Raw genomic sequence first — 72,089 nt, forward strand, 5'->3', positions numbered from 1 at the left:
GCCTTCCTTAGGAACTTTAACAATGTCCAAATATTTACTTCCTATATATTTTGACCAACTTAATTCTTAGTTACATCTAATAGAGGCTCTCTTAACAAACCTCCACTTAGCAACTTGCCAGATCAACTAATGCTCTCTAATCCAGGGTTTCTCAACCTCAGCACTATTGACATTTGGAGCCAGATAATTCTTTGTTGTGAAAGGCTGTTCTGAGAATGGTAGGACATTGAACAGCATTCCTGGCCTCCACCTACTAGATGCCACTACCACTCCCTAAGTAGGGACAGCCAAACATGTTTCCAGACATTGCTAAATGTCTCATGAAGGGCAAAATCACCTCTGGCCAAGAAGCACTGCTCTAAACCATCAGTGACACAGAATGCCTGATAAGCAGGGCCTGCTGAGCGCTCCAGGTTAGAAGGTTCCCCTCTAAGATGCCCATGTCCTCCCCATCCCAGTAGTTGGTCTGTAGACTTAGCAAGTTTCAGTTTTATATTTCAAATATATTTATGTCAGTTGCACTGTTGTGATTTTATTTCACATAAATAGCACAGAATCCAATGAAATATGAGATCAAAATAAGAGGCCTTTTATTTCTATTCTAAGTTGAATGATCAGAAAAGCCTCCATTTGACAGAAACAAATTATATTTCTTCACCATATCCCTTTTCTCCAGGATATACAACTAAACAATTCCCAGCTTCCCCTGCAGTTAGGGGGAATCCATGTGATTGAGTTTTTGCCAGTAGAAGGTGGGCAAAAACCATGTACACCATTTCTAAGTCTGGCACTTAAAACTCCACTTGCTCTCTCATACTGCACCTGCGAAGAATCAAGAAGAGGTCTCTGATGTCCTAACGTACAGGCTGGCAAACTTCTTTTGCACGGGGCCAGATTGTAAACATTTTCAGGTTCACATATTCTATTCTATGCTATGCTATGCTATGCTATGCTATGCTATGCTATGCTACGCTATGCTATGCTATTCTATGCTATTCTATGCTATTCTATTCTAGCCTAGCCTAGCCTAGCCTAGCCTAGCCTAGCCTATCTTATTTATTTAGAACAAGTGAGGGGATGCAGAGAGAGAGGAGAACAGAGGATCCCAAGCGGGCTCTGTACTGACAGCAAAAGAGCCTGATGAGGGGCTCGAACTCGCAAACTGCAAGATCATGACCTGAGCTGAAGTTGGATGCTTAATTGACTAGCCACCTAGGTGTCCCATATATGTGTGTATATATATATATATATATATATATATATATATATATATATATATATACATATACATATATATATATTTTTTTTTAACAATCCTTTAAAACTGTAGAAACTGTACTTAGCTTATAGACTGTACAAAACACACAATAGTCTGGATTTGGCTTATGGGTAGTCAAAAAAAAAAAATCCAGTCAAATTAGGTATAGCCAAAACAACTGTAAAATATTACAGGGGACCATAAAAGCCTAGAATGATTCTGCATATAGTTGTTTCAAATCTCTTTAAGTTCTTATTCTACTTTAAAGAAATTGAAAAAGGAAACCATAGGCTTTGCCTTACAGATACTGTGTAAGGAAGAAAAATAGTGCAGATTCCAACTAGCAGACTCAGTCCAAGGTGAGGCTCTGGTCTCACACCAGAAGACTGGTGAAAAGGAGGTTTATGCTTTGAATTCAAATTAAAGTTTAAACTCTGTATCACATTTGTATGACTCTCTATTTTAATAGACTTTTATTCAAGTATGAAGGCTTCTTTTTTAACTCTCTTTTGTGTGAAAACAGACTGAGAGGAGATGAGAGGAAAGCCTCAAAAGAAAGAGGACAGTACCACAATAGTGACGCCTCTGTTCTGGGTCTTGGCTTGCACATCAGCTCTCCCAGGAATTTATGATAATACAATTGTGGCAATGTTCTACATGCAGAAATGTTAGACTCTCTAAATGTTTGCTATACAAAGGTGTACAAAAAGAGCAGTTAGTATATTTAATATAAATGGACATGGGCCAGGAGTGAGAATAAGCTTAAGAACATTCAAAAAAAAAAAAAAAAAAAAGGTCAGTCATCATTCACGTGAATGTGTCTACCTATTCTAATATACCTTAAGTTAAAAAACAGCCATTCATCGCATGGAAACCCTACACAGACTGGCTTTCAGATTTACAAAGTACTAACTATATAGCTAATAGCATCCTCTCTTTTCTGCAATTCCTATCAGCTATCACTACAAAGTGTTTCCAGTTGTCAGCGTGGGCGGCCATAGTAAGAGACCATGCCTGGCTTAAAAAACAGAAACTTATTTTCCCTCAGTTCTGGAGCCTGGTAAGTCCAAGATCAAGGGGACAATATGGATGGGTTTTGGTGAGAGCTTTCTTCCTGTCTTAGATGTGAGAAAACAATCCAGAATGGGAAAACAGAGTTGTATGAAGGGGGAAAAAAAAGCATCAAAATATGATAAGTATGTAGGAATGTAAACAAACTTTGACCATATAAAGCAGTAATGGTAATGTGGGGTTTAAATTATGCCAAATAAAATTCCTGCACAGTGCCATCTGTATCAATAAGGAGATAAATGGAATTAAAATGTTTCTAAGGACCTTACCTTCTCTGGAATAAGGAAACAAGATTAACAGTAGACCATTATAAATCAATGATGTATCTTATCTGTGTTATAATAACTAAGATTATTACTGAAGAAAAGGAATAGTGCTTATAACTTCCAAACAAAGGGAGAAAATGGAATGATAAAAAAATTCTTTATCAATTAAAAAAAGAATAGAACACATAGGCTGGGAAAAAATCTGAGGCACATACAATAATGTTAATATTTAAATTAAATACACAGTAATTACATTAAATCTAGAACTAAATGTTCTATTTCAAAATTTTCAGACTTGATTATAAAATATGTGCCATTTATATTAAAATAGATGCCAACTTAAATGTAAGGATACAGTAAGGTTGAAAATAAAAGGAGAAAAAGTTAGACTGTGTAAACACCAATAAAAAAACTGTTTGACTGTATTAATATCAGAAAAAATAGACTTTAGGATGAAAGGTGTTATTAAAATAAGGACTGTCACTTGGTAATGGAAAAAGTTGAATTTTCTAGAAAGATAAAATAATTCTTAATTAGTATGTACTCCAAAATATGGCCAAAAGGCCTATCAGTCAAATTTATTTAAAATGTATTTATTTATTTTTATAAGTTTATTTATTTTGAGAGAGAGAGAGAGAGAGAGAGACCACAAGCAGATGAGAGGCAGAGAGAAGGAGAGACAGAATCTCAAGCAGGCTCTGGGCCATCAGCACAGAGCCTGATGTGGGGTTTGAACCCATGAACCGCAAGATCATGACCTGAGTTGAGACCAAGAGTCAGATGCTTAACTGACTGACCCCCCCCAGTCGCCCCTATTTAAAATGTATTATATATCATGTATCTGTATAATTAACGTATATATTTCTAAAGGACAAAACATGGAGATTATTTGGTGACAAACTATGCCAAACTAGGAGAGGATATTTAGTGTTTTATTCCTAGCTTTAATCCATGTCTTAACCTACTGAATCTATTTGATTAATTTGTGTGGCAAGTAAAAACACAACATTTTATTTTTTACTTTTTGTTAGTTAACATATTGTGCAATATTGGTTTCAGAAGTAGAATTCAGTGTTTCATCACTTATATACAACACCCAATACTCATCACAAGTGCCCTTCTTAATCCCCATCACCCATGTAGCCCACCTCCCTCCATCATCCCTCAGTTTGTTCTCTATTTTTAAGTCTCTTGTGGTTTGTTTCCCTTTATTCTCTCCCCACCCTTGTCATATGTTCAGCTGTTTTGTTTCTTAAATTCACATGATATTTGTCTTTCTGTGATTGACCAATTTCTCTTAGCATAATACATTCTGGCGCCATCCACATTGTTGCAAATGGCAAGATTTCATTTTTTTTTTTGAAGGCTGAGTAATATTCTATTGTATATGTGTACCAAATCTTATCCTTTTGTCAGTCGATGGACATTTGGGCTCTCTCTGTAGTTTGCCTATTGTTGATAATGTTGCTATAAACATTGGGTGCATGTACCCCTTCAAATTTGTATTTTTTGTATCCTTTGGGTAAATACCCTAATAGTACAATTGTTGGATTGTAGGGTAGTTCTAATTTTAGTTTCTGCGAAACCTCCATACTGTTCTCCAGAGTGGCTGCACCAGTTTGCATTCCCAGCAGCAGTGTAAGAGGGTTCCGCTTTTTCCGCATCCTCACCAACACCTCTTGTTTTCTTGTGTTGTTCATTTTAGCCATTCTGACGGTGTGAGGTGGTATTTCAGTGTGGTTTTGATTTGTATTTCCCTGATGATGAGTGATGTGGAGCATCTTTTCGGGGGTCGGTTGGCCATCTGGATGTCTTCTTTGTAAAAGTGTCTATTCATGACTTCTGCCCATTTCTTAACTGGGTTGTTACTTTTTTGGGTGTTGAATTTGATAAGTTCTTTACAGATTTTGGATACTAACCCTTTATCTGATATGCTGTTTGCAAATACCTTCTCCCATTCCATAAGCTGCCTTTTAGTTTTGTTGATTGTTTCCTTCACTGTGAAGAAGCTTTTTATCTTGATGAAGTCCCAATAGTTCACGTTTGCTTTCATTTCCCTTGCCTTCGGCGACGGCAATGTGTCTAGTGAGAAGCTGCTGCAGCCGATATCAGAAAGGTTGCTGCCTATGTTCTCCTCTAGATTTCGATGGTTTCCTGTCTCACATTTAGGTCTTTCGTCCATTTCGAATGTATTGTTGTATCATATTTCATTCCTTAATCTACCCACCCATTTCACACCATTATTCACCATCTTGGGGCAGGGACAAGCTCAAAGGCATCTTCAGAGTTGTAAGGAAGTTTGAAATTGGGTTGAAAGTATAGAAGCAAAGGGCAGGCTGCCCCAAGATGGGCCACTTTGGCATGCAGATTATGCCAAGCTGAAACCAACCAAGGCCCAAAAGACTCAGGCAGAAACTTTGATTTCCCTCCCCTACTAACAACTGACTAAAAGAATTTTGATAGAGAACCTGTTCCAGGAAGAAAGCTATTGCCATAGATAACTGCATTATAATATAAACTAGATATGATAGGGAAGAAGTCAGCAAATCCTCTTTAATCAACATTCTTTCTATGCCCTATTATTCCTGAGTGACTCAGCAAACATTTGTTTACCAAACATTTAATCTTTTTCATCTTCTTGTGAATTGCATTCCTTCCCTTTGAAGTCCCAGGCCCCTACCCTTTTCTCCTTTGTTCCGGATGATGTGTATTCGTTATTTTCCGTGATTATCTGGAGTTTCAAGTCTGTGTGGATTCCCTGTGTGTACAAAATTCAATTTGATTTTCTCCTGTTAATCTGTCTCATGTCAGAAATTTGTCTCAAATATCAGCTAGAAGAATCTTAAAGTGTTAAGAGTAAAATTCTTCCTCCCCAACAGAAGCTATATTATAAATACCTTCCCTTGTTTAGTGTGATTTAAAACAACATGAAACCTACTGGAATCATAAGCTGAGACTCTTATAATAATTAAGATAATTTCTTAAGAAATCATTTAAGTGGGGGTACCTGGGCGGCTCACTGATTGTCTAACTCTTATGTCAGTTCACATCATGATCTCATGGTTCGGGAGTTCGAACCCCACATTGAGCTCTGCACTGACTGTGTGTGTACCTCCTTGAGATTCTCTCTCGATCTCCCTCTCTCTCTGTCTGTCCTGTCTCTCTCTCTCTCTCTCAAAATAAATAAATAAACTTAAAAAAAAAGAAATCATGTAGGTTTTCCTGTTAGTTTTGAGAGACATTTATTGCTATTTCCATTATACTTTTTCCTCTAGAACAAGAAATAGTCATAGACATGGCAGTTTTTAGAATAACACCAAGATATTGAGTCTTCTTAGGAGATTGGCATATAATGTTATTCTTTCTGTGTAACCAGACTGATGTTTTTCTCGAGTAAAAATGTTAAAATATACCGTGGTTTGATGTTAGTTTATATTGTAATTTCATTTATCACCGGTCATCTCAGTAACATAGCAAATGATTTAAAACATAAAGCCGTTTGCACCTTTCTGTACTAGCTAATGCACCAACACGTATATGTGTAATATTCTATGCAAGTACCTCACTCCCCCAATTAGTATGATAGTTTTAGTTTTAACTTTATTATTGAAGTTTGTAGAACATTAATTCACATTAACAACATATGTTCTATTGTGAATAATTGTAAGGTTATGTGATCCCTTATACTTTAACAGAAATTCTTTCGGTTTCTCTTTGTGTCTCTACATGGCGGGGAGATAGGGCTCCACCCTATCATGGCAGTCCCATGATATCACCTAAAACTACCTTCCAAAGACCCCATTTCCAAATACCTTCACAGCTGGGTGCATTAAAAAGGAGATAACGGGGTGGCACCCAACTGGCTCAGTCAATAGAGCATGTGACTCTTGATCTCCACATCAAGAGTTTGAGCCTCACACTGGGGTAGAGTTTACTTACAAAAAAAAGAGACAACAGGACCAAAATGGAATCACTTGTCAGGCCCACCTCAGCAAACTGAGATGAGTGTCTAACCTAATTGCACTTCCTACCTTCTCCAGGAATATAATCTCAACTGGTCAGTCTGGAACTTCTTGGTCAGCCTGAGTGAGGTCATCTCCTGATGGACTGATTTTGTCCCCCAAAAGAAAGGACCTTGCCTGAAAGAGTCTTTTTTGGTTTTTGTTTTGTTTTGTTTTGTTTATGTGTCCCTTGTCCTAAGCCCTATCTGCCTTTTAAAACCTTTTCTGTAGCTCTTTTTTGCTCCTTTCTATTTGCTAGATGGGATGCTGCCTGAGACATGAATCATTCATTAAAGCCAATTAGATTTAAAATGTATTCAGCTGAATTTTTGTTATATAACAGGAGTTAGGCCTTCAACATAGAAATTCCGAGGGACACAATTCAGTCCATAGTATCATTCAGCAAGGAGATATTCAAGGTACAACCCACTACAATAAACTGTCAGACCTTGCAAGCACTGAGTGCTAATTAAGCACTTTTTATCTCAGTACAATCTGTAGCTACTTAGCGAAGCAGCTTAGGGCCCAGTGCTGATGAATCAAAGTCAACTCAGACTGAATCATGCTAAAAAAGCTTACCTTTATTTTTGCCTGAGTATGCCTTCTTGTTGGTAAGGAAAGGAACCAGTTGACATTGTGTGGCTAAATCTGGAATCCTCCACCATCACTGTTGAAAATACACCCTGGGGAGAGAAGCATCATCAATATGATTTAACAAAGATTTGAATAGTGTGTTCCATCATATCCTAATACTATTATTTCTACCGCATTTTCTCTAAGGAAAAAACTAAGACAATTTTTAATGTTATCTCATTTTAAGATTTCAAGTTTACATCATAAAAGCTCTTCCTTTCTGCTACCTTACACATCTGGGGGTTTTGTTTATTTATTTCTACTTTTTTTTACTTGAAAAATTTAAACCTGCAAAAGCAGTACAATGAATCCAGTAAACTCTTCATTTCAGTTTATCAAAAAGATAACATGTTGCCAAATTTGCTTTATTCCTGGGTGTGTGTAAACTTTTATACTTAGGATTTGTGCCAAAACATTTGAGAACAAGTTGCAGGAATTATGGACCCATCACTCCTAAAGACTTGAGCCTATATTCTGTTTGACCAAATACATTTACTTAATAAACATAACCCAGAGAATAAAAGGGAAAAAATGGTTGGTATTCACCAAGGACAGATATGAAAGGGGCCATTTTTTTTTATGACGAATTTGCATCACAATTAAATTTCCCCTGTGACTTCAGGAGACTTGTAAATAAAAGAATTCCAAAGTGGGTTTAGGCCTGCTCCTTTAACCTGTTGTAGTCTGAGTAATGAGGAAAGTATTTGGATTTGGATTTGTGCTACAAGCTTCAACCCCCTGAGGGGACAGTGAGCTAACACAGGTGGAAAAGTTAGCAATTTATTGATTTGGTACATTCCAAACATAGTTTGGAGACCCCAAACTGGGATCATTCTTGTAAATGATTGTATTGGCTTCCTCTCAGCCATCAGGATTAACATGCGGCTGGGCCAGGGTTTGCCTTTTGATTCACAGATTAACAGCCCACAAATATCCTTTTGCCAAGCACCACATCATGCCTCTGGAACCAGTCATCTGCAAGCCTCAGGCTTCAGGCTCAGACCAGAAAACAAAATTCGCTGTCTGGGAACTAACTTTAAACCCAAATTCAAACACAAGTTGACTTTGGAAGGTTAAAATTCCCTCAGTGTAGTTTACTTATAGCTCCCAGTCTTTAGGTATAAAGAACTCATTCCACCTGCCTCTCTTGCTTCTGCATTCGTGTCTGTAAAAAGTTGTCTCACAAACTCAGTTAGTACCCCTGAGCTTTAGCACACCCCCTTTCCTTGGTCACTCCCTATTGTCCATCGTTTCTTGACTGCTCCTATCATGGTGGACTGTTCCTAGAGAAAGGTGACCCTGTCCAGGTCTTACCATAGCCTGATATAAAGCTTATTATCCATGGTAAGCATCTCATTAACTCATGCCACTTTTTTTTCCTCTCACGGGGACTAAATTTTGCTCTAATTAAGTTGGCATACATGTTTGTGGTACTGTTTTGAAAAGCAATGCTTTAAATTTGAATTTCAAAGTCTTTTTGGGGAAACGAATGAAAAATATAGTCAACTCTCATGTGGATCTCAAAACGGATGTACCAGATGTGCACTTCTGAATAAAAGTACCATAGCTGAACATGAAATGTATGATGGTAGAGCACGATTAAGTTATGGGGGTGACGGGGAGTTCGTGGGGTCCAGGGCTGATGGCCAAGAAAGAATTCTTGAAGACATCTTTGGTGCAAAAAGATGATTTCATTAAAGCATGGGGACAGGATCCATGGGCAGGAAGTGCTGCATGGGGTCGTGACAGGCAACTCACTATATACCCTCAGGTTGGGAAGGGGTCAGGGATAGAATAAGTCTCCATAGGATTTTGGAAGCAAGGTTTCCAGGACCCCGAGGGGCTAGCTGTTGCTAGGGAAACACCATTTATTACCATTTAATAAAACCTCAGTCATAAGACCCTTCCGATGCATATCAGGGGGCCATAAGCTTGGAGTATGATTGCTAGCACGTATCTTGGGGCAGTTGAGATAAAGGACGTTGACTTATAGGATCATCAAGGTTGGGATAATGTTAAACTAAGCTAAGGTTCTCTTTTGCCCCTAGCAAAATGTCATTATCGAGGCAGCTGAGTCCTAGAGGGAGGTCAATCTGCTGGTTTCAAGGACTTGTGGATGGGCTGTAGGCAGTAAGGGAATTTAATTTTTCATCTGCCTTAGTTTCCCACATTACCATGGCAAGCACTTAAACTCCTTTCCTTTGTTCTTGGGTAGCCAGGAGTGTCTGAGGACTATCACACATATTCCACCTTGGTGGTGGGGGTTGGGGGTGGGGTGCAGCCTGTATTTTGCCCTCAGCTTGCCCCAAGCTCCCTCATCAGAGCACACGTGGGCTTCTGGTTACTTCTGTCTAGTAAGGTCTCAACTACAGATATTTGACAGGCCTAATACTCATTTCAGTGGACTTAGAAGTGTGTGTGAGAAAGTCTGAAAATTATAAACCAGAGTTTTTCAGCCTCAGCACCTTAGACATTTGGGGCCAGATAGTTTCTTTTTTGTGTGGGGAGCTTTGCTGTGAGTTGTAGGATACTTAGCAACCTCCCTGGCTCCTCTGCAACACTTTAATATGTGAAAACCAAAAATATCCTCTGGGGGACAAATTCACCCTGGTGGAGGACCCCTGCAATAGACAGTTGGCTTTGGTTTCTTTTTCCCATGTGATTGGGGGAAAATAATTGTAGCAACTGTTGGTTTGTTTTAAAGTCATGTGTGTATGCTACAGATTCTCTTCCTAATTGCCAGGTCACTGAGAGTGGGTACTAGGTGTTATTTACTCCTGCATCACTAAAAGTGTCTAGCACAATCCTTACACGGTATGTTTGTCATTGATGTTGGTCTCTGGCCTTGCTGCTTCTGAGAACAGTCGAATTGGACTTCCCATCCCATATGCTGGTGCAGTTAAGAGTGGCCACATGACTCTTCTGGCCAATGAAATGGGAAGAGAAGTGATGCATGTCTTTCTAGGTGAAAACTTTAAAATGTGGGTGCACAATTTACCACAAACTTTTGTTAGGAAGGGAGAATTTTCTCTGCCCTTCAAGGTCCTTCTAGTTGGACCAAGAATCAAATTGAGGTGAGGCAGATAAACAGGAGAAAGTCAAATTTGATGGTGTTTGTATGGGGAATCCACACACACATGAAATTCCAAAGACAGTGAGACAACATGATGCTTATATGAGGTAAGAGAGGGGTAGATGTTTGAGGATACAAAGGGGACAAAGACCATTAGCAGGAAGATGAGAGGAGATGTTCAGAAAACAAAGCTTTCCCTGTTATGTAGCTAAATTTCTTAGGTAAAGGGGAATCTTTGTTAATAGGTTTCGTCCTGGTACAAACCGCCATTGAGTGGGAGGTAAAGAGCTTTTCTGAATCTGCCAGGTTTTGATTTCTTTTAACTCAAAATAACATTCATACCAAAGTAGCCCATCTTGGGGCACCCTGCCTTTGGCACCAACATTTTCTTTCTGGCACAGTGACCACGAACATTTGCAATGGTGGCTGCTCCATCAGTTTGGGTCTCTGAGTAACTGCAATGAGCAGAATGTCTGCTTGCCTGTGTTGGACATTAGCAAGAGTCAATCCCATACTTTATCCTTACATATACGTGCTAGTTTAAATATCACAGACATTTGCATTCAGAACGCCTATGGAGGTGGTTTGATTCTTCTTCCCTTACCGTTAGAAAGGCTAGAGATCACTAATGGTGAGCCTATGACACAGTATTGAGGTAGGAAAATACAGTAAAACCTTGCATCATGAGTAATTTGTTCTGCAAGTGTTCTGCAAGATGAGCAAACATTTCTAATAAATTTTAACTTGATAAATGAGCCATGTCTTGCAATAGAAGTTGTCGGTGATATGGAACGCCACATGATCATAGCTGAGCCAATGGTTCCTCTCTCTCTTTCCCTCCCTTTCTCTCTCTCTCTTTCCCTATGCCGGATTGTGGGTGCTTGACTCCCATGCTTGGATGCTCGGTATCAAACCACAGTGTTTGGCAGATATCAGTCATTTTTCAGAATGTTGGAAGTGTATTTTCTGTCACTTCAAAGCACCTCTAGACAGTCCTTTGCTTTTCCATATAAGAGTAAGCTTCACTTCCATACAACGGAAGCTTTGCTTCATTCTAGGTCAGGCTGCCAGCAGATATAGAGCTCTTCTTTGGCTGCCTTATTGCCAGTTACATTAAATACAGTATATGCTAAGAGTTTATCACACATCTGTGTGAGCATATACAATGGCCCCAATGCAGAAAAAGATTCCATCGAGCCAAGAGAGAGCAGTGGTTCCATAAGTGATAGTGAAAGTTATCCGACACAATAACCTACCTCTCTCGTCTTCCTCACATAAGCCACGAAGGTTTTCAAAGGTAAGTGCAGGTTAATTTATTTTTTTATATTGTGTATTTTCTTTATTATTTTGTATGACATTACAGTATTATAGCCACTTTTATATGAATATTGTCAGGTTGTGGAACAACTCATCTGAGTTTCCATTATTTCTTATGGGGAAATTCGTTTCGATATACGAGTGCTTGGGATTACAAACATGTTTCCGGAACGAATTATGCTCACAAACCAGGCTTTTACTGTAGCTGCCTCCCAGGTTCCTGCTCAGGTTTATCTATGAGTAAGCTGCGAACGGGTTAATATGCCATGAAAAATAAAAATTAATTTGTAATTATCTGCAATGATTATATATATACATATTTAACCATTTAATTTAATTATTTAGTGGTTCTCAACATGGGACAACTTTCCCCATAAGGGACATTTGAGAATCTCTGGGGACATTTTTGGTTGACACATCTTTGTGAGAGGCGTTACTGGCATCTGATGGGTAGGGGCCAGGGGTGTTGGTGTTGCTAAGTATCTAATAATGCACAGAACACCCCACCATGACAAAGATTTATCTGGCTGCAAATGTCAGTAATGCAGAGATTCAGAAACCCTGTGATACAACAACCAGAAATAAAAATTAAATATCCCTGAAATTACTGCGGTACACCAACACATTTGCTTTATAAATATTGATAGTTTGGGGGATTAAAGTACAATTAACTCCTTATCCTCTGTGTTTTCTCTGCTGTGTTTAATGTACTCCTTTCCTGTTTCTGATGCCACTTCTGCCCGAATTTCATTTCCTGTGTCTACATGCTGAAGACTACTGCCCTCTGATATTCCCTCCCATTTGGCTTTTTTGTGATTCTGTAAGCTTCAGAGAAAAAAAAAATTCAGATCATGACTGAGGTTAGAGAAAATCAACAATTGTTGTTTAGTTCCATTCATTCCATTTGGATTATAAGCTCATCTTCAAGCAGGGAAGGGTGTTGAAGTCTCACATTTAACTGTGGCCTTGACTCTCACACAGATTCTAAGCTTAAATATTATCAAATAACTCAAGGGTCCAGTATGGTAATTCCATTCAGTTTCCAGTCTTGTAAAATAATTCAATCTTGCAGTAGAATGGTGAAAAATAGTCAAGTTAATAAATATTAATGATTAATCATATTTATACATATTTAAGCATTTTATTTAATTATTTAGTGGAAAGATAAAAAAATACTAAGTTATTATACCTTTAAATCTATCAGTTCAGTCTGACAAAGTCAAATTACTTTAACAGTGTGACTATTTCCCCTGTGACTTTAAATTTTTTCTCCATTTCTTGGGGCATGAAAGTATCTCAAACCTACACCAATAGTACTGTCCATTTGATAAATACTCACAGATACTATTTGACTATGATTTGATACAGACCAAGACCTGTTTAAAGGAGAAAAAAATTCTACAACATCTTATTTTCAATACTCTGTCTTATTCCTAGGGACCTTTATATACTGTAATCAAAACAGAGTTGGCTTTAGAGCCAAAGATCTCTGTCTGAGTATGGACAAATTATTTAAGTTCTCCACTCATTAGTCTCTTCATTTGTAACACTGTTCTTATACTATTTAATTAAAACATGAAATTCAGTGAAATAATGTAGGTGACACATAGCCATGAATTTCTTATCCTTGTTCAAGCCCTGAATTAAGCCCTATCAATACTAAAGTATGGATGAATTAATGCTTTACCTTGTGTGTCAAGCCAAGATAAAGCAAATGGGTAAGCACATACTCTATCCCTTTTGTGAATATCTCTGTGGTATATCCTCCTTTGGTGCCTAGCTGAAATCTCACACCAGCTGGACAAAATCTCATCTGTCTTCTGAAATCCTTAATATTAATTTTCTGAAAGGCTTCTTTTATTCCAACTAGGGCTGCCCTCAGTCCTCATTTTTTAGTCGAGTTTTATGTGAAAATGTGAATTTTCATGTTTTATCTCAATGGATAAAATGTATATGTATATGGATAAAATCATATATGTATATATTCCTATATATACCTTATATCACACACACACACACACACACACACACACACACACACACACCTTAGTCGAGTTAGGCTGCTGTAACAGAATACCATACATTAGGTGGCTTATAAGCAATAGAAATTTCTCACAGTTCTGGAGTCTGGGAAATCTAAGATTAAGGCTCTGGCAGGTTTTGTTTCTAGCGAGGTTCCTATCCTGTTCGTGGAATTATTGTCTTCTCTACCTGCCCTCACAGGGTGGAAACCCTCTGGGGTCTCTTTTATAAGGGCACTAATCCCATTCATGAGAGCTCCACCCTATTTACCTAAATCACCTCCCACAGGGCCCTCCCCCATTGTTTTTGATTTCAGGAATATTACTTACACAGTGCCTGCCCAGAATGCAGATTGGGGAATGGTAATAAATATCTTGGGAGAATTGCATGTGCCTGCCACTAGTTTTACAGTCTTTTGTTTTTCATATATATGCTAAATTTCAAATACTTAAAAGAGAAATCAGTGTGTTTTAATATCCCTCTGTATGGTCAAATTCAGTGATTCACAAAAGGCAGTCTTCTAGTTAATATCATGTTGAATCCTCACATCACTTCAAGGGAATTAAAATTGAAATATAGGGTGCTTAGCTGTCTCAGTGTGCAAAGCATGCAACTTTTGATCTCGCTCATGAGTTTGAGTCCCATGTTGGGTGTAGAGATGACTTAAAAATAAATTTAAAACATTAAAATACAACAAAGGCCAGTAGTGTACAATCAATAAACCTGATGTTAATATCTCTTTAGAGTTTTGAACTGAAAAGAAACAAAATCATACGAAAAGTATCAGGCTTCAGACATTACAAAAAAACCACTTTTTTCAGTATTAAATTTATATTCAAACAATAGCTTTTGTTGCTTCATTTATAGCATTAATTCAGAGGCACCCAGGTGGTTCGGTCAGCTGAGCACATGATTCTTGATTTGGGCTCAGGTCATGATCCCAGGATCATGGGACCAAGCCCCGAGTTGGACTCCATGCTGAGCGTAGAACCTGTTTAAGATTCTCTCTCTCCCCCTCTGCCCTTCTCCCTGGCTTGTGCTCTCTCTCTATATATATAAAAACTAAAAAAATAAATACAAATATAAAGCATTAATTCAGCCAACATAAAAGTCGTTAGCAAGTAAAAATGTCACATTTTGCTATAGTTATAGCCTGAGAAGGATACATACAGAAGGATGTCATTTGTTAAAAGGTAGCAGTCACAGGTATTCTCTCTTTACTTTCATTTTATATTACTCTGGTCAATTTCACAGCCTCAACCAGTACTGAACAGGGAAATTGGAAAACAGCAGAATCGATTTGCAGGGTGATGTCCTATTTTCGTTTATACCTTCTTCATCAGGGTTGCTATCATTCTTGTGTTGTGTGGTATTATTATCAACAGTAGCCTGGGCACAGCTGATAATTTCTGAAAGTCATTCTCTTAAAGTAGAAGCATTAAAAAAAAAAAGAGAGAGAGAAAGAAAGAAACAAAACAAGGCAACTGTGCAATTTTCTCATTTTCCAAATTTGCTGCTTTCATAATACTTCATCTTTGCTAGAGTTTTAACATAAGGACTTTTTTCTTAAACAACCATGATTATAGCAAACTTCTTTCCTTTTGGTTCCTAGATAATTAAGTATTAAAATAATAAAGCTCTAAGTGTCTCATTTGAACTAAATATAGGTCGCTCAAGTATCTGGTTTGCTTTTTCAATTTCCATCCTTACTAAATTTTACTTTAAATTATAAATATATGAGAAAATGCTTCACAGGAAAATATAGTACTTAAGGCATTAACAAAACTGGCTTACTTTTGGGGCTGCCTTTCTAGATTGGCAGTAAATTCTTATAAAATTACAAATTAGAGCTATTTGAAAACAAAGCTGTAGACTTTGGCTGTTTAGTATCAACCCTGAAACAAAATCCCCTTTGTATTCTTAAAGATCATTGAGAATGAGTAATGTGGGACTACTGGCTCAATTTTTACATCCCCCTATTTCTTCTTCTTCTTCTTTTTTTTAATGAATTTCTAATGATGATGAAATCTTTACTATGTAATGCCATCTGCCCAGTAGAATGGAGACTATTTACAGTGTCATATAAACGGCAACCTTGCAATTATAAATGTTCACTTTTTCTCCTATTTATATTTAGATTGGCCTTTGTTCTTTGTATCCTGCCACCTAGAAATTCAGAAATTTTTGTGGGTCAAAGAATCAAAAGCTTTCTTTGAATCAATTAAACTGTATTGCCAAGTCTATTTGTTAATTAGGTGAGAATTAAATGAAAAAGAAAACTGGCCAAATTTCTTAAGGCTTAGATAGTTTATGAGGACAAAAACAAAACATAAGAAAATTAATATTTTTAGGGGCGCCTGGGTGGCTGAGTTGGTTAAATGTCTGATTCTTCATTTCTGCTCAGGTCATGAGCTCACAATTTGTGAGTTCAAGCCGCATGTGGGTTCTGTGCAGACAGTGCTGAGCCTGCTTGGGGTTCTCTCTCTCCCTTTCTGCCTCTCCCCTGTTTGTGTGCAAGTGTGCACTCTCTCAAAAAATAAATAAAGATACTTCAAAAAATAATGCATTAAAAAAAAGGAAATCAATATTTTAACATATTTGAAAAGGTTGCCAGATAAAATGCAGAACACCCAATTAATTTTGAATTTTCGGTAACAAATATTTTACTTATGTTGTAAATATTGCGTGTCCTCTATTTTTATTTGCTAAATCCCTAAGGATTGATGCCGGTTTTGTCTTAATACTTTCAATACGGTGAGTGAAACCTCCAGTATTTTCATAAGTCACAAAGCAACAGCACTGAGATCGTAATAAAATGGAAATGTAAAGTTCTGAGTATCAAGTTTAAATCAATTTTATCCATGCAGAGCTGTGCAGACAGGGTATACAGGGTCTAGACAGGGTGTAGACATAGTGTAGACATAGTGTAGACATCAATGTTTGTATATCCCAGCCCCAAGGAAATGCCAATTCTTGTTAACTTGCATGGGATTATACTATTTCGAGCTCTACATTTTTCAGCAGAGCTAGAACTGGATTGTTTTTCATCATTCTCTTTCTTTCTCAGTCACAACTTAAGTTCCAAATCCTTTATCAAGAAGCTCAACTCTCTGATCTTTTCAGTGTTAGAAAAGCTATGCACACAGAATATCTATATCTCTACTAAGAATTCCTTCCCATTCACTCATGATACTTCCTTATGTTTCAAAGGTCTACAAATAGCATTTCCAATGTGAGGTCACCTGTGCCTTACATTTGTTTTTAAAACATTAAGAGTCTATCATGTGCCAGGCACCCTGTTAGACGCTAGAAACACAAGACAAGTAAATCAAAACGTGTCAACTGTAAAATTTCTGCTTTCTTTCCAAAGGCCTGTAGGCTATGGGGTAGATGGAATAGTAATTGTAATTCACATGGTACAGGTGAATAGCTAAGTGCCCCAGATTTAAAAGGTCTTATCTAAGTTCACATATTTAGTAAGGAAAGAGCCAGGGCTTCAGTAATGATCCCTGGCTCAGGCTCAGGGCACCCTCCAATATTTCTTCAAAGGAAATCTCAGACCATTCAGTATCTTAACTTCTCCATTTCCCAGGAGCAAAAAGGAAAGCATCCTGAATCCCTCTAGACTGTTCACGCCCTCTTAAAAGTGGAACAGGTGTTCTCTGGGTGTTGGAGAAAAGCAAGGCATGAGTGGGAGTTAAAGATCCTGAGCAGCCGTTGTAACCAGACCAATTAATCTGTAGAAACCAGAGCACTCGGCCAAGGCGATGCTATTTCAATTGGGTGTCACAGGTGACTCATCAGAGATGGCTTGCTTTGGGGCCTCCTGATATTTTACTTCAGGGTGGAGTGTCAGATTTCCTTCGCATTTTTGGACAACAGCCCTCTTGTCCATTTCCAAATTTTTCTGGTTTCACAGCCCTCAGGCAGAGCCCGCTCTCAGACCGGAAGCTAGTCACTGGCGAGAGGTTTAGGGAATGAAGAAAAAAGGTGAAAAAAAAAAAAAAAGAGCCGGGGCCTCGAGAGGGGCCTAAAATGGGGGAAATTTGCACTTCAAGAGCTTTCCTTACCCCAGCCCCTCAGAATGACAGCTCTCCTCAGCCAGAAGACTACCTCTCCCGGCAGGCTCTGCACGCCCCACAGACACAGGCTGGCGAGTTCCCAGCTCTCCACCTCCGCCAGAACCAGCCAATAGGAATCACCGGCCTGAGCCTCCGCCCTACTCGGACCACGCGGGAGCGGGGGCAATAAAACTACATTCCCCGAAGCGCCTTGCGCACTTCATGGCCAATCGGAGCATGGAACTCGGAGGCTGGGGGCGGAGCCGGATGCATAGGCCACCCCATTGGCCAGGTGAAGCTAAGAAGAGCCGGAACCCGGGAGCGAGAGAAGCGAAATGACATTTCCTCTTTAAATAGCTGGAGCCGGGCCCCGTAGAGAAATGGCCGCGTCGGCAGGTGGGTCGTGTGGTGGCTAGGGAGGTGTGTTAGGGGGGAGGTGGGCCAGGGTCCAGGCTTAGACTGCGAGCTGAGGAGGTGGCGACGAGGAGCCGGAGAGAAGGATGGGGAGGTGGAGAGGGATGAGGGGAGGGAGGATGGATGGCGTGGAGGGCGGTGGGCGGTCCGGCTAGGCAGCGATGGGGAGGCCGGGTACCCGCCGCCACCCCGACGCGTTCATCAGGCGGTTGAGGGGGCACTGGCGGCCTCCATCCATCGAGCTTCCCTCGTGAGGCTGCTGCCCTCCGCTCTCGGCTGGGACGTTCTGGCTCTCGGCGGAGTCGCCGCAGACGCCGAGACTGTTCTGCCGGCACAGTCCCTCGGCGAGCACGGGGCTTCGGGCTCGCCGGGCTCCCGGAGGAACAGGCTGGTGCTTGAACTTGCATCGCAGTCCTCTCTGTCTCTCCCAGATCCTACCCCGCGGTCCCTTTTGATGGTGTATGTCTCTACACATAATATGTATTTTTCTAGGGGCGGGGGGAACGTGAACGCCGTAACTGGCTCGGAACTTCTTGTGGTTGTACGATTTTTCTCCTAGATTTAAGTAAGTCTTCCCCAACACCGAATGGGATTCCATCTTCAGACACAGCCAATGATGCCATGGACCCCTTCCATGCGTGCAGTATTCTTAAGCAACTCAAAACAATGTACGATGAAGGACAGTTGACAGACATTGTAGTGGAAGTGGATCACGGGAAAACATTTTCCTGTCATAGAAACGTTCTTGCTGCAATCAGCCCTTACTTCAGGTATGATGATGGTAGAAACTTCTGTCGATGTCCGCACGGAGTTCCCTTTGTCCCTCAGTATTGCCCACTTGATTATAAAACGGAGGTGAGACGATGAAATGAAACCCGCGGAGTTTGTTTCCTTAAAATAAGTAACAGGCCCTATTTTATTAAGCCCTTGTTTTTGACTTGATGGGTTCTTCTAGAATTCAGGTGGTTGGTTTTTAAGTGAGTGAATATATTTTTGTTTGTTTCTGGCAAATAACTACAAAATCTAGAATTGGGCGGCTCAGCATGGCCGCCACAGGCCACATGCAGCTCTTTAAACGTCATTGTTTTAAATTAAATAAAATAAAAAACTCAGTGCCTCAGGCAAACTAACCACATTTCAAGTGCTCAGTAGCCACGTGGAGGTAGGAGCTGCCAGTTGTATAACCCAGATAAAAGTTTGGGTGGACAGTGCTGATCTAGTATTTGTTCCAAAACTCCAACCACGACACATATTTCTCCAGTGCCTGTAACTCTTAGAATTTAAAACTTACTAGCACGTAACTTGGGAAACAAATTACCACTCGGTAGTTTGTTTTAACGCCACAGGGGTCAAAGCAATGAAATAAAATGAATGAAATACAGTTTCTGCGTTATCTTAGGCTCCAGACTCACGATCGTTTCCAAGATTTCCAGAAGTGTTTTTAAGTGAAGTTTTCATTTTCATTGCATTCTTCTTTGGGTATCAAAAAGTTACAGCAGTACAGTTTTAAAACCTGGATCTAACAAAGAATTTCCTACTTTAAGACAAGATCACTGATACAGTTTCCTGCTTGAGTTTAACTTCCTTGGTTTCAAGTGCTCATTTTTTTAAGCCTTTCAGTGTTCACTGATAGTGTCTGAAAGACAGTGGACTAATTTTCTCAACTACGGTCTAAAAGTGCTGTTTTTCTTTTTCAGGGTGCTTTTCAGTGTAGCGTTCCAGACCGTAGTTTCTGGTTCCTCTTTCTCAGAATACTGGGTTAAATATAGTCGCTTCATAGCCTGATGCTTATGATGTAACCATTAAGACTTGCCTAGGGATAGGTCATTGGACTGTTAAGTATTAACCATCATGAGGCAGTGAGCTGGAAGGAAAAAAGAAGAAACTGATATGCACAGAAGGTAGGAAGTTGGGCCTGGTAATGGAAACTGCCTGGGGAGATTTGCTTGTCCGGACTCTCCGTTAGACATGGTTAGTTCATCCATGGATTTAAATATATGTCCCGGTTACTACTGATCAAATTCTGGGCTAAGCTTACTTTACCTACATTGTTTTTTATGTCTTTACAGTCCCGTCTCTGTACAGTTATTTCCATTTTAAATGTGAAAAACTGAGATTCGGGGAGGTTAAATGAACTGCCTAAGTCATCTAGCTACTAAGTGGCAGAGGCTGGATTTGATTCTAGAGCCAAGCTTCTTAGTCACTATCATGACTTTTAACAAACAGGAGTGGGTCCTCTTTGAAGTTGCCTTTCAGAAATTTCTATTGTATGTTAAATTTGAATAGTTAAAAAAAAATTGAAACTTGAAAGTGAAAATGTCTATATTTGATACTGAAATTTTATACTCTGGCTTGTATCATTTAAATTTTATACTTAATTAAAATTAGTTCTGAAGACTTGGACTAATCACCTTAAAAGAAATATGCTATAGTAGATTTTCTTAATTATAAGAAATTAAGGAAATGCTTGGAAAAGTTTCTAAGCATAAGAGAGGTGAATTCAGATGAAGGTATTTGGCTAGAAAACTCAAGGATTAGGTTCTTATCTCTTGCAAGAGCTATTTGTACAGAAATTTCTTGGCACTGGTGCTGCTCCTTATGTGAAATCGAGGAAGACATACTTAATAGTTTCTAAGTCTTGCATCACTGGTGGAAAAATAAGAATAGCTTGAAATCTGGCATGGTTGTGTCACGATCCCAGTGACCTGTCAGAATTAAAATTTGCATGATCATTAGAAACTTTCTGCTGCTCAGGATTTTGTGTGAGGAAATGCTCCATCTTTATGTGGCATTTCCAGAAAGAACCTAGTAGAACAGAGAACCCATCAGGTATCACACTGCTCCTGTGTGTGAGGCCAGCCTATTCAAGTCAGCAGAGTTCCCATGATAAAGGGGTATGTGGTAATGTTCTCCTTTGGGAGTTAATCTTTGCCTAATGAAAGGCTTTATTTTTCTTTTTAATTGGGAGCTGTATAGCTGGGTGTTTCAGCACCTGAACTGGAAAACCAGCTCCTATACTGGGACATCTAGTTTTCACTCATGAAAAAAAGCCCATTTGATCTTAAACTTAAGATTTACATTGTAGAAGCCAAAATAGGACTCAGAGGTGGTGAACCCAGGCAGCAAGCTGGGTCCTTGTACCCAGGTATATACCCAGGGTTTCTCATTGTATCTTAAAATTAACTAGTTAAGGATATTTTTTTTACAACCTAGCATTGTAAAATGAGAAGGGCCTAGAACTGTATCAACAACTTTATCACAAATGTTAGGTTGATTTCTTCAATAGACATCTATTAAGCACCCAAGGGCAAACAGCCCTTTTCTTAAAATCTTTTTCAAAGAACCTTGATTTGATTTTTGTATTTAATTTTAACAGCAGTCCAGGAAGAAGCCTTAAGGGAGGGGAAAAAAAGGCAAATGATGTGTATATACGACTAATAACACTTAAATACAGAGTCAGACTTTTGGCTACTTAATATTTTGGCCAAGAAGAGCCCACAAATGCAGATATTTACAATAAATAAATAAATAAATAAATAAATAAATAAATAAATAGGGAAGTAAGTAAATAAGAAAGTCTGCTTTCAAAGGCAAAAGCTTGGGATTTTCAAAACCGTCATCTCCAAAGAATTAATTCTTAAACTCTCTTTAGAAGTACGTATCATGGGGCACTGGGTGACTCAGTCGGTTAAGCGTCCGACTTCGGCTCAGGTCATGATTTCACAGTCCATGAGTTCGAGCCCTGTGTCAGGCTCTGTGCTGACAGCTCAGAGCCTGGAGCCTGTTTCAGATTCTGTATCTCCCTCTCTCTCTGCCCCTCCCCTGCTCATGCTCTGTCTCTCTCTGTCTCAAAAATAAATAAACGTTAAAAAAAAAAGTACACATTATATTGAGCCTACTATAATCTATTTATATTCAGATATACCTGGGTAAAATATGGTACCTTTGAGAAAACTGAGTATATTTCTTTAAGCAAAGGTTTTCACACTGTCGAAGGAAAAGTGAAGTGATGTTCTTTATATTCCTTATAATGATGAAGGAAGCATTCAAAAGATAAAGGGAATAGGTAGAGAATATGAACTTCTGAAGAACATCCTGTTTTTCTGAGATGAAATTTTTAAAGATCTATTTTGGGGACAAGTTGCCTTGTATATTTCCATTGAGACATGAAAAGTTTAATCAGTCTATATATGCCAGTGTCTTACATTGACACCCTCCATGCATTCTTAAATTTTCTTACTGGTCTGGTGAGTTAAGATCTCAAGTCCTTAAGGCAACTGATAAGAAGGTTGGATAGGGACTCCAAGGAAAGTAAGGTGTCCTGGAATATTTCATGGCATCTTTCGGTGTGCTTTATTTAGGTATATTCTTTTTCTCAGAGTTGGCATAAAGGGGACTGGCCCTCAGAGTAGGATTTTCGAGATTAAGCAGGCTAAATGCTTATGCTAGATGATCAACTTTTACCCCCATTCAGAATATCAGGAAACACATTAGGAAATTTTTTTCCGTTACAAAGGTTATCTCTGTGGTAACTGTATACCTCCAAAAATTTGCCACCATAATTTTTTTTTCCAACGTTTATTTATTTATTTTTTTGGGACAGAGAGAGACAGAGCATGAACGGGGGAGGGGCAGAGAGAGAGGGAGACACAGAATCGGAAACAGGCTCCAGGCTCTGAGCCATCAGCCCAGAGCCCGACGCGGGGCTCGAACTCCCGGACTGCGAGATCGTGACCTGGCTGAAGTCGGACGCCTAACCGACTGCGCCACCCAGGCGCCCCTGCCACCATAATTTTTTATATGGAGTGCAGATATACTATTAACCACTCTTTCCTTCCTAGATCCATGTTCACTAGCGGCCTTACAGAAAGTACTCAAAAAGAAGTTCGAATAGTTGGTGTTGAAGCTGAATCCATGGATTTAGTGTTGAACTATGCCTACACCTCCAGAGTTGTTCTGACAGAGGCCAATGTTCAAGCCTTGTTCACTGCAGCTAGCATCTTTCAGATTCCTTCCATCCAAGACCAATGTGCTAAGTATATGATCAGTCATTTGGACCCGCAGAATTCTATTGGGGTCTTCATCTTTGCTGATCATTATGGTCATCAGGAACTCGGAGATCGATCAAAAGAATACATTCGTAAGAAGTTTCTGTGTGTCACCAAAGAACAAGAGTTTCTCCAGCTGACGAAAGACCAACTGATAAGTATATTAGACAGTGATGATTTAAACGTAGACCGAGAAGAGCATGTTTATGAAAGCATCGTAAGGTGGTTTGAACATGAACAGGATGAAAGAGAAGGGCACCTTCCAGAAATTTTTGCCAAATGCATACGTTTTCCTCTGATGGAGGATGCCTTTATAGAGAAAATTCCACCTCAGTTTGCACAGGCTATAGCCAAAAGCTATGTAGAAAAGGGCCCATCCAGTACCAATGGCTGCACACAGAGACTTGGAATGACTGCCTCCGAAATGATCATATGTTTTGATGCTGCCCACAAACACTCAGGAAAGAAGCAAACAGTGCCTTGTCTAGATACAGTCACAGGAAGAGTGTTTAAACTATGCAAACCACCAAATGATCTAAGAGAAGTGGGGATTCTCGTATCACCAGACAATGACATTTACATTGCAGGAGGGTACAGGCCGAGCAGCAGCGAGGTCTCCATCGACCATAAGGCAGAAAATGATTTCTGGATGTATGACCATTCCACCAACAGGTGGCTCTCCAAGCCCCCCCTGCTGCGAGCGAGAATAGGCTGCAAACTGGTGTATTGCTGTGGTAAGATGTATGCGATTGGAGGTCGTGTTTACGAAGGTGATGGGAGAAACTCACTAAAATCCGTGGAGTGCTACGATAGCAGAGAGAATTGTTGGACCAGCGTTTGTGCGATGCCTGTTGCCATGGAGTTTCATAATGCTGTGGAGTACAAAGAGAAGATCTATGTCTTACAGGGTAGGTGCCTGAGTGGTTTATTCTCCATGAGAGGGTAGCAGAATAACCTACTTCTATTAAAACAGGTGCTTGTTCTTGTTCACTGGGGACTTCCTCTGGCTTTCTTACCATAATCTGTTGGTGGGAACAGTCTATTCTAGAAAGGATGTTTAAAGACCATCAGCTTGTGAATCCACAAAGGCAGGCATCTTTAAATGAGCCTGTAAGTTTTTATGTTCTAACTGTGTTTTGACATCACGTAGAATAAGTATTTTTCAAAACATAATCTGATAAGTATTAGTTTGGCCTTCTGGAGAAAACTATTTCAGAGCCGTTTTTAAGACTTTAAGAGAGCAAGTCTGATACATGTCTTTTTACTCTTCCATAATACATAATCAAGAGATGTAGCAACTACTTTTTATGGAACTTAGTGGATTAGTTTGAAAGAGAAAAAAGAACAAAGAACTTTGTGATCAACCTTAGGATTGCCAAGGTCATGAAACAGAATTATAAAGAGTTTGAAATTGCAGTCTTTAGATTTTAATTTCACCGCAGTGTGTGATACCTTTCAAAATAAGTTTTTAAGCTTTTTCACTGAAAAACTTGGGATGCCACTTTTTCTTGCGTTTGCTATTACGGATGAAGAGGGACTATCAAATCTACTTAGCTTTAAACATTTTTTTTTGTTTGAACTACTGAAGGCTAGGACTCTGGTAAAGATGATGTAGCAGCAGTAGTAGAAAGAATGACCGAGTAGAAATAAGATAATTTATCGAAGGTTCTAATTGGTGATAAATAATGTTTTCCCTGTGTTTGGTTTTGTAGACATTTTAGTCGCTTGGATGTTGAATGCGATGATGATACAATCAACATCTTTATTCCTCTTCCTGTGTTTCTTAATTGCTTATACATGTTTTCCTCACACTATTACTTTAATAAAATAAGAAAAAAGGGATGATTCTGTATAGATACATAAGATTTTTTTCGCTGTTACACCATTAAAAAAATATATTCTTTGCTTGTCATCCTTATTTGACACAAAATGCCTGAACCCATTTGTTTAAACTTCAATATCATTTTAATTCTCCAAAAGGAGTATTAACTAACTAGTATCTTATTTTAGTTAAATAGGAACATGGGCATGGATAGGTTTATTGGTCTTGCTGAATAATGGAATATAAGAATGGATACATAACCTGTCCATTATGGTTGCATAGGTTATATCCTCCAATATGATGATTTCTCTACATATATTTTGGTCTTGCTGGCTAACCAGTTAGTTGGTAGAGATATAATTAATTAAGAGATTCCCAGTTGTGAGGTAAAGGTTATGTATTAATGTAAATACTAAAGCAAAGTAACAATGAATTAATAGCATTTTCAGGGCTGGAATGAACATTGTTTAAGCTGAGATTATGTTTTATGTAAGAGGAATCTGAGACTCTAAAAGTTTTCTTAATTGCCTTTCACTGGTTAAGCTTTTAAAGAGGACTTTAGATTTTAAAATTTACTTTGTTTGTCATCTTTCCTTTTTATAAGAAATTTGTAGGGGGTGTCTGGGTGGCTCAGTAGTTAGGCATCTGACTCTGATTTTGGCTCAGGTCACAATCTCACGGTTCATGAGTTTGAGCCCTGCATCAGGCTTTTGCTGACAGCCCGGAGCCTGCTTGGGATTCTATCTCTCCCTCTCTCTCTGGCCCTCCCCTTCTCATGCTGTCTCTCTCTCTCTCAAAAAAAAAAAAAAAAAAAAAAAAATTGGAGAGAGGTAGTACACATTAGTTTTAATTTCTTTTTCTTTTTTTAAACATGTTTATTTATTTTTGAGAGAGAGAGTATGAGCAAGGGTGGGGCAGAGAGAGGATCTGAAGGGGCTCTGGGCTGAGAGGGAGATCATGAGGTCATGACCTGAGCCAAAGTCAGAGGCTTTACTGACTGAGCCACCCAGGCGCCCCAGAAAGTTTTCATTTCTATTGTCTTTATTAAGAATCCTGTTAAGGGGCGCCTGGGTGGCTCATTCGGTTAAGTGTCCGACTTCGGCTCAGGTCACGATCTCCCGGTCCGTGGGTTCGAGCCCCGCGTCGGGCTGTGTGCTGACAGCTCAGAGGCTGGAGCCTGTTTGGGATTTTGTGTCTCCCTCTCTCTGACCCTCCCCCGTTCATGCTCTGTCTCTCTCTGTCTCAAAAATAAATAAACATGAAAAAAAGAAAAAAATTAAAAAAGAATTCTGTTAAAAGTCAGTGAGGGTAGGTGATGTGCAACCAAAAGGTGGTAGTTTAAGAAGCTCCTCTAAGAAAAATGGAAATTATAGTGTCACTACTACTGAGTAGTCCGTTAAATCTGTAGATAAGAGTAAATCTAGTTCAGTTTTCAAGGGGAAGCTCAATTTAGAAGTAGGTATTTCTAATCTAAACAAAGCCTCTTTATATAAATAAAGTTGACATAAATAGTCAGAAGCTTACGCTGTACTATGTGTGGCTATTGGAGTATCATATAATCTGTTCATAAAGGGTCCAGATTTTTAAATCAAGGATTTTATACAAATGTTATAGTTAGCCAAACTCTTGTAAATCTTCGCTAGTTAAATTCATGCGGACATTTTTATATTGGCAGTCTGTCTCCGCACACCCTTTTGTCATCAAAATAGAATTAAAAGTGACCCAAATTCAGCTCCATGAAATGTATGTTTTCTATCCTGTTAAAGCCATGTTTTTTTCTCTTAAGTATTTGTCTTTGCATTACGGCAGTGCTAAAGTAAACATATCCGTGGCCTGCAGACACACATCTGAACAATTCCGTGTGCTGCCTTCTAATTAAATAATTAGCATATAAATTTATAGTGGTTTGTTCATGATGAAGCTGTATACATACTCTGATCGTACTGGCTAACCATTAGTAATTATGCTTTTTTAGAGCTGGCTTAAAATAAATTTTCTGAAATATACCATTGGGTAGAATAAATGGAGCCAAGCTCTCAATTCTTATTCTGTCTTCAAGTCAAAGTAACTCCTTCTCCCTCCCTATTTCGAACCCCTCCCCAATTCAGGTTGACTATAATATTACGTGTTATGTTCTGCCATGGAATGAAGACATTTTAAACTATTTTATACTATATAATGTATCTCTGGAAATTATACAAGAAATCTTTTAGAAAGTGAAATATTTAGAAAATTAGGCTCTTCAACATATAACCAAAAAGACACATGTAAATATATATATATATATATATATATATATATATATATATATATATATATTCTTGTTTTTCTTTCTGTTTTTTTTAGGAGAATTTTTCCTCTTCTATGAGCCTCAAAAAGACTACTGGGGTTTTTTAACCCCCATGACTGTGCCTAGAATCCAGGGCTTAGCAGCTGTATACAAGGACTCTATCTACTACATAGCTGGAACCTGTGGAAATCATCAACGTATGTTCACTGTAGAAGCCTATGATATTGAGCTCAATAAATGGACTCGGAAGAAGGACTTTCCATGTGATGAGTCCATAAACCCGTACCTTAAACTGGTACTTTTCCAGAATAAACTCCATTTATTTGTTCGAGCTACCCAAGTGACCGTTGAAGAACATGTCTTCAGAACCAGCAGGAAAAATTCCCTTTACCAATATGACGACGTCACTGACCAGTGGATGAAAGTGTACGAGACCCCAGATCGGCTCTGGGACCTTGGCCGGCATTTTGAATGTGCTGTTGCTAAACTCTATCCTCAGTGTCTTCAGAAAGTACTTTAATGAGTAGCAGGCCTTAGTGAGCTCACTGGCATCTTGGGCTTGGGGAAACAATGATACAAGAAGTGCTGTCAGTATTTAAGAAGCTGAGAGAGTTTATATATGGCAATGGGTGCTCTTAAAGATTATGGTGTAGGAGGGATTTCTTTTCATCCTTGTGATGTTTTCATTTCATTAAGCAAAAGGTAACAAAGTGCAATTATCAGCAATTTTTTTTTTTCTGGTATAAAAGTAATCCTTTTCATTCTAGAATTTTGTGATAATTCGTCACTGAGATACCAGATGAATCAACAACTATGCACTCTTTTAAGAGCAGTTAGGGTATTATTGGTCAGAGACATCCAAACTAGTTTGATGTGACTTTTTATTTTAAATACGGGTAAAAATTTGAGGCAATATCACTAGGACTTTAGCTGTGACCTCTCCAACACAGAGAAGCACTAACTTAGACCCTCATTCTTAGTATGTATATATATATATATGTATATACATACACACACACACATTTGTGTACTGTTTTCAAGTGTACTGAGATTTAAATATGTTATTAGAGTAGGCTGAAGGAAAACAAATACGTCTTAGAGCTTTTGGTCTGATTGTTTCCTATTTCCCACGGAAGTTTAAGTTAAGCTAAGTTTTTAGTAGTTTTTTTGTTGATAACTTTTTCGTGTGCTCACACTGTCTCATTATTTACAAATCCCGAAAAGGGCTTAAATTCACAGGTGGCTGGTGCTGGTGTAAGTGAATTCATGTGTATACCTAGATAGGTTTAAATTGTCTGAGCCTATGCTTACCTTTCAAATTGGCCTGTTAGTTTTGTGGCATCGTACTTTACCTGTTGAACTCTTGTGATTTCACAGGATTCTCTGCCTACATGACAGTAAGATATCTAACTGGACTCAGAATAGTGAGAACATTACTCTCAGTTTGCACTAACACGGGCCATTCTGTTGCCTGACCTCCTTTTCCATCCTCCACCTGTCCCTTCATTATCGGTACAGTGAAAGTGAACTTATTTCTCTTCTGCACAGAGCATAATGTGAAGTTTTACACCTGCTTTTACATTTTTGTTTTCCAGAAACATGGAACTCCTTCGGTGGTCTAATTTAATGGCTTTTAAGTTACATATGACCATTAAAACCTCACTTTTTTTTTTTTCATTTTTGCACTTAATAGTAATGTATATTTTTACATTGCAAACTTTGTTCTAGCTGAAGGTGACTGAGAAGGAAAAGGGTGAGTGAGTAGAACCATAGCATTATAGGTACTAAATCTCTTTTCATATTGAACGGATGAATTTCTAACAGTCAGTTAGTTATTAACATAAAGGACAAACCAACTCATTGGTCATACCTAAGGTGGATATTTGGATCAGTGACTTGTTTTTTACTATGCCTAGAATAATTGATAAAAAGTAGATGGATAGCCCGGAGTCTGTCCTCAAGTAGAATATTTTGATTCTCTTAAGGAAAACAAACTGGCATGGTTTGTATTAGAAACTCTTGCACAAATTGTCATGTGATACTGTGAAACAAATTTGAAACATTGCCTCTTTGCCTCACATACCTCGTTTTTCAGAAACTTTCCAAACGGCTTGTCCTTGACCTCTGCAAGTAAGGAACGTTTTCTGAAGCAGAATTTAAAGTGGACAGCATTTATAGAATTAACATTTTAAAATCAAGTCTTGGGGAAGTTGGATATGTGGTTTCTTATTGGCCTTGATAGTATGTCTATAATCTCTTTATAAACTTTGTCAACCACTTGTTTTTTTCTCTCTCTAGTTTTTCTTCTGTTTTCCTTTATCTTCATGCTGTTTGGGGGCTTTTGCTGTGAGTGTTTTGAAGCATCTTTACAGTGTTGCATCGCAGACGGGAGGACAAAACGAAAATCCCTAACTTTTGCAAGAGATGTTCATGTAATTTATTTTTGGAAGCTTTGTTGAATACCTTAAGATTTCCTGCCGCTTCTTGACAATCTTCTGTATTTATTTAGAACAATGTGTTACTTGAAAACATGACATAGAACAGTGAGTTAGCAATTTACACGTGCTGTGTGACATATAGGGGTACAATATACTGTGGTCAATTCTGCAGTAGGTTTATTCCGTTCATCTGCACAACAGTCGATCCTTTGCTATAACAATTTATATCGGGGGTGTGATCTAAGTATAGTGTGTCAAAGCCAAGGCTTAGAATTTGCTACAGGAGTAGAATATATATTGAATTTTGTACGAAGAACTATTTGTTTAAATTATATAACTGGGATATTTTGCCACTTTTAAAATGATTTCAGAAGAGGTCCTAGAAAACTAAGATTAGTAATTTGTGTGGGTATGTGTTTAGATATTTAAGGTACATTTGCATAGGATGATGAGAATAAAAGTAAAAGGCACAATGGGGACTACAGAATTAAAATCTAGGCTAACATATGCCAGTCCCACTTGAACTTCGTTTTTGCATTTGAAGAATGTATGTAGCACTTTCCTCTGTATTTTTTACACATTGGAAACTGGACTTGGTGTAACTGTGTTATAGGAAAGTAGGAACCGTATTCTTTATTTTCCATCTTTGTTTTCTGTTATCCTGCAAAGATGATGCTTAAGCATCAGGCTGATTTCATGGGTGCATGAAGAAAAGAGGGTGTGCTCTGCAAGGAATCAGATTCCCGACGTGAAGCAATTTAAAATGGCATTCAATGTTCAGTGCTCAGGTATGTAGTTAAGTACTGTAGTCCTTTGGGGGCAAATGTGTAGATATTTTTAAACATTTTGCCATAATTGCACAATTTTTTGCATTTTTACCTGATGGCATTGTTTCTTATAATAAAACCTTTTCTGATTAAAAACTACCATTGTTGTAACTGGACCTCTGACTAGGGAGTTGTACAGAATTAAAATTTGGTGAAAAACATGAAATACCTTCTGTCGTAGTAGAATGGAATAAGATTTTAATCTCTCAAATATTTGGCCTCTGAGACAAAATGAACTAGTTCATATCACCTTATATAATGCTCTTTAAACTCCAAAGCAAGCTTGCTTATGTCATTAATACCTTGGATGTGTTTGTTCTGGCCAGAACTTTTGTTATTCCACTCCTCTGTCACACACCTCACATCCAATCCATCAGAAAATTCTGTCGCCTCTTCCTTCAAAATATACCTACACTCTGGGGCGCCTGGGTGGCTCAGCTGGTGAAGCATCCGACTTTGCCTCAGGTCATGATCTTGTGGTTCGCGGGTTCAAGCCCCATGTCAGGCTGTGTGCTGACAGCTTAGAGCCTAAAGCCTGCTTCAGATTCTGTGTCTCCCTCTCTCACTGCCCCTCCCCTGCTGTCTCTCTCGCTCGCTCTCTCTCTCTCAAAAATAAATAAAAACATTAAAAATGTGTGTGTGTATATATATATATATATATATATATATATATATGCCTAGACTCTGACCAGGTACCATTAACACCATTATCACCTTGACTCTGACACATATATATATATACCTAGACTCTGACCAGGTACCATTAACACCATTATCACTGTAGTCTAAACTAGCCTACCTTGTCCACCTTAATGCACTGCTCCTGAACTGGTCTGCCTTCTGTCACCCTGGACTGGTTGTAATCTGTTCTGTTCTCCACACAGTAGCCAGATTATGTCCCTCTTCTGCTCAAACCCCTCCAGGAGATGACTTCTCATCTCCTTTCTGATGAGAGCCAGACTCCTTCCTTACATGATCGACCCCTCACAACCCCACCTCTTGGACCTCAGGTAACATCCCACCAGCTCACTCTATTCCAGCCACACAGACTGCCATTCCTGAGACAGGCCAAGCCCTCCCAACATCACTGCCTTTATCCTTGCTGTGTTTTTAGCCAGGGAAGCCCTGACAACCCACTTTACTCAAGCCTCTATTAAAATTCCAGACAGGACCTCCCTGATCACATTATGGAAAAGAGAACACTTTGCTTCCAACTCTACTCACCCATACCACCTGTCTTCCCCCATTGAAATGTAAGCTCCATGAAAGCAAGGAATTCATTTTATTCATTATGCACCTCGGATCTGAGTCTAGCATATACTAGGCACTCAACGAGTGGTTTTTTTTTAACGTTTTTCTTAAAAAAATTTTTTTTTAATGTGTACTTATTTTCGAGGGACACAGCATGAGCCAGGGAGGGGCAGGGAGAGGGGGAAACACAGAATTCAAAGCAGGCTCTGGCCTCTGAGCCGTCAGCAGAGAGCCCAACGCAGGGCTCAAACTCAGGAGCCGTGAGATCATGACCTGAGCTGAAGTCAGATGCTCAACTGAGCCACCCAGGTGCCCCTAGGCAATCAATGAGTGTTTGTAAAAAAAAAAGAAATGAATTCTCAGTTAAATCTTAGAGAACTCTGAGATGTGGTAGGACCCCTACAATCCTATTTCATCAGATGGAAAACACAAAGATCAAGTGAATTGCTGAAGGTCATCTAACTAATAAGGAGTTCATCTGGGATTAGAACAAAGATTTCCACTTTGACCTTAGTCTATTTCCTACACGCTCCATTAGTTCCAAACAAAACTGAAGGAGCGGTAGCAACTTTCTAAGGCAACACTGTTACATAAAATATCCACTGTAATTTTTAACTGTGATTGATCATCAATGAGGGAATAGATGACGTGGGAAAATACCTTCTCTTTGTCACCCCACCTGGATATCCCATTTTTATATCATTATGCTAATATACTCCTGTTATGAGTTCTGACCCTCAAGTAAGTTGAAAAACAAGAAGTAAAGGCTTGTGAAGTACTGTTATTTTGGTTCTTAAAATGACTTAACGTGTTAATTTTAATGTTTTAAATGTTTCAAAATGTTTGAGAGAGAGAGAGAGAGAGAGTGGGAGAGGGGCAGAGAGAGAAGGAGACAGAATCTGAAGAGGGCTCTGTGCTGGCCGCAGAGAGCATGATGTAGGGCTCCAGCCCATGAACTGCGAGATCGTGACCTGAGCCGAAGTCAGACGCTTAACCGACCGAGCCGCCCAAGTGCCCATGAGTTGCCATTTTAAAATCTTGGTTTTGGGGCGCCTGGGTGGCGCAGTCGGTTGAGCGTCCGACTTCAGCCAGGTCACGATCTCGCGGTCCGGGAGTTCGAGCTCCGCGTCAGGCTCTGGGCTGATGGCTCAGAGCCTGGAGCCTGTTTCTGATTCTGTGTCTCCCTCTCTCTCTGCCCCTCCCCCGTTCATGCTCTGTCTCTCTCTGTCCCAAAAATAAATAAACGTTGAAAAAAAAAAAATTAAAATCTTGGTTTTGTATGCCAGTGGTTTTTATTGAAAAATTCTTTGCAAATACAAAAAGTAAGTGATCTGGTATCTCTAAATCTTCGGAGCAATGATGTAAATGACATCTGCTTAGTCTTTTTGAAGTGAAATCTGGCATTTTATATAATGGATTTGAGTGGAGGGAAAAGTATTTTCCCATCATTTATGCTTCTAGGATACACTAAAACTTCTTGACTTAGAACTTTGGTAGACATGGGGCGCCTGGGTGGCTCAGTCGGTTAAGCGTCCGACTTCAGCTCAGGTCATGATCTCGCGGTCCGTGAGTTCGAGCCCCGCGTCGGGCTCTGTGCTGACAGCTCAGAGCCTGGAGCCTGTTTCAGAGTCTGTGTCTCCCTCTCTCTGACCCTCCCCTGTTCATGCTCTGTCTCTCTCTGTCTCAAAAATAAATAAACGTTAAAAAAAAATTAAAAAAAAAAAAAGAACTTTGGTAGACAGAGTTCAAGTGCTTTTCAATATAAACATGAAGAGGTAGCATTAACTACGCCAGTTCTAGTGAGTCCCTAATTCTCATTCTCCATACTCGATTTTGACTACCTGTATCTCTCTGGTAGAAGATTCAAGAACCTGGAAAGTTGGGTCTCTGGCTCATGAGTCTGCTGGTTTTCCTTTCTCTTTTGGTAACCTGTGTTAGCCCAGATACTGTGTGTATACACAAGCAAGCTGTTGCACACACGCCTACAGGTGAATCAATATGGCTGGCATTTCAGAGACAAGAAAAAGCACAGTCACAAAGTAAACATTTAGAGATTTAACTTGCTAGGCCATAAAGGCACAATTTTCATCTGTGAAAGTGGGAAGTGTTTTATGACTGCTGAGGGGGAGCACAGTCCAGTATGACTAGGTAACCATGACACAATATTTACTTCCACTCTTCAATCATGTATTTTAAATTATTAAAATGGCAAAAAATATGCAATAAACATCTCACAGCCACCACCTCTATTGTTGAAACTCTCTTGCTCAAGAACCCTGTTACCAGGTTTGGGGTTTCATCGAGATGCCAACCCATGGACCCCACTGCTTTTTCTACTATCCATTAGTCCCTCTTGGGGACCTTTCCTGAACTTAGTCAAGTTCAATTCCATGATTCACTCAGAATAATGTCATTTTACATTTGCTCAGTTACCTTGTCTCTTTTTACTACCGCCATACCTGCCTGACAAAACCCCATCCCTGAGTGATTCCAGCTATGATCCTTGTCTGTGCCTGGCCCTGAGTGGCATAGAAATCCCATTCTTGCTGGCGGTTGGACCCTGCCTGGTCCACTGTAAGGCAGGCTGGCAGTGTCAGAGTTAACACCCCGGAGGGCTAGACTGCACCCAATTCCTGTTGGGACTGGTTGATAAAATCCCAGCTTCTTTCTACAGGTGGAATACGTGACACATGTTCTCTACTGTCTCCTAGAGGTTCCTCAGTGCAAACGAATCCTAGTTGACCATGAAAGTAACCTGCTTGACATCACACCTTCCCTGTTTCACTTTCCCGCCCTCCTACCATTGCCTCTTGGGACATCCCACCTCCCCTCAATGAACCAACTACTGGCACTCAAATCCTTCCTTGGACCTGCAATCAAATACTTGCTCAGGACTGGCTTCTGCAAAAGCCCAACGTGAAGACACTGACCATTCTTCCAATTCCTCAAGGCTCTCCCGATATTATGAACTTTGTTCATATTGTTTCCTGTACATGGAGACTCCTCTTCACCTGTTCTTTGCATAACTATTTCATTCTCATCTTTCAGGTCTCAAAGAAATCTTCCCTGATAATCCTAGCTAAAATAAATGCCCTGTCATGCTTGATCACACCATCCAAAGTGGTTCTCTTCCCATGACTTTTTGTTTGGTTCCCCATCGAACAGTAAGTTCCGTGAGGACAGGCACCAAGTTGGTTTGTTATGCAATGTGTCTGGAGGACCTGGAAAAGTGTCTAGCATATGATAGACTTTTTTAAAATATTTTTTTAGACTTTATTTATTTTTGAGAGAGAGAGAGAGAGAGAGAGAGAGAGAAAATCTGAAGCAAGAGCCAGGCTCCGAGCTGTCAGCACAGAGCCTGATGTGGGACTTGAACCCATGAACCATGAGATCATGACCTGAGCTGAAGTCCGACGCTTACCTGACGGAGCCACCCAGGCGCCCGAGACCTTCTTTGTTTTTGATGACTTCAGCAGTTTTGAGGAGTACTTCCTGGTCAGATGTTTTGTAGAATGCTCCTTAATTGGCATCTGTCAGATTTTTTTCTTTTCCATGATTAGACTGGGGTTATGTATTGTGGGGAGGAAGACCACAGAGGAAAAGTACCATTGTCACAGCTTATTAAGGGTATATACTCTCAATCTGACTTACCACTGTTGATGTGAACCTTGATCACCTGGCTGGGACAGTGTTTCTTAGGTTTCCCCACTGTGAAGTTATTCCCTCCCTATTCCATACTGTACCCTTCGGAAAGAAGTCGCTATGGGAAGCCCACACGTAAGGAGAGCAGAGTTACTCGCCATCTCTTGGGGGTGGGGCATCTACATAAATTATTTGGGATTCTTCTCTCTAATCTATTTATTTATCCATTTATATCAGTATGGGCTCATGAATACTTAATTTATACTTAGGCTTATAATCCACTAATACTTTATTTTCAAATTGTTAACAGCTTTGGCCATCGGGAGCTCTTCAGTTGGGGCCTGTGCCCTTCTGACCTACTCCCATCAAAATAAATGTTTTTGGTTTATTTTTTTTTTTTAAAGGGGGGGGAGTGTCTATTTTTGCCACTGCAAGATGCTCCAGGCCCATCTTGTATATTTCCTTCCCCAGCCCCCAAATCCATTTTCCCAAGTATCTCCAGTTGTTGTTCTCGGAGATGAGGGCGTTAGGTGCGCTTGTTGCTACTGGGATATTGTTTCTAGAACCTCTCAGCCAACTAGATAAGGAAGTAAGAACGTGTACGTACTTTAACCCGGCTGCCACCATCCACCATCCATTTACTTAATTATTCAGTTCTAGTATATACATAGAGTGCTGTAGGGATTGTTCACCCACACTCCCATGGAAAGTCACTTTATCAGTGAGAGTACAGTCCTTTTGCCTTCACACTAACTCCATTCATTTCTAGAGTTATTCAGGTCGACACCTCTCCCTCCCATCTACTTTCATGAAGCTGTTTTACACATTTTTTATAATTTCTATGATAATACTTAACTTCTTTAGCCTGTGATATGGTGGATTATATTCACTGACTTTTCAAATGTTGAACTAGCCTTATATATCTGGAATAAACCCCACTTGGTTATGATGTATGTTTTTATACATTGTTGGGTTTGATTTGCTTAAATTGTGTTGAGAGTTTTTGACTCTATGCTAATGAGAAAAATCAGTCAGTAGTTTTTCTTTCTTGTAATGTTTTTCCTGTGTTTAAGATTAGGGTAATGCTGGTGTCTTAGTAAGAGTTAGGAAGATTTTACTTTTATCCCATTTTCTGGAAGAGATTGTGGAGAGATGGTATAATTTGTACCTTGAATGTGTTGTAGAATTTATGAGTGAAACCATCTGGGCTCGATGCTTTAATTTTGTAAAGTTACTAATTATTAATTCAGTTTCTTTAACAGTTAGTGGGTTGGTTACTCAGACTATATATTCTTCGTTAAGTTTTGAGTTTTTCAAGAAATTGGTTCATTTCATCTACAATATAAAGTTGAGCATCAAGTGGTTTATAGTATTTATTCCTTTATTCTTCTAATGTCCAGGGAATCAGTAGTGATTAACCCCTTTTTATTCCTGATGCTGGTAATTTGTATCTTGCCCCTTCCTTCCTTCCTTCCTTCCTTCCTTCCTTCCTTCCTTCCTTCCTTCCTCTCTCCCTCCCTCCCTCCCTTCCTTCCTTCCTTCCTTCCTTCTAATCCAGCTAGAGGCTTATTTATTTTATTGGTCTCTTCAAAGAACCAGATTTTGATTTTAATTAATTTTCTCTGTTGTTTTGTATTTTTAATTTTTTTTTTCAACGTTTTATTTATTTTTGGGACAGAGAGAGACAGAGCATGAACGGGCGAGGGGCAGAGAGAGAGGGAGACACAGAATCGGAAACAGGCTCCAGGCTCTGAGCCGTCAGCCCAGAGCCCGACGCGGGGCTCGAACTCACAGACCGCAAGATCGTGACCTGGCTGAAGTCGGACGCTTAACCGACTGCGCCACCCAGGCGCCCCTTGTATTTTTAATTTCATTAACATCTGCTCTAATTTTTATTATTTTTTTCTGCTTGCTTTAATTGTTATTTTTTACTTAAGATGGAAACTTATGTTACTACTTTTAAATCTTTCCTCTTTTTCTAATATGATGCATGTGATGCTATAAATTTCCCTCTAAGCAATGTTTTTGTAGTATCCCACAAATTCTGATATGTTATATTTTGCCTTCTTTAGTACAAAATATTTTGATCATGTCTGCTTGTAGAACTGGCCCTTTTCATAATTATGTAATGCCCCTTTTTATCCCTGATAGTTTTCCTTGTTCTGAAGGCTTTCTATCTTAAATTCATATGGCCACTCCAGTTTTCATTTAGTGTTAATTTGATGTAACTTTCTCCAAGCGATTTCTTTTAACTATCTGAGTCTTAATACTTAAAGTGGGTTTCTTGTAAATAACTTAAAGTTGGGGCTTTTTCTTTATTTATATCCACTGTGAGAATCTATCTTTTAATTGATATAGTTAGGACATTTACATTTAAATTGATTATACAGGGACACCTGGGTGGCTCATTCGGTTAAGCGTCCGACTCCGGCTGAGGGCCTGATCTCCTGGTTCCTGAGTTCGAGCCCCGCGTCGGACTTTGTGCTGACAGCTTGGGGATTGGAGCCTGCTTCGGATTCTGTCTCCCTCTCTTTCTGTCCCTCCCCCGCTCATGCTCTGTCTCTCTCTGTCTCAAAAATAAATAGAACATTTAAGAAAATTTTTTAATTTATTATACAGCTGGATTAATATCTACCATATTTCTTACTGTTTTCTATTTGTTGTCTTTATCCTTTCTCTTTTTCATTTATTTTCTGCCTTCTCTGGTTTAATTTTTTTTTTTAATGTTTATTTTTGAGACAGAGAGAGACAGAACATGAACGGGGGAGGGTCAGAGAGAGAGGGAGACACAGAATCAGAAGCAGGCTCCAGGCTCTGAGCTGTCGGCACAGAGCCTGACGCAGGGCTCGAACTCGCGAACCACGAGATCATGACCTGAGCCGAAGTCGGATGCTTAACCGACCGAGCCACCCAGGCGCCCATGCCTTCTCTGGTTTAATTGAACATTTTATATGATTCTGTTTGAGCTTTTCTCTTATCACATCAAATATACATCTTTGAATTTTTTTCTTCCAGTGGTTGCCCTAGATTTACAATACACATTTTTTAACTAATTCAAATTCATCTTTAAATAACACTATACTGCTTTGTATAGTGCAAGTACCTTACAATAGAGTTTCCAATTCCTCCCTTCCATGCCCTATGGATTTGACTGTTCATTTCACTTATCCATAGGCTCTAGTCACTTAATACGGTATTGCTATTTTTACTTTAAACAGTTATCCTTAAGATCAATTAATGTAAGAAAAATATTTTGCTTTCATTTAATCCTTCTCTGACAATTTCTTTCTGTAGATCTAAGTTTCTGACCTATATCGTTTTACTAGTTTCTGAAGAATTTCTTTTAACATTGCTTTTAGGACAGGTGTGCAAATCATAAATTGCTTTAGATTTTGTTTGTCTGGGAAGGTCTTTATGTCTCCTTCATTTTTAAGGATAAGTTTACTAGACTTTGAATTCTAGGTTGGTGGGGTTTTGGTTTCAACCTTTTAAATATTTCATTCCACTCTCTCGTTATATGCATAGGTTCCAAAGAGAAGTATGAGCTGATTCTCATTCTTGTTCCTGCCCAATGATGGATTTTTTTTTCATGTTGCTTCTTTAAAGTTTTTCTCTTTGGTTTTGAAACTTCAAATATGATATACCTTGGTGAAACTTTTGGTATTTATCCTGCTTGGTGTTCTCTGAACTTCCCAGATCTCTAGTTTGGTGTCTGTTATTAATTGTGAAAACTTTTCAGCATCATGCAAATATTTCTTTTGCTCATTTCTCTCTTTCTTCTCTACCTGGTGTTTCAATTTTGAATATATTATACCTTTTATAATTATCCTACAGTTCTTGGATTTTTGTGTCTTTAATTTTTTTTTTCCTTTTTGTGTCTATTTGCAAAATTTCTACTGGCATCTATTTAAGTTCACTGATTCTTTCCTCAGCCACATCCAGTCTACTGATAATTCCAACAAAGACATTTTTCATTTCTTCTATAGTGTTTTTGACTTCTAATATTTCCTTCTGATTCCTGCTTGGAGTTTCTGAGATCTTTGCCTGTATGTTGTCTGCCCTTTTCATTAAATTTCTTACCTCTTAGAGTTGCTTCTTTTTAAGTGATTGGTTTTTTTAAAAAAATGTTTATTTATTTTGAGAGAGAGAGAATGTGTGAGTGGGGGAGAGAGTCAGAGAGAGAGGGAGAGACTATCCCAAGCAGACTCCATGTTCAGCATAGAGCCCAATGTGGGGCTTGATCTCATGACTCTGAGATCATGACTTGAGCCGAAACCAAGAGTCGGATGTTTGACCAACTGAGCCACCTAGGAGCTCGATTACCTTACTTCACATTACTCAATACATCATGTCTGACTTTCAGTGAATAATTACGACATGGTAAAATGTATGAAAAATATATTCTGAACAGAAAAATCATGCATCAGAGTCATGAGATAGAGCCCCGCATCAGAGCCTGCTTGAGATGCTCTCTCTTCCCCTCTGTCCCTCTCCCCTACTCAGGCTCTTTCTTTTTAAAAAAAGAAAAAGGAAAAAAAAACTAGGATAAATAGACCTATAGCATGAGCATTTATGTTAATATGGCTAGGAGCTGGGCTTTGTTAAATGATTGCTATACTTAAGGTCTTAGAGGCATTGAATTTCTCTAGTACCCTTGTTTTCTCTCCTCCTTACCTTTGGTCTTCTCTGAGTACTTCTACTCAGAGAAAGTCGACGTCTTGCAGCTCTTATTATATGGAAGCTTGTTGGTGTGGTTGCATAGGTACTGGAGAAAGACCGCAGTATGAAGTTCACCAATTGAATCTAAGCCTTTTAAGTGAGGTTGTGTCATAGAGCTGTGACCTTCACAGTTATTTTTCCAGCGGAATAGTGTTTTATTTTCCCTCAGATCATCTTCCTTTCCCCATTATGGCATTCCCAATCTGTTTCTGACCCCTATTGACTATGCACATTCCTTTTTCCCTTAGGTGAGACAGGAAGGCTAACTCTTCCTCCAGCTTTTATCAAGTTCTGTCGACGTATTTTTCCCTGGAGAGGCTATGGAAAAGGCTCTGGGTGTATGTCACAATTATTACCCCTCCCCTGCTGCTGGAGCCACTGGGGAACCTTTCTCAGATCTTTGCCATAAGACTGCTGGGGTGACTGTAGGTAAAGCCTGCAAAAGTTTGGGGGCTCCCCTAAGATGGCAGTTCCCACGGCTTCTTCACTCTCACGCTAGTCCACAATCAGCCTTCAGTAGTTCATCGAAATTATCATTGACGTGTTCTTATGGGTCTTGGGACTTTTGGGCCAGGTAAGCAAATGGTGACTGCAACTGTCTGGATTTAGCTGTACTCCAGATTTCAGGGTGACTGTTTGCCCTGCAAACAATTTCTCCGATGGGTCCAAGAAAAGTCACTGATAACTCTTCCTAAAACAGCTTTATCTTGCTGCAAGTTTTGTGAGTGACAACTTCCAAGCTCTGTACATTCCGGGGCTGAATCTGGAAGTTTATAAAAAGCTTCTCATATATATTTGTCAACTGAATGAGTTATTCTTTAGTTCCTACATAAATACGTTATGCCCTCTTTTATGTATATATGATATATTTCACAATAAAAAATAAGTAAAATAGTCTTACTTTATAAAATATGTTCATACACGTAGTCATATTTAGGTATCTTTTGTTTGTAATTGACATGGTCATGGTGTTATTTAACATATAGTTCAGTGAATAATGACTCTCAAGTACCTAATAACCCAGTTTTCTAGGACCTAATTAAAATTATATGATATGATTTAATTAAAATCATCAATCTATTTTGAGATTTTTTAAAATCCTACCTTGAAAACTAAATTGAACATTAAAATGTAATCATTTTAAATTATCCTTATCATGTATACACAGAACATTTTCTATTGATTAGTTTGTTCAAAGTAAATGGAATTTAATAGATCTTTTTCTTCCTTCTCCACTTCCACAAATATACGCGCAACTATATGATTTGGTGAAAAAAAAAAAAAAAAGAGTATAGGGGCACCTGGGTGGCTCAGTTGATTAAGTGTCCGACTTCAGCTCAGGTCATGATCTCACAGTTCGTAAGTTCGAGCCCCACATCGGACTCTGTGCTGATGGCTCAGAGCCTGGAGCCTGCTTCAGATTCTGTGTCTTCCTCTTGCTCTGTGCCCCTCCCCCACTTGCACTCTGTCTCTCTCTCTCTCTCAAATATAAATAAAAACATTAAGAAAATTAAAAGAAAAACAAAACTAAGCATAAATATTAACAAATAAAAAATGTTCATAGATTTTCGAAGTATTTTTTTGTTGTTGGTCTGATGAACAGAAATTATAGTGTTTTTGGTGAATATGAGCAGATTTCTTAACCTCTCAGAGCTTCAGTTTTCTTGTATATAAAATAGTACTAATAATCCACCTAATACACTTTTTGTGAGGATCGAGTAAGCATGACAAACTGTTATTACAGAGCCTGGCACATAATGAACACTCTATAAATGTTCATTGTTGTTAGTATTATTAATAATTATATTATAGTCTTTCAGGTATATTCAAAACGTAGCTTCAGCAGAACAAGATTTTCTTAATAGCTAGTATGACATATATACTAAAGAGTAGGGAAGCCATTTGCACTCCTGTTAATGACATTGTGCCCATAATCCCCAAGTGAAAGCAATTTTCACAGTTTTCTGGTCACACAGATCTCACTTTCCTTTCTGCCTTGTGCATTTCTCAAGGTTTGAGCTTCAATAGTATTTAAAGCAAGCTTGTAACCTTTGTCTGCAAAATAAAAATGAGGGTTTCTCGTTGTTTGCTTTTAAGACCCGTCCTTTGAGTTTATCTTGTCCTCTACTGTCATTTAGAGATAAGGATCTAATAGAGTTCGGGTCACGTAGGTCACCTCTTGAAAACTGATTCCAAAGATCCTTTAACGATAAAGAGACAAGGTCAAAACACCGCACCTCCCACCAGCAGTCAGATTAGGATGTTTGGCATCTATCCATAAGTCAGGCAGCCAAAGTGAAGTTTTAAAAATCATACACAGGGAGTGCCTGGGTGGCTCAGTGGATTGGTTAAGCCTCCAGCTCTGGATTTTGGCTCAGGTCATGTTCTCACAGTTCGTGGGATGGAGCCCCTTGTTGGGCTTCTTTGCTGACAGCATGGAGCCAGCTTGGGATTCTCTCTCTTGCCCTCTCTCTCTGCCCCTCTCTTGCTTGTTCTCTCTGCCTCAAAATAAATCAAAATAAACTTAAAGAAAAATCATACACCGGGAAGAACCTGTACAACACGGGAAAGAATTTCCATGTCAGCAGTGAGCATCTGAGATGGTGAGAAGTCTGGATGCTCTCTGGCAATTGGGCTAAGCTCACGAGTTATGTCAAAGTTAGCAATGGAAATCAGGATTCTGGCGTCTACGGTGCTGGTTTTAGCTGAATTAAATTTTTTTTAATGTTTGTTTATTTTTGAGAGAGAGAGAGAGAGTGTGAGCAGGGAATGGGCAGAGAGAGGAGACACGGAATCTGAAGCAGGTTCCAGACTCTGAGCTGTCAGCACAAGAGCCCGAAGCAGGGCTCAAACCCATGGACCACAAGATCATGACCTGAGCTGAAGTCAGACACCCAACCGAATGAACCACCCAGGTGTCCCTGGTTTTAGTTGAATTTGAGTGAACTGGTGGATTAACTCAAGCAGACAATGAAGAATGAGAAGAAAAAGTATCTAAGAACAAAATCTGAGAAATTCAGCTGGAGGATAAGAAAGGGGACCCGTGAAGGAGTCCTGCAAGAGAGAGTTTCAAGAATGAGATCCATAGAGAATAAGGGAAATGTAGGCTACAAAGGGGCTCCTGGATCTGGCAGCTTAAAAGTTTTTTTTTTTAATTTTTTTTTAACGTTTATTTATTTTTGAGACAGAGACAGAGCATGAACAGGGGAGGGGCAGAGAGAGAGGGAGACACAGAATCGGAAGCAGGCTCCAGGCTCTGAGCCGTCAGCCCAGAGCCTGACGCGGGGCTCGAACTCACAGACTGCGAGATCGTGACCTGAGCTGACGTCGGACGCTTAACTGACTGAGCCACCCAGGTGCCCCAAAAGTATTTTTTTTTAATGTTTGTTTATTTTGAGAGACAGACAGAGAGATAGACGGACAGAGTGCGAGCAGGGGAGGGGCAGAGAGGGAGGCACAGAATCCAAAGCAGGCTCCAGGCTCTGAGCTGTCAGCACAGAGCCCGATGTGGGGCTCGAACCCGCAAACTGTGAGATCATGACCTGAGCTGAAGTCGGACGCTTAACCGACTGAGCCACCCAGGTGCCCCCTGGATCTGGCAGGTTAAAGCCTGAAAATGACAGAGCAGATTCAGCAGGGTGTTAGGGACAGAAATCACACTGCTGTGAATTGAGGTGCATATGGAGGGTGTGAGTGGGGGTGGGTGGGCAAGGGTGTGGGCACCCGGCCCAGGAAGCCTGGAGGCGAGGAGACTCTGAGACACGCAGGCCTGGAGCCACCAAGTTAAAAAAAAAAAAAAAAAAAATCAGAGTACTTAATAACTTTCTGATAAAAACAGGAGATGAGAAATACCCATGCAAAAAGTCATAACCTATCCCTCTTCTAGACCATCCCCCATTGAGAGTTCGGCATGTAATAAAAGCCATGTAATAAAAGCCATGGAGACACGAACATGCAGAAACCGACAGGCAGGGGTCTGGAATGATGAAAAACAACTCCCTAGAAACAGCAGCAGAGTGAAAGAAGACAAAGGGAAAAGGACACACTTTTTGGGGGCCTCTCGCATTTGTGCAAGAGCATAATGTGAAGTGGGAAGTTTTTGCAACTTCTTGCTACTTTGCCCCACAGGCCAGATGAAATTCTACCCAGAGCCAGCTGCGGTTCTCACCTCTCACCCAAAACATCTGGTTTGGGGTAAGTACTCAAGGTCCCGTGTTTGCGAAAGCATGTGGTGGGTGTGGTGATGGCAGGAGTGACAGGACCCAGAATGGATGGGCTAATCAGAGGGGGCCAGACGGGAAGGTGGCAAAGACCCGAGTCCTTTCACACAGTGGTGTTGTACCGGAGAGATAAGAGAGGTAGTACCCATGACCTAGACCCGCCCCCGGTCCTTCACTGATTCATGGGTTTCATTGATGGTTTCTGGATCTCTCCACTAGGTTGTAGGGCATGCGCCCAGGGATTTAGCCCTGGGACAGCTGTAGTCCACGGTTTATAAAGCCACACTACAGCTGGGGGTAGGCAAAGAGAAGGCATAGGGCACGTGGATCTATACTTTTACGGTCATGCATAAATGTGATATATAGCAAAATATGTACATCTATATATGTATGTCTTTCTCGAAGGTTTCTAAGAGATACGATTTTCTCTTAAACCTACATTTCACTATTTCAAAAATAAAATACTATCCACGTTTTAGAGGGTCCTGAGCTGCACAAGTTTGATTTGTCGTTCGGCATGACAAACTCTATATTTTAAGCCCATGTATCCTATTTATCATACTTGTATATGACACCAGCCTCCCATGCAAAAAATATTTTAATGTTTATGAGCCACCGGCTGACATCTTATTCTTGCGCAACTTTCTACTTTCCAAAATGCTTTTATATACGTTATCTTTTTGGAGCCTATCGCCCGCACGGCAGCCATCTGTCACTGCTCTGTTTTTAGTGTTGTGGAAACAAACAAACTGAAAGGGAATTGTGACGTGTGTGGGATCCGACCTAGCTGTACGTGAAAGTGGACACATCGAGTTCCTCCCAGGCCCCAGGGAATGGGGACCCGGGAGGATGGCTGGAAGGGTTCCATATTCACAACCAGAATGCTGGAGGTGTTAGGAGTGCAGACAGTTGGAAAGGAAGCCGGTGTGGGATGTGAAGAGGGTGAGCTCACTTTTGGAAGAGCCGCGTTGCAAGTGACCGTGGGATAAGGGTGTATAGATTGCTTGTGCAGACAAGCAGCCAGGATGGGCGTGGAGGCAGGAAACCGAATGAAGGTGACAGGTCAAGCGAAGATGTGGATTTGGCAGCCGTCCAAGCACTGATCAGCTCGGGCTCCTGGAAGGAGCCTGGACTGAGAGAAGGACGCGCGAGGGAAAAGCCAAGCCCGGGAGGCCCCACGTGAGGCACGGGAAAGGGAAGAGAGACCTTCTGGAGAGCCAAGAGCAGAGAGGTCCTGAGGAACGTAGCATCGAGAGAGGAAAGGGGCCGCGTGGTCTTGCCAGGGCTGGGTGTTCGGAATGACAATGACTCCTGGAAAGAAACTCAGTAAAGACTCTTGTGCCGCAGCTTTGTCCGTTTTAAACGCTGACTCTGAAAACTTGGTTATTCATTTGGAATCACCAGATGATTTAATGAATCTGAACACCTCATTCCCTAACCAGTATGGCCGAAGGCACTTAACTCCATTTTTTAACGATTTCCTGATTGTCCTTTTATACCCCTGCGCCTCCTCTCGGCGCTCTGGTCCTCCTCTGTCCCTGCCCAGATCTGAAGCTCCTGACGGCAGGGACAGTGTGCTTTTACTCTTGAGTGTATACTGAGCACAGAGCCAGGTGCCCGGAGCTTGGAGTCCCTCGCCTATTTGAAGAATAAATAAACCACGGGTTTAGTCTCTAGGACTTTCCGACTCCACATTGCCCTATTGTTTGGAAAGATACATTTTTTCAGGCTTAGGGGTGATTGGCAAACATATTTATACAGGACGTGGCATTTAAACATCCGGAAGAGTTGTGAAATCAATTTTCTGCAGATAAAGATGGACAGATGGAAATATCTGGTGCTTTTCTACACATGTGCAATATACATAATGAGATCACTGCTTATTGTGCTACACTTGAACTCTGTTTTACCAGATTTTAGGGAGAGTATTGTCTTTTGTTTTGGAGCCTGAATCCTCAGTGGAAATACTACCTCCTGACTGAAAAGAGAGCTGGGTGTGGAATGTTTATCGGTGTTGAGCTTTCCTATACGTTTCCTAAACACTGACCAAATCTCTTTGGAGAATTTAGATTTCCTTTCTCTCACTCAATGTACAATTGCCCCGATTCCCTCTCTTTTATCGTGTTGTATGTGGTTGAAGGAAGGGGAAGAAAAAATAAAATTAACAGAAATGGAAAAAGAGAAGGGAACTACTATTTTTTAATGTGGGAGCCCATCTTGGAAACTATAGGATCTGTGAGCATCGAGAAGCAGATTGCAATACTTTAATCTCGTAACTCAGATATGGGGAATAATAATTTCATTATTTTGGCTATATGCAAGCAGTCCACCTTTCTGGATCCCCACTCACTGGGTACTGGGAGGAAATTAATAAAATGTCCATTTTCATTTCCACCTAAATTAGATCTAGTACGTTTAATAATTTCCTTATAGGAGCCCTTAGATTTTCAGATAAACACTCCCAGTTTTATCCCTGCCTGACAGGCTGTCCTGCCAAATCAGTGTGGCCATGTCCCGGGTTGGTGTGGGGGCAGCCCAGGGGATGCTCTCGTCCAGAGTTCTCTGCCCATGATGTTGCTACATCTGTCGTGTCCTCGCCACTCAGTTGTCCTGTGCACTCCTCCACACCATCTCTCTCCCCCTACAGTCCTGTTTTACAGAAACCTCCAGATGGCGGTGAATAAGTCTGGCACTTGGTAACGTGAGAGCGAATGGTACAGGAATGAAGGACTCTGCCTCAAAGGAGAAGCTGGGTTCACAAGCTTATTTTCTTGCCTCATAATCCTATTTTGCATGCCTTACACTGAGTACTGCTTTAGTCAATGTCTCTGCTGTCTGTCTCTAAAAAATCCTAACCACATGTAGAAGATAGTTAACTCCTAGGGGCCAGGAAAACACTCTTTTTAAAAAAATTTTTTTCAATGTTTATTTATTTTTGAGAGACAGAGAGAGACAGCACATGAGTGGGGAGGGCGCACTGTGCTGTCATCACAGAGCCTGATGCAGGTCTTGAACCCATGGACCATGAGATCGGGACCTGAGCCAAAGTCGGACACCTAACCGACTGAGTCACTCAGGCGCCCCTCTTTTTTTTTAGGTTGATTTACTTATTTTGAGAGAGAGGCAGAGAGAGCAAGGGGGGAGAGGCACAGAGATCAAGAGAAAGAGAATCTCAAGCAGGCTCCACATTGCCAGCATGGAGCTTGATACGGGACTTGAACCCACGAACTGTGAGCTCATGACCTGAGCCTCAAGTCCGAGAGTTGGACGCTTGACCGACCGAGCCACCCAGGCACTCTACCAGGAAAACATTCTTGAATGGCAAAAGGAAAAATATTACCCCAATTCAAAGGCACATTCTTGTTTTTTTCTAAATGCCATTCAGATCACCTTTTCCCCGCCACTGACCCCCCTTTTCTTGGAGCCCTCAACCAAGTACCGCAGAGTTCTCCATGCTTCTGCCCCCAGAGCCCACTTCACAGCGTCCTTTTACAACCTTTTTCCTACTCTACTATGTTGGATTTACTCTTTCTTTTTTCTTAACCTCTGCTTCCTTTTATATTAACCCATTCTCTAGCAGTTTCTAAGAAAGAACGTTTGGAGGCAAATTTTATTAAATCCTTGTTTATCAGCAGATGTCTTCAATTTACTTGACATATGACTGATCAATTCTGAGTACATAATTCTAGATGGAAAATAACTTCCCCCATTGCTTTCTAGCATTCAGTCCTACCATTGGTAAGCACTAAGTCCCATGTCCTATGTTCCCTATCCCATTTTCTTTATTCTTGTGGGCTTATGGTGTGTGTGTGTGTGTGTGTGTGTGTGTGATACTATATTATGTATGTATACATATACATAGATTTTTTAATTTTTTATTATTTTTTTATCCAAATTTTTACACCATCATTTAATGGAGGCCGAAGATGGTGAGGAACAAATGTACACATGGCTTACATATCATTTTCATCAGAAAGCTCCTTTCTCATCATTTTTCCTAAATAATTTTGTGTTTTATCCAAGTATCTTCAAGTGATATGCTCATAAAGCATATGGATACACCCATAAAGTTCATGGGTAGTATACTTTTTGAATCCGTGTGTAACAGAAAATGTTTTTATGTTTTGTATCTTTATTTCACCTTAACCCTTGATTGTGAAAGTTCACAGTCCTTCACTCTTATAACTTTCTAGGTTTTTCTCCATTATCTTATAGCATTTGGTGTCATGGATAAGAAGCCTGATTTGTGTTTAATTCCTATTCCTTTGTAAATAATCAGTTTGCCTCATTCTAAAATAGGTATGGATTTCACTTTATTCTGGAAATTTAAAACATCAGGAAAGGCTACCATGGGGTTAGTGGCTATGGGAAAGGTACCAAGTCTCTATTGCTTCAGCATCAATCAGAAGTACTGTCAGGACCAGAGAAATGGGCTGCCACCATGCACTGGGTAATAAGTTTTTCTGGATCTCATCTTCCCAGAAAAGGTGAGGCCAGAGAGGGTTTGTTCAGTGTGTTAACTTCAGAACACAACTGCGCAGAAAAATATATAGGAAAGAGTTGTGAATCCGTCTAACAAAGAACTATCAGCTGTCATTCTAATCCAGTTCCTAACAAAATGGCCTGCTAACCCTCAAATTTGAGGAGTTCCCCTGACCGGGATTATAAACAGTATCCAATCTAGCAGAGCTGACCCTTAAAGGAAGGGATTCAACACATTCAAAGAGAAAATGGAGTATCCAAAATTGGTGACTCTGGATATGCACAGCCGAGGACATGTGCCTTTCCCCCGAGAAGCTGAATTGCTGAACAGATGCTACATACCGTTAATACCCAACTTTTGTTTCAGTTTCAAAAGGCAAGCTTCAAATGTTTATGTGGAAATGTGGAATCAAAGTAATACCTCATGCTAAAACTAGCTGGATAGATCTACGTTGTTTTTGTTTTTTTTTCTAAAGTCAGTGAAAGGAGCCTGAAAGATTCTCTAAATGAATGGTGATTTTCTTATGGAGAGGCCACAAGTGAAAACCTAGCTATGGGGACCTCAATGCAGAGTAGAAGAGGCAGAGGGATGGAGGAGAAAATGCATGGACTTGCCATCTATACTTACACTGAACTACACGTCTTTCCTAGGAAAGATGCCTAAAAGTGCAAGCCAGTAAGTGGGAGAGAAGAGCAGTGATCAGCTTCTCATGTGCTAACCAAGTCAGCTGTGCGGAGAGAAGGCAACACTGAGTCACTGAAGGATTTGTGACACAAGAGGCCATTCTAACCTCTTGTTAAACCCAAGTTGGAGAGTGCTAGAAACCTAGGAATGATGTTGCCTCTAGGGCAGAAGTCTTCACTGACTGGATGAGAAAGTATTTAAAAACAAGATGTCCAAATTAAAGCTACTGGCACACAATTGCTTCCCCAAACCATCCCTACTCTGTTCTTGACCGAGGACAGGATAAACTGTCTACATTCCAAGAAGAGTAACATGAAGAAAGGAACAAGCTTGGGATCTGTGCATTGATACTACAGAGAGAGAGAGAGAGAGAGAGAGAGAGAGAGAGAGAGAGAAGAAGAAGACGACGATGACGACAACAACGATGGAGGAGGAGGAGGGGGGAGGAAGAGAGAAAGATGAGGAAGGAGGAGGAAAGGCGGGGGTGGGGAGGAGGAGGAGGGGGAGGAGGAAAGAGAAGAAGGAGAAGAAAACATAACAAACAACTTGGAGATAATGAAAGCATGACAGAACTACTCCAGAAAACAAAAGAAAATTTCAGACACATACTAATCTATACTCTCTTATCAGCTGAAGAAAACATACATGATATAGAAAAAGAAAGTGGTCAAAGAAGTGATAAGGAAGCAGCAGAAAAAGAACAATATGCTGGGAGAACTTACTAAAGAAATGGGAGCTCTTCAAATCACTGCAGAGAGCAGAAGAAACATAAAGTAGAAAAGACGGCTGCCAGGGGCCTGGGGAATGGTTTGAAAATCACAGAGAGAAAAGCCATACTCTCCCACTGATCTATATAAAATTCAATACCTACAGTGAATATAAATATTCAATAAGTTAGGAAGAGAAATAAATTTGCTTTGGTTGACACAGACTACCTTAGAAGAAACTCCCATGAAACATTTACGTTGGAGTAACGGTATAGGCATTCCTACTCAAGTCGGATGAAGAGTGCTATCATTTATCCCTGCCCTGGCAGTGTAAATTTAGACAAGGGAGTAACAATAAATTTCATGGGCAAAAGACGGACAAGATTATTTCTCTGTAAATGATTGGTTTGTCTATCTAGAAATTTAGGAGAATCATAATGAAAAGATTGGAACTAATTACACAGTTTAGTGAGTGAGGCAGGGAGATAAACTGTCAATACAGGACTTAAAACACTGGAGCATGCAAACCTAAGACTTTTCCAAAATTATGATTTTAAATGATGATTTGATTTTAATGTTACATTCAAGGTGGCAATTAAAAAATTAATATCCCTTTTGTAAGACAGTTTATCATTATCTGTCAAGATTTCCCCAAACACATAATCTTGAATCCAAGAATCCTACTCCTAGGAATTTGTTCCAGAGAAATTCAGCACAAGTAAAAATATATGTAGAAGAATATTAATTGCTGTGTTATTTGTAACAATACATAGAAAGATATTTTAAAGACAGAGAAACATGTATTTTAGATATTAAGAGAAAAACTATATACGTTGTATAAATATGTCCCATTTTTATAAAAGTGCCTCCTGTATACATAATGTATAAGTCTATATGTGTATCTATATACCTTCAACAGGGTTTACTTTTAGAGACTGAGATACAGAAGCACTCTTATTGTTTCATTTCTAAGTTGTTTTTATTTATTTTGAACAAAGAGAATGTATCATTTATTACACAAGTGAAACAAAGCTAACACTAAGCTCCCTGAATTTGACCCTCAGCTCTACATCTCACTGACTTACGTGATCTTTGGGAAGTTACTTAATTTTCAGTATCTCAGTTTCCTAATTTTTAACATGGGGATAGTAATAGTACCTAACTCACAGAGGGGTTAGAAGGTTAATAAGTTAATATATGATGGGATATTCTCCAGAATATATCACATACTGGGTCACAGATCAGGCCTCAAAAAGTACAAAAAGATTGAGAGATCATACCATGCATCCTTTCTGACCACATCTCTATGAAACTTGAAGTCAACTACAAGAAAAAATTTGGAAAGACTACAAAAACATAGAGGTGAAATAACACACGACTAAACAATGAATGGATTAACCAAGAAATCCAAGGAGAAATAAAAAAAAAAAAAACCATGAAAACAAATGAAAATGAAAATGCAATGGAACAAATCTTTGAAATGCAGCAAAAGTGGTCCTAAGAGGGAAGTATATAGCAATACAGGCCTAAGAAAAATCTCAAATAAACAACCTAACCTTACACCTAAAGAAGCTAGAAAAAGAACAATAAACAAAATCTAAAGACAGCAGAAGGAGGGAAATGATAAAGGTTAGAGCAAAAATAAACGAAAGAGAATGTAAAAATACAATAGAACAGATCAATGAAAACAGGAGTTGGTTCTTTGGAAAAATTAGTAAAATTCATAAACCCCTCATCAGACTTATGAAAAAGAAAAGAGAAAGGACCCAAATAAATAAAACTGCAAATGAGAGAGGAGACATAACCACAGAAATATAAACAATTGTCAGAGAATTATATGAAAAACTGTATGCCAACAAATTGGACGACCTAGAAGAAATGGTTATATTCTTAGGCACATATAAACTACCAAAATTGAAACAGGAAGAAGTAGAAAACTTGAACACACCAAGAACCAGCAAATAAATTGAATCAGTAAAAAAAAATCTCCCAACGAAAATAATCCAGGACCAGATGGTTTCACAGGTGAATTTTACCAAACATTTAAAGAATAATTAATATCTATTCTTCTCAAACTATTCCAAAAGATCAAAAATGAAGGAAAACTGTCAAATTCATTCTGTGAGGCCAACATTACCCCTATACCAAAGCCAGATAAAGATTCCATTAAGAAAGAAAACTACAGGCCAAAATCCCTGAGGAGCATGGATACAAAAATTCTCAATAAAATGCTAGCAAAGTGAATCCAACAGCACATTAAAAGAATTGTTCACCACGATCAAATGGGATTTATTCCTGTACATGATTCTGTATACAGAAAACCCAAAAGACTCACCCCACCAAAACATTGCTAAAACTGAAGCATGAATTCGTAAAGTCACAGGATACAAAATCAGTATACGGAAATCTGTTGTATTTCTACACACTAATAATGAAGCAGCAGAAAGAGAAATTAAGGAATCAGTCCCATTTATAGTTGCACCCAAAACAATAAGATGCCTGGGAATAAACCTAACCAAAGAGGTGAGAGATGTGTACTCTGAAAACTACAAAACACAACTGAAAGAAACCGAAGACGACACAAAGACACAGAAAGACATTCCATGCTCATGGGCTGGAACAAATATTGTTAAAATGTCCAAACTAGCCAAAACAATCTACACATTTAATGCAATCCCTTTCAAAATACCAGCAGCATTTTTCACAGTGCTAGAACAAACAATCCTAAAATTTGTATGGAACCGCAAGAGACCCCCAAATAGCCAAAGCAACCGTGAAAATGAAAAGCAGCGCTGAAGGCATCACAATTCCAAACTTCAAGTTATATTACAAAGCTGTAGTTATTAAGACGGTTTGGCACTGGCACAAGAACAGCAAAGCCAGAAATGAATCCACACCTATATGGTCAATTAATTTTTGACGAGACAGGAAAGGGTATCCAATGGAAAAAAGACAGTCTCTTCAACAAATGGCGTTGGGAAAACTGGACAGCAACATGCAAATGAATGAAACCGAACCACTGTCTTCCACCATAAACAAACATAATTTCAAAATGGATTAAAGACCTAAATGTGAGACAGGAAAGCATTAAAATCCTAGAGGATAACATAGGCAGTAACCTCTTTGACATCAGCTATAGCAACTTTTTACTAGACCTGTACCTTGAGGCAAGAGACACAGAAGCAAAAATAATCTATTGGGACTTTATAAAAAACCAAAAACCAAACAAACCAAACAACAAAACAAAGAAACCCACTTCTGCACGGCAAAGGAAACAATCAACAAAACCAAAAGGGAACCTATGGCATGGCATGGTAGAAGATACTTGAAAATGACCTATCTGATAAAGGGTTAGTATTCAAAATGTATAAAGAACTTCTAAAGTTCAAGACCTGGAAAATAAATAACCCAATTTATTCATTTAAGACATGAATAGACATTTTTCCAAAGAAGACATACAGACGGTATACAGATTCATGAAAAGATGTTTATCACTCATTATCAGGGAAATACAAATCAAAACTACAATGAGATATCACCTCACACTTGTCAGAATGACTAAAATCAACAACACAGGAAACAACAGATGTTGGTGAGGATGCAGTGAAAGGGAAGTTCTCTTATGTTATTGGTGGGAATGCAAACTGATACATCCACTCCGGAAAACAGTAGAGAGTTTCCTCATAAAGTTAAAAATAGAATCACCCTATGACCCAGCAACTGGACTACTAGGTGTTTACTCAAACGATACAAAAATACAGGTTTGAAGGGGCACACACACCTTGATGTTTAGAGCAACATTATCAACAATAGCCAAATTATGGAAAGAGCCCAAAGGTCCATCGACCAATGAATGGATAAAGAAGATGTGGTATAACCACGCAATGGAATATTACTCAGATGTCAAAAAGAATGAAATCTTGCCATTTGCAATGATGTGGATGGAGCTAGAGAGTATAATGCTAAGCAAAATAAGTCAGAGAAAGACAAATACCATATGATTTCACTCATGTGGAATTTAAGAAACAAAACAAATGGTCATAGAGGAGAAAAAAAAGAGAGGGCAAACCAAGAAACAGAGTTTTAACCATAGAGAACAAATTGATAGTTACCAGAGGGTGGGTGGGTGGGAGGATGGGTTAAATAGGTGATGGGTATTAAAGAGGGCATTTGTGATGAACACCAGGTGATGTATGGAAGTGTTGAATCGCTAAATTGTATACCAGAAACTAATATTACATTGTATGTTAATTAACTGGAATTTAAATAAAAACTTAGAAAAAATAAGTTAATATATGTAAAATATTTAGAAAGTTCCTGGCATATACTAAGCACTCTGTATCAGCTATTAATTATGGGTACTTATTTAAGAGTTGTGAATTATTTGCCCTAACTCACTTTTTTATTACCAGTTAATTTTTATAAACAGTATATTCAATAAAACTTCAATATATGTATTTACAAATGTATATCAATTTATGTGTTTTATAAAATTATACTTCTCTACTACTTACTGCTCAAGTAAGTAGATTTTATGGCAATTTTCTTATTTTTCTTTTTCTTCAACTTTAATACTATTATTTTTCTTCAAATTTAATACTACTTAAGATATATTACTCTCAATATACCAGTCTGTTTTTTTAAATAAATATAATGTAGAAATTTACCTTACTTAAAAGCCTATCATCCATAATATTCCCCCCCTGCCCTCACCCCCCCCCCCCCACATTTCATCATTCTTTAATTTTATGCAATGACTCTCACATCTAGAAGGCTGCAGAACTTTGAACGAGTCTTTTCAGGAGCCCATTGTAAAAGAACACTTATCTTTCGTTAAAAAAAAATAAGTACCCTGAATTTATTATGCATATATTTTTATGCACATATCTAAGTAGAAAAGGTAATAAATATTTTGTGGTTATGTTTTTATCTCTATATTAATTGATAGATTTGAAAAACTAAACAGGCTTCCCTCTACTATCCCCAGACTGAGTTAAGGGCCACCTCTTTATGCTCCCAAGAGAATGCTCCATCATATCACTTGTTGGTTTTTGGGTCCATCTCTGTGACCTCTTTGAGGACAACGATTTAAAATGTTTGCGGAAGGAAATTGGAATTTTAAAATGTATTACTACTGTTCATTGCAATCCATGTTAACTTGATGTCATTTACAAATTGTACATCCTGATTTCCTTCACTCAGAAATATATAAGAAATAACATCTGACATTTATTGAACACCAACTATGTATGTCAGGGGCTACTTTAAGACCTTAAAATATTAGTTCATGTAAGCTTTACAGCAACACTTTGGGGAAAGTACTATTATTTATTATTCTCATTACAGATAAGGAAACAGACTTATAGGAAGATTAAGATTCTTGCTAAAGATCACACAGTTGGGAATATGGTCAATGGTATTGTAACAATGTTGTATGGTGATAGATGGTAGCTGCACTTGTAGTGAGCAGTCGGTGAGTGAAGTGGGAAAATTTGAACCAAAAAAGTTTGTCTCCACCTTATACTACACTGCCTCTCCTTTGTCACCGTGGTCATTTTAAATATAGTTCATTTCAGTTCTATTATCAGTATCTTTTGAATGACGTGGCAGCCATATACTAGCCACTGACACACAGCAATTCCTGCCCAAGGGAATCAATAATCTCAAGGGGGAAATAATTGTATAATTAAAATACTCTGTGATAAGGGCCAAATACATGTAGGCACTAGAGGAGGAATAGAAGTTATCTCTTGCTATGTAACAAATTACTCCAAACCTGGCAGCTTAAAATAATGAACATTTATTATCTCACAGTTTCTGTGGATTAGGAATTTGCACACAGCTTAGCTGGGTGCCTCTGTTTCAAGCTCCCTCATGGGACTACAATAAAGGTGTTGGCCAGGGCTGTGGTCTCATCTGAAGGCTCAACTGGAGGGGGGGATCATGTGATTGTGGCTGGGATTCAATTTCTCATAGGTTGGTAGACTGAGGGCCCCAGTTCCCCACTGGCTATTGGTTGAGGCCTCCCTCAGTTCCTTGCCACCTGGGCCTCTCCATAGGGTACAAGCATGTTTCAGATATCTAGTTTCTTTCCGTGCTCACCAGCATTTGGTAATATCATGAGTTCTAATTTTATCCACTCTGATGGTTATTTAATAATATTTCTATCGGGGTTTTACTTTACTCTCATTTCTTATGTGTAGCTGTTGTGGTGTTTTAACTGACCGCTTTGAGTATTCAGTGAATTTTGTCCACCACGTCAGAAGGTAACTCAAATAATTTCATGAGCAGGCTCCAAAAACTGTTCATCAAACAGTTCCCAGTAATTATTTATCCATTCCCTTGGATTTTACCCTATACATACATAAATTTGTAATCAGCCAAAGACTCAAGGGCACCCATGCCTATTTCTGGAGTCTCCATCTTTGGAGACCTTAACATGTACAATATTAATCTTTAGAATCTTCTGGTTTCTCAGTTCCTTCATGTTTCCAGATGTAACAGTCACCACCTCTACCGTACCCAGCTTCTCTTGGCTAAAATAGACCCTTCTAGGGGCGTCTGGGTGGCTCAGTCGGTTAAGAGTCCGACTCTTGGTTTCGGCTCAGGTCATGATCTCACAGTGTGTGAGTTCAAGCCCCGCGTCGGGCTCCGTGCTGACAGCACAGAGCCTGCTTGGGATTCTCTCTCTCTCTCCCTCTCTCTGCCCCTCCCCCACTCACTCTCTCTGTCTCTCTCTCAAAAATAAATAAATAAAACTTAAAAAAAATTTAAAATAGACCCTTCCATCTTCTTATCCCATCTCTTGGACCTTCTTCAAGGCTCAGCAGTTACCCACTGGTAGAACCAATAGTGGCTCCTCAAAGATGTCTATACCCTGATCCCTAGAGCCTATGAAAGTGTTATCTTACATGGTAAAAGGGCTTTACAGATGTGACTGAATTGAGGAGGATCTTGAGATGGGGAGATTACCCTGTACTATCCAGGTGGGTGCTATGTACTCATAAGGTTCCTTAGATAAAAGAGAGACAAGAGGCACAGTCTGAGAGAGAGAATATAGAAGCAGAGATCAGAAGAGGAAAAAAAATGTTACTCTGCTGGCTTTGTGGATGGAGGAAGGGAACACAAGCCAAGAAATGCAGGCGGCCTTTAGAAGCTTTAAAGGTCAAGGCAACAGATTCTTACCTAGAGCTTCCAGAAGGAATATAGGCCAGATGACACCTTGATTTTGGCCCAGTGAAAGTGCTTTCAGAATTCCAATATCCAGAAATGGAAGAGAATTTGTGTGGTTTCAGCTACCAAGTTTATGGTCACTTGTCATAGCAGAGGAGACTGCAACATGCCCGTTATGTTGTCTTTCAACTGAGCTTTCAGTTTTCCTCCTTGGCTTGGTTCCTGTCCCTCCCTCTGTAAATGCTCTCCAGCTCCTCTAGAGTCTGAGCTCCTGCATTCTTTAGGGCCATTCTTCTTCAACACTGTCCTCCTTACTGCTCTCACACCCTATCCCCCACTCACCACTTCATTCTCTGTAAATTCCCTGCCCACCACACACTGAAATCTCTTTGGTTTTAACTCACACACATATAACCGACAGGCCAATCCTGTGACTTCCTTCTGTGTCTCTGCAGCATTTGATAAAGTGGATTGCTCAACGTGCAATGTCTCTCCCTTTAAAAATAAGAAGATGATTTTTAGAACAGTTTTAGATTTACAGGAAATTGAAAATACAAGACAGCAGCTTTCCACATATATCCCTCCATTTTTAATGTTTATTTATTTTTGAGAGAGAGAGAAAGAGCGGGTGCAGGAACCCTTGAGCAGGGGAGAGGCAGAGAGTGGTGGAGGGGCAGAGAGAGAGGGAGAGAGAGAGAATCCCAAGCAGGCTTTCTGCTGTTAGCACAGAGCCTGACATGGAGCTAAAAACTGTGAGATCATGAGTTGAAATCAAGAGTTGGATGCTTAACTGACTGAGTCACACAGGCACCCACATGTATACCCTTAACCAGTTTCCCCTATTGTTAACATTATTATATATTTATATTAATATATGGTATATTTGTTACAATTTCTGAACCATTACTGGTGAATTATTATTAACTAACTTCTACATAATATGTAGATTTCCTTAGTTTTTGCCTAACATTTTTTTTTTCTGTCCCAGGTTCCCATCCAGGATATAATACAAAAAAACCCAAAAAAAACCACATTTACTTGAATTTATCCTCAGACCCCTCTTATCTGTGATGGTTTTGTACAGTTTCCTTGTTTTGTTTTTTTTTGTTTTGTTTTTTGTTTTTTGGGGTTTTTTTTGTTTGTTTTTATGACTCACAGTTTTGAGGAGTACTAGCCAGATATTTTGTAGAATGTTCCTACTTTGAGTTTATATATTTTCCTCATGATGAGACTGGGATTATGAGTTTTGAGGAAGAATACCACAGAAGTGAAAGGCCATTTTCATCATATCATGCTATCCACACGATCTATGGCGGTCAAGGTTGACTTGATCACCTGCCTGCCTGGTCTCTTCTCTCCACGTAAAGTTCCTCCTTTTTCTCCTTTTCAAACTCTCCTTTGTGGAAGCAAGTTACTATGGGCAGCCCATCCTTAAGGAGTGAGCAGTTATGGTTCCTCTATGTTCACTTCTAAATATCCAGCCTTGAAATGTTCTCACAGAGCACAATGTTGGTGTGTTTTCTCTGATATTCTACATGTAGGTCCAACCAAATGTCCTGTGTCAATGGTGTCTCCTTTTCCCTCCTCAGTAAACCCTCCTTTCCACTCCACTTCCTTATCTTCTCCTGCTCAGGAGAGGCTCCTAAAAGTATAATCTTATCCCTGGCCCCTCTCCTGAGCTCAAAAGCCAGTTATCTCCACAACATTCACCTGTGAGTATGTGACAGTTCAACCTTTCAAACACTGACCGCTTCACTTTCTTTCTGTATTCATGTCTTTGTTTTTAAATATTTTTAAAGTGTATTTATTTTGGGAAAGAGAAAGAGAGAGAGTGGGCGAGCAGGGGAGGGACAGAGGGAGAGAGAGAGAGAGAGAGAGAGAGAGAGAATACCAAGCAAGCCAAGCCGGATGCAGGGCTCAATCTCACCAAAACCACGAGACCATGATCTGAGCCAAAATCAAGAGTTGGATGCTTCCCCAAATGATCCACCCAGGCATCCCTATTTCTTCGTTTCTACTAACAGCTTCTCGAATTGCTTAGTTGTTCAGTCATGAAACCTCAGAGTGATATCAAGTCGTTCTTGCTTGCAGCTAAATCATCAGTTCCCGAAATTATGTGTATAAAATATCTCTCTCCGGCACTTGTGATGATGAGCACTGGATGTTGTGTATAAGGGATGACTCACTGAATTCTACCCCTGAAACCAATATTGCACTGTCTGTTAACTAACTAAACTTTAAAAAATAAAATAAAATAAAGTAAAATAAAAATAAAATAAAGTAAAATAAAAATAAAATAAAATAAAATAAAATAAAGTAAAATAAAATAATCTCTCTCATCAATCTCTCTCTCTTTTTTTAATCCCACGGTCACCCAGAGTCAAGTCCTCATTTTCTCTCATCTAGGTAGTTCCAGTGGTATTCATTCATATATCTCTCTCCTCATTGTCTATTCTAGGCCTCCTGTTAGACTGTTTATTCATATTCAGTACAGCTAAAAGGGGTAGTATTGAGGTAAACATCTCCAGTGCCTCCCTATTAGTGAATAGTACCCTCCCTCCCCTCCTTCTTCCCTTGCTTCACACACCCACTCTGCCACCACCATCCCCAACACCACCAATTACTGAATGGCAAGCATCTGACTCAATGCTAGTGGGGTAGAGACAAGTTGTTGAAATGTGGCTCTTGTCAACCGGGGTGAGGACACATTCCCCACGTTGACATATAAGGCACCAAATATTCTAGCCTCTACCTCCAAATACATCCTCTTCTCACTGTTATAAAAATACGTCTAATATAAATGCTGCCTTAAACATATTATTTAATCTACCTAGAAGGTCCTGTATTCTGAGACAACCCCATTACGCACACACAGACACACACGCGCGCATGCACACACACACACACGTTATCTCGCTTGTCTTCAGATTCATGTAGCATTCTGTTTGTCTTTAACACATGGGGCTTTCCCCCCGCTAAATTATCGTCTTGTCTGTACATGTCGTTTATCCCTCCCCAGACTGGTAGTTCTTGCAAGTCACTGCTGTGCTTTAGTTATGTCTTATCTCCTCCTGTGCTTGCATACAGGAGACCTTCAGTAAATCATTTTGACAGGTTACCTTGCTTTGTGTTGGAGAAAAGTCCTTGAAATGAGAAACAGGAACTAGATAATTCCTGTAAACCTTGCCCCGTGTACCCTACCACACTATCAGGAATGGGCTGCACTTTGTATCCGATCTGGCACACATCAAATAATTATCTGTCTGCCATATGAGTGTTGTTCGGATTTATTTTCTTTTATCAGTAAGAAAAGTGGCATCGATAAGAAACAATGTGGAAAAACAAAGCTCAGGGTGTCTGTACTTACTTAAGTAGCTTTTACTTAGCAGCTTTTTAAATCCCTTGCCGGCCAAGACATTTTAAGCACCTTCCTACTCTTTAATTGCACAAAATAACTACGGTTTTAGGGTTGGACTTTTCTCTTTTGTGTACTTTCCAGAATTCATTTCAGACATAGTTTTCAATTTTGAATAATAACATTTCAAATCGACCCCAAGGTAAAAGTTGTAGGACAACATAAAAAATGAAGTCACTTTTCATGTGTTTCCCATTGGCAAATTACTGTGTTTTTTCTGCCACCAGGCTTCATCTAACGATGTGACCTTTACCGTGCTAATAGACAGCAAACAAAGATCTGCCAAATAGTGATAAAAGATAGGTTTTAAATATAAAATGAATTAAGCTAAGAAGATTTATAAAGGTCAAAAGCTTGGAAAGAATTAAGTTGAAACAGTGATTTGTGTTTGACACATATACCAGATTTTCTCCAAGGTTATTTTCTGAAATCTTAATGCTTAATAACTGTACAAGGGAATGTACTTTTTTTTTTTTTTAAGTAACACTATGATAGTATTGACTAATGTTTGTCCAGGCTCAGAGATTAGTTCATTCAATAATTATTTATTGTACACCTTAATATGTGCCAGGTGATGGGACACATTCAATAAACTCAATAAGGATCCTTAACATTTTGCAAAATACAGTTTAATAGGCAAGAGAGATAAGGAAATGTTTATTTCAGGGGAAATGAGGGGGAAAGCTGTACCTCCCTCACCCAGACTTCTAAGTTGAGCCCTGAAAAGAAGATGGACTCTGCTGGGTACACAGCAGGGGAGGAGAACTGCACACAAAAAGAGTACAGGAAATACAAAAGTACGGAGGAGAGAAACAGTGAAAGAGCTGAAAGAAATTTGTTCACGGTGTGAGAGTCAAGCTGGAAGGCGTAAAAGACTATACACTGGTGCTTCTCGACCAGGGATGAGTTTGGCCACAGGGACATCTGTCAATGTCTGGAGATGCTTCTGGTTGCCATTAACTGTTGTGTGTATGGAGGCTTACCGGCATCTAGTGCGTAGAGGACAGAGATGCATCTAATCATCCTCTAATGCACAGGACAGGGCCCTAAAACAAAGAATTCTCTGGCCCCAATGTCAGTAGTGCCTAGGCTAATGCTGTTATAGATAAACCTGTAGACTTAAGTTGGGGTTTGGTCACAAAATTAACAGAAGGGATTTGGGATTTATGCCGGGAGTCATGGGATACCACTAAAAGATTTCAGCACACATTTTTTTTTGGTCACTCCAAGAGCCCTCTATTATTACGGCTGTAATTAAATATTTGTTTATAGTGAGTCTCACTCATGAGACTGGAAAACAGGGCTTGCTATGAATTACATCTGTCAGTCTTACAAAGATGGAAAGCCCATCATTGTGGAAAGTTTGCTAGAAGTTTAAAAGCCAAAAGGAAAGAGGCCTTAACTCTTTGGTCCTTGCCAGTCCCAACATCATTTTTAAAAATGTGTGTATTTATTTTATTGGGCTCTCTCCTGTCACAGATTCAAGCATGAGTACCCACTTGCATGAATCTGAAGCACTTCTGGAGATCAACAGAAGATCACAATGAACCATTGGGCATTTTCAACCAGGAAAGAGAAAAAGAGAGACAGAAAGAAAAACCTCCTATGTCCTGAGTGAAGAGGAATCATCCAAAACTCCAGAACAGAACACTTATTTATTTATTTATTTATTTAGTCCACAGCCGTTTGAACATCTGGACAAGTATGGCCTCTCTTTTTAGAAATAGGCCCTTATCCTCCCAAATAGTGCATCTAATTTGAGGGATTTGTAGACCCTTCAGAGATACAGTAATTTCTCACATGATGCTGATGTTCCCCAAAATATCTAAAGGCTAGATTTACAGCAACAGGAATTTGCCAAAGAAAATATGGCACCAGTTAGTATCACCTAGAGAAAGCTTTGCATTTTTAATCAATGAAGAACTCTTTCCAAAAAAGCTAAGATACCACTTGTGAAATATAAATAATATTGCATCACAGCAAAAAAAAAAAAAAAAAAGTCAATGGAAACAGGCATTTTTTCTTACGATCTATAATGAGGACAATATGTTGCTCTGGTTACAATAACCTCTGTGATAAACAATTCTGTATACCATGAGCTTTCTGCTGATTCCTGTTCATGTAATCATGACTTTCTCTAAAAACAGTGATTGCTGACAGTCTCAGTGTCTTATAAGTGGGAAGAAAGAGCAAATTGATCTTGCTGGTGTTCACAACTGTTCTTCTCCTCTACAGTCAAGGACTGAACTGTGAATTCCCTTCACCCTCTTGTATCACAGATGTTCAGCTGCCTTAGTCAGGAGAGAAATGCCCCCAGAATACCCACACCATCATAAACACACACATGCACATGAACATATGCTCTCATCAGCTCTTTGGAGGAGATCAGACATGCCTATCTAATGGTTTCCATCTCTCGTGGTACTATCACCATTAATCCACTGTGTTTTCTGTTTCTTGTCTGTCCATACACACTTCATTTTTTTTTTACTTCCTAGTCTGTACAAAGAATCTGAGCATCACCAGCTCTCTGGGATTTCTCCCAATTCGCTCTGGGATTTCTAGTAATTTGTTCACTTGAACCAAATTCCATGATAACAATCTGAATGTCCCTTGGTGCCCTTTAGATTGGGGTTTTGCGTACTTTATGAACATGAAGCAGAAATTAACATCTAGTCAGAATCAAGGTGCTGCCTGGGACTCGGGGTCTTCTTACAAGCTCATCGGTTGTCTGCACAACTCATTTCCTTCTCGTGATTTTTGCACGTCTGGCTCCATCTTCAGACCAGTAATCATGGCTAGAATCCTTCTACTACTTCCTGTCTCTCTCTTCTCTTTCTGCCACATTTCCCTGACTCCAGGTAGAGAAAGTTCTCTGCTTTGAAGGGCCCGTGGGATTAGATTGGGTTTACCTGGATAACATAGGATACTCTGTCTTAAGGTTCCTAACCTTAATTACTTGTACACAGTCCCTTTGCCACGTAACATAACATACTTGTGGATTCCAAGGAGTAGGTTCTGGACCACCTTGGGGCATTACATTACCACAGAAAACTAGAGGTAAAAAGTATCATGGACACTCAGAAGAGGGGTGGGGGTGATCGGTTGTAATTAGAACTGTCATGGAAGATCGAAATCGCAAACAGATATTACCTCACACCTGTTAAGGGGCTGTCATTAAAACGGCAAGAATAACATGTGCTGTCAATGATGTCAAGAAAAAGGAACCCCTGGGCACTGTCAGTGGGAATGTAAATGGGTGCAACCACTATGAGCAACATGCGTACGGAGGTTCTTAAAAAAATTAAAAATAGAACTATCAGGTGGTCCAGCAATCCCACTTCTGTATGTATATCCAAAGGAAATAAAATCAGGATCTTGAAGAGATATCTGCACTCCCATGGTCACTGCAGCATTATTTGCTATAGCTGAGATGGGGAAACAATGTAAGTGCCCATCACGGAATGAAGAGACAACGGAGATGTGGCATGCATAAGTGGTGGAATATTACTCGGCCATGAGAAAGAAAGAAATCCTGCCATTTGTGACCGCATGGATGGACCTTAAGGGCATTATGCTAGGTAAAAGAATTTAGAGAAAGACAAATCATGCATAATATTACTTATACGTGAAATCTAAAAAAGCTGAACTCTGGAGCACGTCTCTCTCAAAATAAACAGACTAAAAAATAACCATGCTAAACTCATAGAAATAGAGAGTAGAATGATGGTTACGAGTGTATGAGGTGGGGGCAGAGGAAATGGGAAGACGCTGGTCAGAAGGTACAAACTTTCAGTTAGAGGATGAATCCATTTTGGGGATCTAATGTACGGCATGGTGATTATTTATAATTATATATATTACATATTATAATTATATACTTGCAAATGGCTAAGAGAATAGATCTCAAATACTCTCACCACAAAAAAAGAGATGGTAATTGTGCGAAGTGATGGTGGTGTTAGCTAACACCAGGGGGGCAATGATTTTGCAATATAGAAGTGTATCAAATGAACATGCCATACTCCTTAAACTTGCAAAGTATCATAGGTCAATTAAAAATACACAAATACATAAATACAGACATTAATAGGTAAAATTTTCTAAAACTAAAGGTTAGAAAAAGACCCATAATGGAAGAAGTACATAATTAAAACTATTAGAGGTGGCAGGGTGCCTGGGTAGCTCAGTCGACTGAGTGTCCGACTTCAGCTCAGGTCATGATCTCACAATTGGTGGGTTCGAGCCCTGTGTTGGGCTCTGTGCTGACGGCTCAGAGCCTGGAGCCTACTTTGGATTCTGTGTCTCCCTCTCTTTCTGTCCCTCCCCCACTCACACTGTCTCTCTGTCAAAAAATAAATAAACATTAAAAAAAATTAAACAAACAAAGCGATTAGAGGTGGGACCTTAGGTTTCTAGCAGGGCCTTAAGGTTTGAGTAGAATTTTAACCAATGGAGCTGAAACTGGAGGGCATAGAGATCCAACTATGGGCAAGTATGAGAGTATGGGAGAAATACTGAGTAGTCAAATTTGGGGTGTGAAACATGAAAAAACAGGATAGAAATGGGGATGAGGGGACCTTAAACTATGGGTCAATAGTTTACTGTTACTAAGAATGTGACCTATACCTTGAAGATATTAGATAAAAAATGTATTAAGATTACAAAGCTAAAAGAAAAACATTTCTTAATGCGGCAAGTGAATTGTGAGAAAAGCCAATTCTGGAATGGTTGGCTAAATTTAGCTGCAGAAAGTATAATGTTAGTGGTATGAATTGGGTTGTGGGAAGGGCCTGAGAACTGATGAAGGGAAATGCAGAAACAGTGCCTCTTAGTAATTCCTAAATAAGAACTTCCCATGACGGTCTTAATATTTTCTGTGAAGTAAAGTCTCAGATTTTACCCATGTTCATGCTCAAACATCATTGTAAGTGCCTGCTTCACCACAAATGTCAGTGACTTGTAGGTTACCTCTGTTCCCTTTTATTCTTGATAATAATCAAATGTATTATGTTTGAAAAAACCTAGAGATAAAAAATTCAGAAGAAGTAAAAGATCTTGCTTACAGTAGCAATGACAAAGATAAAAGGGAATAAACTTAACAAGAAATGTGCAAGACTTACGTGAAGAACCCTTTCAAATGCTATCAAGAATATGAAAAAAGACTTCAACTACTGGAAATATGTATTAGGTTCTGAATTAGGAAGACTCAATATCATAAAGATATCGATTCTTCTTCTGTTAATTTAAAAAAATTTTTTTTAACGTTTATTTATTTTTGAGACAGAGAGAGACAGAGCATGAACGGGGGAGGGGCAGAGAGAGAGGGAGACACAGAATGGGAAGCAGGCTCCAGGCTCTGAGCCATCAGCCCAGAGCCTGACGTGGGGCTCGAACTCACGGACCGCGAGATCGTGACCTGAGCTGAAGTCGGTCGCTTAACCGACTGAGCCACCCAGGCGCCCCTTCTTCTGTTAATTTAAAATTGAATGTTATAATACCAATAAAATACCAACAGTCTTCATTTTTTTTTTTAAACTGGACAAACTGAATATAAAATTCACATGGCAAAATCAGTAAGAATACCCAAAAAGAAAATATTTACAAAAGAAAAACAGAGGGAAAATGAATCATATTGGATAGTAAATCATACCCTAAGTTTCAATAATGTACACCTTATGATAGTAGTCCAGGATTAGCTCAAAGTCTGGAGCCTGTTTCAGATTCTGTGTCTCCCTCTCTCTCTGCTTCTCCCCTGCTTGCACTGTGTCGCGCTCTCTCTCAAAAATCAATAAACATTAAAAAAAGCATAAATGTACAAAATGAAACCATAAGAGCACTAGAGGAATCCATGAAAAAAAATCCCTTTATGACCTTGGACGATCAAAAGTTATAAAGCATGCAAGATTACATCAAGATTTTGTTTCGAGATGAAAGCAACATAAGCTGAGTCAAAATACACTAATTGATACCTATAGTCGCAGTAATATTTAAAATGGCAGAATATTGGAAACATTTAAAAATTTCCTCTGTGGGGACCATTTAATCTGTTGGATCCATATAATGGAATACTATGCTGCTATAAAACAGAATAAGGGAATTCTCTATGTATCAGTATTAAAAGAACACCAAGATCTATTATGAAGTGTAAAAAGCAAAGTGTAAAACTCTGATTTAGCATGCTATCCTGTATATAAAAAGGGGGAAAATTGAAGGTATATATTTATTTGCTTGTATAGAGATGAAGGAATTTTGGAAGTATACACAAGAAACCAAGATTAGAGCTCATCTGCAGGTTGAGAAATGGAGAGGAGAGAATCATAGGTGAGAGCAGTATTTTTCTCTGAATCCCTTTTTTGACATTATTTTATATTATTGATTTAAAAATTTAAATAAGAAAAGAAGTCTTAGAGTATCTTTCTCTTTCTAGGCAATCCTAATTCATTCTATCAATTCTTATTCTATTAAGTTACCATGGAGACAATTACTAACCACAGAATTCATTCAAAGCAATGCTTAGTTTGGCTCAGTCGGTTAAGCATTTCAACTCAGGTCATGATCTCATGGTTCGTGAGACTGAGCCCTCCATTGGGCTCTGTGGTGAAAGTGCCGAGCCTGCTGGGATTCTCTCTCTTCCCCTCTCTCTGCCCTCCCCCACTCTCTCACTTGGGCATGAACGTGCTCTCTCTGTCTCTTACGATAAATAAATAAACCCTTAAAAAACAAAACAAAACAAAACAAAAAACCCAAAGCGATGCTTAGTTTGATAAAGGTAAAGTCCTTCTGGGTTTTGACCTCTAATGGCTCTCATACCACTTCTGAATAGTTGATCACACTCTTGAAACTCACTGAATCCATCCATTGGGCTGTAAAATAAAACTTGAAGGACCCAGTGAGCCATGCAGTGAGTTCTGGGGCCAAGAAATGAGCAAGTGAATCCACGAATGGGATAAAGAGTTAGTCAACATAAGGTATATACCAAAGTTGGCCAGGGTCTGCATTCTGAATTTATTTCTCTCCTTGCCTGGCCTCAGTAAATCTATCCTGACCTCCCGTCTCTGCAGGGCCTTGTGAATTCCAACATGGCACAAAGGAGGGAAACAGGAAATTAAGCAGAGGGGGAGAAAATTGCCATTTTTAGCTGCTATATAAATGAATGGTATTTTTGGTTAATGAGATGTGTTGCAAAAGCTGTCTTATCGCTCCATTTAAAACCATTTTTAGGGGCCCCCGGGTGGCTCATTTGGTTGAGCATCTGACTCTTGATTTCAGCGCAGGTCATGATCCCAGGATCGTGGGATCGTTGGGCTCCGCGCGAAGCATGGAGCGTGTTTGAGATTCTCTCTCTTTCACTCTCCCCTGCTGGTATACTCTCTCTTTCTAAAAAAAAAAAAAAAAAAAAAAAAATTAAAAAAACACATTTTTATATTGTGCTTAGGTGTCTTTCTTTAAAAAGTAAGATTCTGGGAAAAGAGGCCTGGATCCTTTCAAATGTGGCAAGCTGAGATGCTAAAGATCATTTGTGTGTGTATAGAGGGCAGCAGGCAAGCTTAGAATAAATGAAATTCCATTTCAATTAAAAAGGGATTCTTGGAAGCACCTCAACCAAGCTAGAATTACTGTCATGCCTGTTGATGTTTTAATCTCTCCTTTTCTATTGGCTGAAAGGCATATGAAGGAGCAGAGAAACAAGGCAAGTAACTTGAGAAAGCAAATGAAGGGTTTTTGTGTGTGTGTTTTTTTTATTCCTTTATAAATTTCAAGTGGAAAGAGCCTGGCTAAAGTTGAGATGGAGTTACAGTATAAATGGTCTGAAAAGAACAAAGGCTACAGTGGTTTTGATAACTGATCATGGCAAATAAGAATTTAATTCCTAAAGAAGCCCTAAAAAATGAAAAAATCAGATTGCGAGGAACTCACTCAAGCTCTGAAGGAAACTCAAGGTTAAATCAAGCCATGAGCAACAGAATTGAAGATGAGTTAGAAAAATACCCATTCTTACCTGGTATCATTCCTAAATTTTTCTCCAAACTGTGCATTTTGTTGAAAGAGAGTACTTCTTCCTGTTTCTGCTGTCTTGCTTAATAGAGAATTCTATTTCAGGTAAAGCCTGAGTAGAAAATATAGCTAAATCCTGTGACTGACTTAATCATGCTTGTGGGAAGCTAGCTATTCACATCTTGAAGCTAAGACAGCACTCTGAATAGAATGACACTTTATTCCGGGGCACCAGGGTGACGAGGGTAAGCCTCCGACTTGAACTCAGGTTAGAATCTCACAGTTTGCGAGTTCCAGCCCCGCATTGGTCTCTGTGCTGATAGCTCAGAGCCTGGAACCTGCTTTGGTTTTCTGTGTCTCCCTCTCTCTCTGCCCCTCCCCACTCGCGCTCTCTCTCTCTCAAAAGTGAATACACATTTGAGAAAAGGATGACACTTTATTCAAACACTGGCAGTGGATCAGGAGAAATTTAGATGCCGCTGACACACTAGCGGGAACATGCAAGCGTACAGAATAACCTTGGCAAGTATCATACCGTGTAAAAATACCAGTTTGTAGGATCTGTTGCTCAGAGGACAATGCTGAAATGGGCTGTTTGGGCAGACGCGGTTTTCAAAGCGAGAAAGAGACCTTAGGACTTCAGAGCCTACATAACAAGGAAACCAACAAACAACTTAGGGATGATCACTAGAGTCTATTTAATGGTTGGCTGTGCAACTTAAAAGCCAGTAATTTTAATCTTTGTATTATTTGAACACCATAGTATTGAAAAATTTTAAATGACAGTGGGACTCATTTTTCAAATACTAACCTTTTACAGAACCTGGGTCCGTGGAACAAACAAAACATGGAATTTTAGGAGTTTTAACCTGTAAGTTCACATTTCGAACAGTTTTTTATTTATGGATAAGAAGAGAGAAAATGGATCAGGCTATCTTGACAAGTGGATCATTTGACCGCCGGGGTTGTGATCACAGTAGTTAGGACACTGTGGTCTTTTAGCCTCTTCAGCACTCAACCAATTTTTGTATTTTTGTTTGCACAACAAGGAGAAAATCCATTTCACTAAATAGGAGCACACCACAGAAGATGCTAGATGTTTTCCTACATTTATTTATTAATATTATCTAACTGTTGGTAGATAAGTGTTCAAACTTCAGAGAAGCTCATAAAAAGATAGAATCAATTTTTGAGGAACTTGTTTAAAAATCTATCTTACAATATGGTGTTTGGTGTAGTTATTTCATTTATTAAAGAAATCTTTTGTGTATTGCTTGTCTCTATTCGATAGTTACTTAAAGTAATATAGTCAAATAGTCAAATGAATTTCATTTTGTGTGTTAAGATTTGGCCTCACTGCTCGTATTGTCTGCTTCGAAAGGATGGTACTATTGCAACCTGGATAGTTTAATGAATAGTATTCACATTGCAAAAATTACTAGCAAGACGCAAAAGCTGATGTGAAATGTAAAATCTAAAGCACAGCCCTGAACACTATAAAAAAGACATGTATGCCAAGCCATGTAAATTTTTTAGGATTAGTGCGGCATTTATAAGAAGTTCAACTGTGTGCAGAAACTGCAAAGCAAATGTTATTTTGAAATTTGTAGCTACATGTTTCACCAGAGAGCAGAGAGCAGGCATTCTTGCTTTATAGTGTGTTGAAATACGGTATTGGATGCTTTTGAACATGTGGGTTTGTGCGGCTGTTCCAGTTCAAACAATATCTAAAAATGTATGAAATAATGTTTGAATTAAAACTATTGCGGGGTTTAGGAAGCATATCTTGAAATATCTTTCAAGACATCTCAATAGCGGAGTCAGAGTTTTGGGACCTAGGGTTGGAAACAATTAGTACAAGCCTAAAATCCTGAGCTTTCAAGTTGGTGTATAAATCCCATAAATCTCTTAATCACTCTTAGGGCAAGCTTTCATCTAATTTTCCCAAGAGAGAGTTATCAAAGCAATTCTCGGAGTTGAATTAGGACACGTTGGAGCTCTTTAGAGGATAGGCTTTGTACAGTTCTCATAAATCAATACGTATCTCAGGCTTGCGTAATATAATAATTGTGTTAGATCCATTTCTTCAGAATGTTGTGCTTTGACATTATCACAAAACATCACCCCAAAAAGGTTGAATTTCTTTTCCAAAAAAATGTAGAGTTAAGCCTTCTTTAATAAATAAGAGAGTACATTTTATAAGACTACCTCACAGCGAGTTTTCCCGGTTTGGCCCTTAATGTCACCTCTTGTCTATGTCAGCTGAAGGTACTTTATTTCAGATCTCATGAACTGTCATGACTAGCGATAAAAGCTACAAGGCCCTAACTTTTCTCAGCAGGCCGGCAATCCAGTCGGAAGCATAGGAAATGCTGATGTGTACTCCTCACATTCCTGATTTGACTCCAAGGGGAAAATTACCAGAGTGTGTAGTTACAGCCCCATTACAGCTTCCATTTTCTGCGTCAATTACTGTGAAGTGAAACCCCCTAAAAAAATGTATGCTCTTCCTATCTCAGTTTGCTCTTTCTGTCGTCCTATTTTAAAAGAGTGATAAACTCTGGTTCTCATCTCCTCGTCAAACATAGGCAAGGTTCTTGAGTCCTGACTTTAGTCACATTTTCCTCATTGTGATGATTTATCAAGGAATCTGTGAAGACTAATATCACAGCTCTGACCTCTGCCAGCTAGATGTGTGAGGTATAGGCACTCTCTCCCATCTGTTTCCTGTTTTGACCTAATGTGGATCTGTGAACTGTGTGGAAAATAAATCCTTAAAAAAAAAAATATTGTGATAAAAACACTTAAACATCAAATCTACCCCTTCACAGATTTTTGGGAAGTTTTACTTATTTATTTTGAGATAGAGCGTGCATATGAGTGTGAGCAGGGAAAGGGCAGAGAGACAGAGAGAGAATCCCAAGCAGGCTCCACACTGTCAGCGCAGAGCCCCATGCAGGGCTTGAACTCACATACCGTGAGATCATGACCTGAGCCGAAAGCAGGAGTCAGACGCTTAACAGACTGAGCCACCCAGGCACTCCTACCCCTAACAGATGTTTAAGAGCTCAGTATATTATCGTTGAGTATAGAGGTACAATGTTGTATTGTTTTTGCCTCTGTATTTCAGTGGCCACGCAAGATTCCTGAAGGTACATGGTGGGAAGTACCATGGGAAGACACAAAGAACTTCAGGAAGGTAGTTCAGATGACTCACTGGTAAGGAGCAGGGAGGATATACTATTGTATTCTAGAG

The 72,089-nt window shown here is 39.3% G+C and overlaps 1 protein-coding gene across 2 annotated transcripts; it reads left to right on the forward strand.

Moving 5' to 3' along the window:
• Positions 1-18,016: 18,016 nt before the first annotated feature.
• Positions 18,017-44,596, forward strand: KBTBD8 (kelch repeat and BTB domain containing 8). Of its 2 annotated transcripts, none has more exons than XM_047096009.1 (4): positions 18,017-18,098; positions 18,676-18,886; positions 22,958-24,072; positions 44,282-44,596. In XM_047096009.1, exons 1-4 carry the CDS (start codon positions 18,083-18,085, stop codon positions 44,395-44,397), a joined length of 1,458 nt encoding a protein of 485 aa, XP_046951965.1. In that variant the 5' UTR covers positions 18,017-18,082; the 3' UTR covers positions 44,398-44,596. The 2 variants fall into 2 exon arrangements, with proteins under 2 accessions (XP_046951965.1, XP_046951964.1); XM_047096008.1 differs by lacking the exon at positions 44,282-44,596 and adding an exon at positions 27,333-30,637.
• Positions 44,597-72,089: the final 27,493 nt, after the last annotated feature.

The sequence above is a fragment of the Lynx rufus genome, unplaced genomic scaffold, assembly GCF_022079265.1.
Source record: "Lynx rufus isolate CCGP_SWC_20201006 ecotype Redwood Valley unplaced genomic scaffold, mLynRuf1.p SCAF_4, whole genome shotgun sequence".
NCBI classification, from domain to species: domain Eukaryota; kingdom Metazoa; phylum Chordata; class Mammalia; order Carnivora; family Felidae; genus Lynx; species Lynx rufus.

What these genes read in the sequence shown, in the direction of transcription:
- KBTBD8 (XM_047096008.1), top strand. An exon ending in GCAATCAGCCCTTACTTCAG is followed by an intron (nt 18,887 to 22,957) that starts GTATGATGATGG and finishes TTTCCTTCCTAG; the next exon opens with ATCCATGTTCACTAGCGGCC. An exon ending in GAAGATCTATGTCTTACAGG is followed by an intron (nt 24,073 to 27,332) that starts GTAGGTGCCTGA and finishes TGTTTTTTTTAG; the next exon opens with GAGAATTTTTCCTCTTCTAT.